The 72,089-nt window shown below is 36.6% G+C and overlaps 4 protein-coding genes and 3 pseudogenes across 4 annotated transcripts in view; 4 read left to right on the forward strand and 3 right to left on the reverse strand.

Annotated features, from left to right (window-relative positions):
* Positions 1 to 766, reverse strand: part of LOC110256976 (olfactory receptor 4C13-like) — a 927-nt gene extending 161 nt beyond the window's left edge. Inside the window, exon 1 of the mRNA XM_021075107.2 lies at positions 1 to 766. This exon is cut by the window's left edge and continues 161 nt beyond it. Coding sequence (XP_020930766.2) covers positions 1 to 766 — 766 coding nt within the window.
* Positions 767 to 19,090: 18,324 nt separating this feature from the next.
* On the reverse strand, positions 19,091 to 19,477 carry LOC110259463 (olfactory receptor 4C13-like). The gene has a single exon (XM_085013772.1). It carries the CDS (start codon positions 19,475 to 19,477, stop codon positions 19,091 to 19,093), a length of 387 nt encoding a protein of 128 aa, XP_084869898.1.
* Positions 19,478 to 27,179: 7,702 nt separating this feature from the next.
* Positions 27,180 to 27,737, reverse strand: LOC110258265 (olfactory receptor 4C46-like). Its single transcript, XM_085013779.1, has one exon. It carries the CDS (start codon positions 27,735 to 27,737, stop codon positions 27,180 to 27,182), a length of 558 nt encoding a protein of 185 aa, XP_084869905.1.
* Positions 27,738 to 28,480: 743 nt separating this feature from the next.
* Positions 28,481 to 32,137, forward strand: LOC110259467 (olfactory receptor 5D3-like; annotated as a pseudogene).
* A 7,648-nt stretch (positions 32,138 to 39,785) lies between these two features.
* LOC110259468 (olfactory receptor 5D3-like) lies at positions 39,786 to 40,873 on the forward strand (annotated as a pseudogene).
* Positions 40,874 to 52,405: 11,532 nt separating this feature from the next.
* LOC110256978 (olfactory receptor 5D14-like) lies at positions 52,406 to 53,354 on the forward strand. The gene is given in 2 exon segments (XM_085003281.1): positions 52,406 to 52,744; positions 52,746 to 53,354. Coding segments are annotated over 2 exon segments (948 nt in total).
* A 12,474-nt stretch (positions 53,355 to 65,828) lies between these two features.
* LOC110259469 (olfactory receptor 5L1-like) lies at positions 65,829 to 66,782 on the forward strand (annotated as a pseudogene).
* Positions 66,783 to 72,089: the final 5,307 nt, after the last annotated feature.

The raw sequence follows: 72,089 nt of genomic DNA on the forward strand, positions 1-72,089 counted from the left end.
TGTACACAAATATGCTGGGAACAAAGAAGATGATCGCTGTGATGTGGGAGACACAGGTAGAGAGGGCTTTTTGCCTTGCCTCTAATCTCTGGGTCCCTAGAGAGTGCAGAATGACTGTATAGGAGCCAATCAAGAGTAGGAAGATTAACAGGCAGATAAAACCACTGTTGGCAGCAACAAAGAGCCCTAGAGTGTGGGCATCAGTGCAGGCAAGATCCAGCAAAGGATTCAGATCACACATAAAGTGATCGATGATATTAGGACCACAGAAAGGCAATCTGAAGATGAAGAGGATCTGTATGGTTGCATGAAGAAAGCCTCCCACCCATGACACTCCAACTAATAGCCAACACACCTGCCAATTCATGATAGTTGTATAATGCAATAGCTTGCAGATGGCCACATAGCGGCCATAGGCCATTGCAGTAAGCACAATGACATCAGCACCTGCAAATAAATGTTCCCCAAAGATCTGGGTCATGCATTCATTGAAAGGGCTGGTTTTCTTTTCATGGAGTGAATCTACAATGAGTTTAGGGGTATTGACACAGGAATAGTAAGCATCAGTAAAAGAGAGATGAGCCAGGAAAAAGTACATGGGGGACTTCAACAATGGGCTGGTAGTGATGGTGACCACGGTGAGCACATTTCCTACCATAGAGATAGTATAGATGATCAAAAACACAACAAATATGACTTTCTGCATCGTTGGATTCTTTGTGAGTCCCAGTAGAACAAATTCTGTCACATTGTGCCTATTCTCCATGTATTTCATGTTGACGTTAACCACATTACCTGAAAAAAAGTCCCTTTTTTAGCCCTGCCTTGAGTTTAGTAAGTTTCTCTATCTAATAAATAACAAATGCCTATATTTTACTGTACTATAAATTCTTATATAATTTTTATATAGAAAAATAAAAGTTCTGATCTGCTGAAGATTATTCAAGTATGAGTGCAAAAGGATATAAAAATGTGAGTTTAAGAATATGAGATGAGTGTAAGTATGAAGATAATTTTGTAAAAGGGAGAATCTTGTGTGTAAGTCTAGTAGATATATTTGTCTGACTTTGATGAAGTGGGCTGAGATTCAGGAATGGAATGGGAGCCAGAGAATGGAATTTCATTATCAGGCTATTTATAATAGTTGATATTAAGTATACCATAACATTGGTAATGGGAAGATTATGAAAACATACAGTTGTTACTGAAATAGAATCAATAAATTTTGTTGCCAAAATCCAATAACTTTATAATAGTTAATTAATATACTTTTAATGATTGATTTCCATGGACATGGCATGATAGCTTCCTCTGCAGGGTACTATTTTCTCCATTACACGGAATCTCAGAAACTAATGTTAATAGTAACACTAATGAAATATTAACTAAAACAATTTAAACCAACAATTCTTCAATAAAATTTTAAAAAATTTACTGTGCTCTAAGTGTTTTTCAGGCATTTGATTATGTAATCCTTGTTACAAACCTGTCAGAGGATTACTACTACCATTTTCATCCTTATTTAAACATTACAGGTAGAAGTGTAGAGAAGTTAAGAATCCTACCCCAAATCAAACAAGCTAATAAAGGGCAGATTTAAGATCAGTTGAGATTATACATCTTACCTTTTTTGTCTCCTTATTCTTAACATATATCATGTATTATTAGGTAAACATATGATGTTGCATTCATAAGTTACTTTTTACATGATCATAATAATTTGATTGCTCTAATACTTCTTGCAAGTATATGTGAAGCAATTTCATTGTTAGATGTGTTTATAACTATGCAGTACTGCTTCATTAAAGGTCCATTTTATCTTTGTCCTGCCTTCGTCCCCATTTCTTTCCTCCCCAATCTCCCTGCAAAGCATAAAAACCCCACAGACTCTTCAGCAAAATGTTGAAATGACAATCCCATTTGCTGAGAATATTGGTTTGAGACTCCAAAAGACCAGCTTAGATCTTGCCTTTCTGCACTTGCAGCTTCCTGATCTGGGGTACATTTCTTGGTCCCTTATACCCATGTTTCCTCAATATCAAATGAGAATAATAATGTGCATCTCACACACTCTTATGAGTGTTGACTGAGGAAACATCTATGAATATATTCACTACACTGCTATGGACACACCAAGGAACTTGACCGCTTTTTTTTTTTTTTTTTTTTTTTTTACTGTGCCCCTAAAACTTGGAAGACTTGACATTTTGAGCAAAGACACAGAGATAAATTGAACTGTCCAATAACCTGAGGAAGAAACATCTCCAGTTTTCCATTTAAAGATGCCACAGAGACATAGCAGTTCATCCAGGGAAGAATTCCTCATGTTCCTGATTGGAATAAATGGGTGATGATTTATATCTTTTAGTATGTTTATGTCTATTTTTGTGTGTGAAGTGTATTAAATTCTGTTTTTATTCCCATGATTAGTCTTACTTATTCAAAGAAGTAGCTCTTGGCAAAAGAAGGATGTCTGGTATTAGAGAGCTGGATCCTATAAATTTTTTAATCTCTATGAACCTCAAATTTTATCTGTCAAATTGGGTTAATGATATTTATCAAGTATCTTTTGAAGAATGGGGAAGATGAAATGATACATTACTATGTTTCAAAAGTGTTGAGGTATAATGATTCCTACATATAAACAGTAACAAATTTTAATAAGCATCAGCTCTTTTGAAAAACTTACCTTGTGTTCTTTGATGATATTAGTGGTATTTGAGGATGTTCAGAATTAATACCATCTTCATGTTGTCCTCCTTTTGGGATAAGTACCTTTCAATATGAAAGATATGACACACTCAAAAACAGACCATTCAGATAATTCAACATCACAACAGAAAAGTAATTATAAGTCTAAATCTCTCCTTCTGGCCTAAATCCTTGAATAGTTTTCACAGTAAAGCTGGGATTTAAATTTAGAATGAATTCATCTGGAACACTATGGAGAAATGATCTTTTCTAGCTGGCTCTGGTTCCATAGGCAGGAGGCAGACTGTGTAGTGTAAACACTTTCAGGTTGGTCATTCCACCCTTGTTGGATATTGTTTTGTCCATGTAAACAAAAAATGACATTTTCACCAGAAGGCATGCCTACTGAAAGAGCTTTCCACAAAGGTTCCTGCATCTTATTTTATAGCTGCTATTTCCTCTCCCAGGAGTTAATTATCTCTTTTGATGGAAGGGCTTTGTCTAAGAAGCAGATAGTTGGGAGAGACAGACTGATAGAGCAACACTCATTCTTGAGTGGGGAACTGTATTCCCTGCACTTGCAACCACAATATTTGAGTCCCCTTTTCTCTATCTGAACCTGGGTTTCTGAGAAAGCTGAATGCCATGTAAATAGCAAGGATGGCATACTTCCAGCATGGTGACCAGGAATAAAGTTATTAAACTCATATCAGAGAGAAAACTGTATTTTTATAGGTGTGTAAAATTTTCTTCTGGAAAACTGTTACTGATTTCTTAAGAGTTAAAAGAGTGAGGGCATAAAGTGAATGGAAACCATCTAAAAGTCCTGGAATCCAGACCCCCAAAAAAGTCTTCACATTTATTTGAGAACTGTGGAAATAAACAGACACTCAAATGAGATCCAGATAATTTATCTCTGGGACATTTGTGATGGTCCGTATGGAATATTAGGCAACCTTACACATGTGGTGAGAAATCTCAATGTAAGAAGGGAGTTCAGAATCCAACACAAAAAATATTGCTCCACATTCTTATCACTTTGTATTATTTTTCTTTCCGTTACTCTGGGTGATAAGTTATTGTGGTTTTTGTTTGCTTTCCATGATGCTGGTATTGAATATAGTTCTCTCTGTTATACAGTAAGATCTTGTTTTTTTGTGTTTTGTTCTGCTTTTATTCTGTTACAGGCTTCAAGTCCTCTTCAAGGAGACTAACCCCAAAAGCCGCTGGCCATGTGTCATTGTAATGCCCCTATCTCCACCTTGACCAGCCTGGGCTGCTCACTCTCTGCTGGAGAAGGAAGGTCGTCCATTCCTCACCCTGCCTCTATATAACCTTTTCCCCATTTCAAATAAGGGATCCTGCCCAAGACCAATCAGAAGAAGAAACAGAGTCTCCACTCAGGTCACATTGTAGGATATGAAGACTCTCACAGAATGAGTCATGAGTCAGGCTCTTTTTTCTAACCTGCATGCAAGTTCTCTCTCCCTCTCTGAAAATGTACTTTCACTTTAATAACTTCTTAAAAGGTCTGCCTTTCCAATACTTTGTTATGGTGAGACAGGGACTGAGGAACTTGTGATGGTAACAATTGTATTTATAATTGAATCTGCTAACCACATACCCCCGATTTCTATCCCCAAACCCACCCCCATCTTGCCATCTTGACAATTCTAAGTCTGTTCTCTATGTCTGTGAGTCTGTTTCTGTTTTGTAGATAAGTTCATGGTTCTATTTTAGATTCATTTAGAAGTGATACCATTTGATTTTTTTTTGTTTTTCTCTTTCCGATTTATATCACTTAGCATGATAATCTCAAGATCCATCCATGTTGTGACAAATAGCATTATTTTATTCTTTTTATGGTTGAGTGGTATTCCACTGTGTGTATTTATTTGTACACACACCTTCTTTATCCATTCATGTGTTGATGGACATTTAAGGGGTTCCTTTGTCTTGGCTGTTATGAATAGTGTTCCTATGGCCATAAGGGTGCATTGTATCTTTTTGAATTATATAGCTTTGTACAGGTATATGCCTGAAAAGTAGGCTTGCTGGATCCTATGGTAGTATATTTTTTTAGTTTTTTGAGGAAATACCATGCTGGATATTTTCCATATTGGATGCACCAGTTTGCATTCTCTCTGACAGTGAAGGAGGAAATTAGGGAGTTATCCATGGCATCATTTGCAAATATCTTCTCCCAATTTGGTAAGTTCTCTTTTCATGTTGTTTATGGTTTTCTTTGCTGTACAAAAGCATGTAAGCTTGATTATGTTCCATTTATTTTTTATTTTATTTGTATTGACTGAGAGACTGACAGGAAAATATTGGAATGACTTATGGCAGAGAAGGTTTTGCTTATGCTCTCTTCTAGGAATTTTATGGTGTTGGGTTTAAGTCTCTAAGCCATTTTGAATTTATTTTTGTGTATGGTGTGAGGGTATGTTATAACTTGACTGATTTACATACACCTGTCCAATTTTCCCAACACCACTTGCTGAAGAGACTATCTTTTCTCCATGTCTTATTCTTGCCTCCTTTGTGGAGGATTAACTGACTGTAATTGTGTGGGTTTATTTATTGTATGAACTCTGGGAGGGTTATGCCTCTCTCTTTTTTTTTTGTTTGTTTGTTTGTTTGTTTTTTGGTCTGATAAATGGCTTAGACTTATAATAATATGTTGAAAGAAGTGGTGAGAGTGGGGGACATGCTTGTCTTGTCCAGATTTTAGCAGGAGGGCTTTCAGCTTTTCACCATTGAGTGTTCCACTGGCTGTTGTTTTGTCATGGGCAGCTTTTATTATGTTAAGATATGTTCCCTGTATACCCACTTAGGTAAAAATTTTTATCCTGAATGAACTTTGAAGTGTATGAAATGCTTTTTCTGCATCTATTGAGAAGATCATGTGGCTTTTCTCTTCTCTTTTTTTAATGTGGTGAGTTACTAATTGATGTAAATGTTAATCCATCCTTGTGATCCTGGGTTGAATCCAAATTGATCATGTATATGATCTTTTTTATGTATTGTTGGATTCATTTTGCTAGTGCTTTTTTGAGGATTTTTTGCACCTATCTTTATTGATGTTATTGGCCTTTAATTTTGTTTGTGGTATTGTTTTTGTCTGGTTTTGGTATTGGGCGATGGTGGTTTCATAACCTACTTTGGGAGTGTTCCACATCAATGTTTTGGAAGGGTTTGAGAAAGTTCTTCTTTTTATGTTTGGTAGAATTCCTCAGTGAAGTCATCTGGTCCTGGACTTTTGTTTGCTGGGAAGCTTGTTTTTGGTTTTGGGGGTTATTTTTTTAATTACAGATTTCATTTTAGTGATTAATCTGTACAAATTATATGTTTTTCTTGAATCACTTTTGGTATGATGTATTTGTCTTGAAACATGAGGGGATTTTTCTCTGACACTTACAATTGGGTCATGGTTGATATCCTGAGGTGAATCTCAAAATATTGTGGGTGCCTCCTTATGACTGAGTCCCTAGAGCTAACTCTCAGAGGTGTACACATTGAGCCTCCAGCAATTCCTGAATTACAGTTCAGATTTTGGTTCCTGTGGAGGTTTCTGCTGACAAATTTCTGCCCTGAATCAAGAAGGCTATCATGGTGAGGGCCAGATTGGGAAGGGAGGATAGAAGGGTTTTGAATCGACATCCTCTCAGATAAATAAAAAATATGTCTACTTGTGGGAGAATTTTCATAGAATTCTGCCTACTGAACACTGGCAGATCTCATAATACCAAAATTGCAAAAAATATCACTGTGTACTGAGTAGGGTAAAAGGGAAAGGGGGGGATCAGGGTGGAATCTGGACTTCATGGAAGGTTCTGTAAAAGACAAATCTTCCCTCCCTTGGGAAGCCCTTCACCACTTCAGCACAGCAGGAAGGTAGCTTCAGACGCTTAGAAAGAGTGCAGCAGCCAGTTTGCACCAAGCAGAACAGAGAGAGACCAGTAGAGAGGGTCTTATCCACCTGCATGCATTCCCCAACCTGAGAAATGCATCTGCTGGTGCCGGATGGCACTGGGAGCTGAAACTTAGGCTTTAGAGGACCAACCCATGGAGAGGACTGAGTTTGGCCACAGAAAGTAGGCCTGAAGTTGCTAGAGTGTGGCCCAGTGGTATGCAGGTGTGTGTACAAGAAGGAGCCCAAGTTTGCCATTGTTAACTTGCATGCTAGAATGGAGGGGTAGGACCCACCATAGTGGCCTCATTCTCAGTTGTCTTACAGTGGGCATTGCTCCAGCTCCATGAGATATGGAAGCCCACAAGCACTGGTAAGTTGCTGAATCATAAAGGTGGGTCTGAAATTCAAGCTGATTCTCCAGAGGCCATGTGACTTCAGAAGTAGGGCTGAAATCTGAATGTCCCAGTAGCCCTGTAATCTTCAAATATGATGCATAGCAGATGGCTTTGAATACTCCTTGCCCACAGGACACTGGAGCAGTGTACTGGTGTTCCCTTGGCTGGGGCAAGTTTGTGAATAGTGGCTGCAGGCTCTGTGGGTATGCTCACACAGTTGGGGGTTAGGGTCTGGGCTGACTCAGTAGCTCCCACTGTCAGTACAAGTGCTCAATAACAGTGGTCCTAGTGCCTGACCTAAACAGTTCTGTGCCAGTGTATCTGCCCTAAGTGGCTTTGTGAGCCCAGCACCTAAGGACCAACCAGGCCATCTTCCCAAGTTCTCCTGATTTAAGTTGGAAAGAGCACATTGCCAAAAACTGTGTACTTTGTGAGCCTGTACAACGAGTGACAAGTGACACCACAGAAAGCACTTCTTGAGAATAGCTCCTCTAGAGGAATATTCAGTGGCTCCTCTCCCAGCAGGAGCACTACTGCTCCACCTACCTCACACCAAAGTTTAGAAATGGATCTGTGGGTATTTATTCCAAAAGCTGGAGATCAGACCCTGCCCACAACAAGGCTTCAAAAAGCACAAAGCAAAGAGGAGGCCCTTTGAACATATAGCTCAGGTTCTGGTCAGCACAGCAGCAATTATAGCTCATATCAAGGGAACAATAGTCAATCATACATTTTGGAAAGACTTGACAGGCATCCGTATTAAAGACATTCCTTCCACCCAAAATATTAGACGCCTGTGAGATATGCAGAAACACAGCCACACATAAGCAGCACTTCAAGACCACAGCAGGTAGCTGTTTATCCTAACACATAAGTCAGAGATACACAAGTCAAATGAAGAAACACCACTCTCAATTAAAAGACCAAGAGAATTCCCCTGAAAGAACAAATGATGAAACAGATATCACCAGTGTACCAGACTCTGAGTTCAAAAGAGGACTTAATGAATGTATTGAAGGGATTAAGAAGGGGTATTGATAGAAATGCATATTACTGCAGACAGGAAATAGAACCTATAAAAAGGATCCGATTAGAAGTAGAAAACTCATTTGCTGAGCCAAAAACTGAGATAAAGGCAATACATAGGAAATTGGATAATGCAGAACAACAAATGTGTGATCAGGAAGATAGAATAATTGGAATCACCTAATCACAACAACAGAGAAAGACAAATTAAAAAAAAAAGTAAATCAACATATTAGACCTATGGAACAATATAAAGCATTTCAATCTGTTCATAAATGGGATCTCAGAAGAAAAAAAGAAAAACGGATCAAAAATGTGTTTGAAGCAATTATGACTGAACTCTTCACAAACATAAAGAAGGAAACAGCTATCCAGGAACAGGAAGCACAGAGGGTGCCAAAGAAGATGATCCTAACTAGACCTTCACCAAGACGTATTATAATTAAAATGCTAAATTTAAAGATAAAGAGAGAATTCAGAAGCAGCAGGAGAAAAACAAAGAGTAATTACAAGAGAACCCCAAATAGGCTATTGGCTGATTTCTCCACAGAAAAGTTGCATGCCAGAAGGCAGTGGTCAGATTTATTCAAAGTCCTGAAAGAGAAAAATCTGCAACCTAGGATATTCTGTCCATCAAGATTATCATTTCGAATAGAAAGATAGATAAATAATTCCCCATACAAGCAAAAACTAAAAAATATGAATAAATCACAAAAAAATACAACGATACTAAACTTAAAAATATTAGTGATTGATCTTCCCTACATAAGAGGAATATCCAGGATAGAGCACATCACAATTGGAAAGTACATCACTTAAATAAGTATAGAAATTAAAAAAAAAAAAACATAAAGTGAAAGCAATAGTAACTACCATGAACAATAAAAATTTTTTTAAAAAATAGATGATCTGGATTAGGAAAATAGTTTATGTATGGTACAAATACTGGTATATTTAAAAAAGTGTACATTTTCAAAATTAAGTTTTTGTCAGAATGAGTTATATGACCAGAAATGAATTCAGGATTTGAGGATATTAATGGAACACATACATGTGTCTCTATGAAGTGTCAAATTTATTTTTATGGAAGATGGAGATTCAAGATGTGACCGGCTGTCTCTTAATATAGATTGATACAGGATAGTTTCAGTAAAAGCTTGGTCAACATAGAGCATAGTGTTTAGGCGGACACCAGTAAAACTCCAGATTTTGTTTTCCCCTATGTTGAAGTACTAGATTGTTCATTTATTTAAGACAACTCAACTGGAAGCAAGCATTAATCTAACATTTTCTTGCTGCTGTTGCTTACTAGGTTACTGGTTTGAGCTAGAATCTTAAGAATCTTCAGTGTTGTTTTCTCATAGTAGAGCTAATAATATATCAAATACTATCATGAGTATCAAAAATACAATAAATATAAACATACAAAAATACATAAACATTGAACTCTGTCAATATATTCTTGTTAGTATTATTTTTTGGCCAAGTCATTTGCTCTGAGCCAGATTAGACAGAACAGATTATGCCTTCCTGAACTTTTAAATGTGTAAGCAATGATTCAATGTATGGATATGTATATGACAGAGAGAAAGACACTCAGTGAACTTCACTGTGGGCATATGAGGCTGACTCTAAATAATCTGTGCTTATTCAGTGACAAAAGAACAAAGTGTGAAAGGGAATAAAAGCCATGCTGTCCTTTGTGTGCTTCTGTCCTCTGCATTTTCCATCTCTTTCACTTAATGATGCATCCTTTTCCTCCCTACCATGTTTATGCAGAAAAGAATGCTTAGTCTTCTCTTTTTTTGTTTCTTTTTCTCCCATTCCCCACTGATCTATTCCGGCAATGTTAGTCCCTAGAAACAAGGAACCTTGTACCAAGTATGACTTGGCAGATTGTGGATTTATTGATCTATCTACTCTGTATGCCTAGGATCTTGATAATGGTCCACACTGAGAATGTAACTGCCCATGTTCGGTTCTCTTTGTCCTATTTCATCTCTGGTTTTATTGCAAGACAACCTAATGCTCTTACAGGTTGTACTAATTCTCTCCTATTCTTCAGAATGATGGAAGAACACAAGACAGACAGTTTGATGAACTGCTCTTGACTACAGCTTTGAGGGTCCCCAGAGAAAAAAATGCCTAAAGCAAGTTGAGGTAAATGTGGAAAGTAAACAAACTGGGGACCCAGGGACTTTACCATGGGCAGCGGCTTGGCAACATTTGGCCTTGATCTGTTTAGAAATGCTTTTGGGAACATAATTATTTAGAACCTTCAAAGACCTATTAATATTTGCTTAGATGCTTAAGTTTCTGTTCTGTTCTTCCCAACCAATTTTCTTCAGACATTGGCATGAAATAGATGACATCTAAGACCTATATACTGGTGCTGTTTTTTCAAGAATTTGAAAATGCTCTTTATTATTTAGTCAGCTAGTATTGAGATCAAATCAACATTCCAAATTAGTAGGCTGCTTTCCTGATGGATAAGGATATACTTCTTGCATCACTGATCACTTTAGTGAAATGTTAAGCCCACTTTCCATGGAATCCCTGGTTGAAGGTTGAAGATGTGCTGAGTTTACAAGATATTTGAGAAAACTAATCTGAATGTGTTTGAGTTAACTGTTTTTCATTTCTCTGCACTTAATTCAGACTGTTTATACTGGAAACAAATTGGCAGAGTAAGTATCTGAGGGCATCAGCTGGAAATATTACTGATGCATCCTCAATTTAACCTGACAGCCACTCAGGTCTGTAGGTACTGAATTATCCATGTCACTGTTATGGTAAGTGTCCCATCAATCAGGTTTGCATTAGGCTTATTTATGTTGTGTATATATTTTTGCTATAAATTCCTTCTAAAAGGTTTTACTTCTCTTATAGCATGTGGTCATTTGATTAGTATAAAAATGCTAGAGCATACTTTAGTTTTAATCATGCATTATTTAAATGAAAAATATTAATAATAATAAAATTTCACATGAAAGCATTCTCAAGTTGGCAGTGAATTTCATTGGGTCTCATATCATCCTTATATAAATTCTTCCATATTACTATTAAGTAAAGGCTCAGTTTGGGATTGAATATCTACAAATATTAAGGACTTTTCCATTTCAAAATACCTGCCATCTTACATAGAATAATTTCACATGAATCAACCAAAATAAATTTATAACATGCTACATTTTAATACATTAAGAGAGAACCTAAATATGTCCTGACAAATTTAAGTCAAATGTAAGAGCTTCTGCTCCTGTGCTGATGGCATGAAACATGTAAAAGATTTATTCAAGCCTAGGAAAGAAATAAATATTTTCAGTCTATTTCATAGTGCCAGAAAACTCAGGCAAGCGATATGTGTTAAAAATGTCCTAAAAGAACTGGCCTATCACCAAACTAATTTAAAGTTTTTCATGATCATATTATTGAAATTGAAGTGTATCTGATTGCACATGTTTAAACTATGGTTGAATTTTTTTTAAAACATTTTCTGTTATACTTAGGTTTACATGTAGGAATGACAATTTGGTTGCTAAACTGCTCACTCAAATAAGAGAGGGTGTGAGAGGAAAAGAACTGTGTGTTATGAATGAGATCTGTCCCAGGGATATTTCATATTCCTCATTAACTTATGAATTATGTAATAATATCCTAATTTTAAGAAGAGACTTTAGAAAGCTTAAACAATTAGTTTGAGAATTATACCTGACTATCAAGGCATTCAGTGTTTTCCAAAACAGACACCTGTGGGCCAAGATATGACTGTCATACACAAGGTATGCTGGCTTTTGCAAACCCACTGTGGAGAGAGAATATCTTATCAGTGGATAAAATGGCCACCAGAAGTGAAGTATTTCTATCCTACGCTTAGTTTACATGATTAAATAGTCTTAAAATTACACGTTAGATACAAAAGACAAAAATCCATGAAATTTTCCTTTATTCAATATTGAAACAAAGGCCACTGAGAGATAACTGACCAAAAGTTACCATCGCATTACCTCCTTTTATTGACATTGGTTTTTGCATGAAATTTCTAGCAAAAGTCAAACATACTTGGGCAATTTCACAATTGTACCTATTCTTTACCAATTGCCATAAACTTTAATATCAGTATGTATTTTTAAATTGTATTAACACATGAAATATAAATGATGATTTTTTACACTTGATGTCATTAGTTGCCATTCTTTCCGAAGGTATATTTCTCAATTATCCTTGAATGCAACAACAGTTACACTGGTTTACTATGACAGGTTGTCAGTGTTTGATCACAAGCAAGGAAGCATATATCTACCCAAATTAATGTTCGGCAGCCCAATCTGGGTGGATTATTTTTGGATTCATTCCTAGATAAATCAGGGAATCTGACCCTATAAAAAGAAGGAAAGTTGACCTAATATATATAGCCACAAAAATTGAAAAATATGCAAAATAATCTTTTCTTGTCTTAAGTCAATTAGCTTTCTTTGTTTTGTAAAAAAAAAATTATTAACAGCAATGAAATGCTTTATTTTCAAAGCCATGTTTAAATATTTAAAATCATTAAATGTAGTATTTCGTAAATCTATAGGATTTTATTACAATTATAATATAGTTTACATTATAAATTAATCTTCTGCACATTTATGAAATGAAAGAATACAAATTTTTAAAATTAATTCAATCAACAATAATTAATATTAAGATTATACTCATGTTGCAACAGAACAAATGGTGGGGAAAAAATGTAAATGTAATGTATACATGTAAGGATAACTTGATCCCCTTGCTGTACAGTGGGAAAATAAAATAAAATAAAATCTAGTGAAAGACAAATGAGATGTGGCCTAAAAACACAATTAAGACACAAGATGAAATAAAAACAACAAAAAAGCAGTTTTTATGCTCATGGATGTTTGTAACAGCTCTATTCATGTGTACCAAATGCTGGGAAAAAAATAAGATACTCAATAGTAGGTAAATAGATAAATAAAAGGTAACATAGTCAGACAATCGAATAGCATTCAAATCTAAAAAGAAATGAGCTATTAAGCTCTGAAAATACATGCAGGAAACCTTAGTGTATATTACAGATAGAAAGAATCCAAACTGAAAAGACTCCTTGCTGTGTAATTTCAATTATATGACAATCTGTAAAAGGCAGAAGCATGGTGACAGCAAAAATATCAGTGAACATAAGGGGTTTGGAAAAGAGGAGGGATGAATAGGTGGAGCATTGAGGATTTATAGGGAGTAAACCTCCTCTGTATGTTCTGACCATTTTGGATGTTGTCATCATATACGTCACAACCCATAGAATGTACAGTCCCTAGAGGGACCGTTAATGTAAACTATGAATTTGGGGTGTCATAATGAATCAGTATAGGTTCTTTTGATTTTAACAAGTGTATCATTCTGATGAGGAGAGTGTCACAGTGTGGAAACAAGGGCTCTATATGGTCTCTGAACTTCTTTCTCGATTTAGCTGTGAACCTAAAATCACTCGAAAAATAAAAGTTTATGAATTAGTACATGCGTTGTGGCTCAATACCTAAAGGAAATCTTATAACGTAGTGAAGAACCGACTCATTACAGTAGTAACACCTCTCCCTTTGCCTTTCCCCCTAGACTGCCCTTTAATTCACAGGTCAAGGAATCAATGTGGGGATGCTGCCCATTGCTAATTATCCTGTTCCAATTATGTGTTCTGGAACTGGGGAAATAACCACAGCATAGGTTCTGTGACCATGAACCCAATGTAAATGGACCGGAACTAAAGTTGCAAAAATCATAAATTTTCTATCAGTTACTACTCTGCTGGACAACAGTATTATTTTGGATATCCTCATATAATTTTCAGATTAATGTCAGTAGTCCTAGAAGTTCTGATTATTTCCTTTTCCACAATGGACAGTTACTCTGATTGAATGCCATTTGTCCCTTTGGAGAAGTCTAGGAAAATGATACATTGTAAATTGTTAGCAAGGTATGAGGGTCCTTCCAATCTCCTCTATATTCATGGAATTCTAAGATATATATGTCCAAGAGTTGATTGCAAAGCCATGCATATCTGTTTTTGTGATTCCAGTTAGCATGCTTTTGCCATCAGCTAGAGATTTTCTGCTGACACAGATGGATTAAGAATTGATTACAGTTATTATTTGTCTCACTTCTAGGGATGCCATGATCAACTGGACAACACTCTAAGTGTTCTTGTGTGTTTTATTCTGCCTGTTGTTTTGACTCTGCTGTCCATTATGGTGACCAGGCCCACACCCCCTTTGGGATTAATGGCCATTGCTTGGCCACTCAGGCCTGTGATTCAGTTACTTTCATTGAAATTACTTACATTCATTAAGTTACAGTCATTTGGATTTCCCAAATCAGTGGCCATAATTTCCACTAATGGTCTAGCCCATGGAAAAGGGCCATCACAGACCTTTTCAAGAATGTTGAGGTTCCCTCTACAGATTTCTTTCTCTGGATATTGATGAAATTGACGTCTCTAGATCATCCCAGGGTGGCTGAGTAGATTTTAATTGATGTATTGACTCAAATATTCCAACTTACCCATGCCTTTGACTGTCTTTCTCAGCATTAAACCAAGGCAGGTCTGGCATTTCTAAGCCATTCACTGTGGGTCACCTTTGGTTCATGTGTTCCTCCTCACCTTGCAGACTGTTAGTGCTTTTCATGACTCCCCCAGCAGCAGTGTTAAATGACACACCTGGGATTTCCTTTGTGGCTTAGCAGTAACGAACCCACTTGTGTCTGTGAAGATTCGGGTTTGGTCTCTGGCCTCGCTCCGTGGGTTAAGGATCCAGCATTGCTGTGAGCTGTGGTGTAGGCCTGAAGTTAAAGCTCTGATTGAACACCTAGCCTTGGATCTTCCATATGCCACCAGTGTGGCCCTAAAAAATACAAGAAAAAAAAGAAAAAGAAAAAGCAGGATCTCTGCTTTTGTGTCCATACCAACAAGTCAAGCCTAGTTCAAAATTTTTTTCTTACTATGATATCCATTCTCATATATATTTCATGGATTTCTGTCTGTATAAATTAGAGAACTCAAGGTGTTATTTTGGAGTATAGGGCACCCCTCTTGTGTCACACTGTATCTCGCTTTTAGGGGTCTGCTGGGACTGTTGCCTGGTTAAAGAATGAAGAGCACCTTGGGGAGTCCATGGTGGGTCCTGAGGAGAATCAGCATTGCCTTTCATGACAACTGTTATAGGGGAGCTCATGACAGGTTTTTCAGGCAAGGAAGGGTTAATCCTTCAGCCAGAGGGTGAGTGGCCATGTCCACTGGGGTGGAGAGACCTCTTCACTGACAAAGGTCATCATCTTCTCTCAGTTCCTTTTTTGCTGCTTCTTAAGCATCCAATGAACCAAAGCAGAATATGGATTTCATTCATCATTTTTCTGTCTTACATCATCATCTTCTATCAAGCCCTTTTACTTATAACTCCTAAATATTTCTTGAACTGTTCTCGATTTTCCATTTTAATTTGGTTTTCCTAGATGCAGACTCTTGGAACAAATGTTTATGAAAGTAATTTGTAAGTGGAAGTTAGGAGGGAAACTGCCTGTGAGAGGAGGAAAAGGGGGATATACTTGGCTTCAGCCTGGATACGTGGAACTCTGCAGTATATACTGTATGGCAGAGCTCTTTCCAGTGATGGGCATGAGACAAGGCCTTTTCCACCATGCTTCAATCATTCATTGCCCACTGGTGCAAACTTGGATATGTGGGCATGATCCCTAAGTGGGGGTAGTTCCACTTTTCTCTAATGCAGTCATCCAGAAAGGAAAGGGCAGTGGGCTGTCAGCAGTGCAGACACACAGCAGCTGTTCCTGGGGCCCAGTGATTGAGATCTGACCAGAAGCAGCTGTTTTCACCCCCATTCCGCATCATCACTGGCAAAGCTCAAGCGTCCAGTGTTCTTTTACATTGAAATCATTACAGTAACCTCTAGGTCCCCTTTGCTGCATGTTTGGTTCCTTCAATTTATTTTCCTTATACTGAAGCCAGAATTGTCATTCTAAAACTCAAAGCTAATGTGATAATTTTATAGTTTAAAAATATGTATGCTGGAAACTTTCCCTAGAGTACTTAGCATTAAACCTTCAAACAATTATGAGACACTCCTTGACCTTCTCTGTTCCTTTCTCTCCAACTTCATAATGTACTATTGTCCCTTTATGACCTAAGTGTCCAGCATTTTGCCTGGCATACAGTGGACATTTGGGAATTAACTTTTGAATAAACAGTTGATTTAACAAGCACAGGAATATTTAATTTATTAGGACTTCTGCATTCTTATTTTCACCTGCTTACCTTTGATATATATTCCATCTCACAGCAACACTGTTACTCTCCCTGATGGTTATTCATTCTTCTGATGTAGTTATCAATTGCATCCCATTTTGATGTCTTTTCATCCAATAAAATTTCTGACCCACCATGTCTGTGTTGGGTGTCTTCCCAACAGACTTTTATGACACACTGTGTTTTATTATCTTACAGATTATAACACTGTGATGTCATTTTCTACTCCTTTGTTGAGGTCCCTCTGTTAAAGCATCACTCAGGTTTTTTTCTTTATTCAGTACTAAAGCCCCAGCAACTATTGATGTGCCTGCTAGAATCCTTGAACACAAAATATGTGTTTTTTAATGAATGAAAAACAAAAGCAATGAATAGAATATATTTACTCTAAAATTGCAGAAATTGCGTATATGAAGCTACATATGTCAAAAACAGCTTTCCATGATGTAATGTTACCAAAAAGCCAACTGATGAACATAGAAATAGAGGAAAAACCCACATTAACAGTGTGATGAAATCTTGCTAAGGGCTGGGAGGTTATCAGGTAAACAATTTCTTCATAAAATGACACACACAGATTCCATTTTTTCCTTATTCCTAGTTTAAGCAGTAAGGAAAACAAATTGTGGTTTCAGAAGAGATATAAATAGAAGTCTCAGATAAAGGTAGAAAGAATTTCCTAGGCTCAAGTACTTTTTCTATATTTTATAATATTATTCCCACTTTATACTTATATTTATTCATTTGTTAATTGTGATAACCCACAAATATTCTACTTGATCAATCTCATGTTTTCAAGTGGGCATATACTTTCTGAGTATGACTGTTTTTGTTGTTTCTTCTTGTAATTACGGCCCCTGTAGCATAGGAAAGTTCCTGGACCAGGGATGGAATCCCAGCCACAGCTGTAGCAATGCCTGGTCCTCTAATCCACTGAACTGGGGATCAAACTTGTGCCTCCTCAGTGACCCTGAGCCACTGCAGTCAGATTGTTTACCTACTGTGCCAGAGAGGGAACTTCAATATGATTGTTTAATATATTGAAATTCATAACAAAATATTAATTTAATGAATTTAATAAAATTCCTGTCAGACAAAATATTACTTATTTTTTACTATAAGATGGTGACAAGGACAATATGAAATGATTTTTAGTGATATAAGGAAATTTGGAAATATGATGTAATATTCATTATTTATGTTTTCGAGATTAAATGGCCCAGATCTTTTATATGCCTAAAGGAGTTACAAAGCACAATGTACAGAAAATATCTAACCATCAACCATGATATTTGAAAATGGACAGATTGACTAATAAAATTTTTGGAATTTAGATATATGTAATCAACACATTATGTAATAGTATATATGCTAAAAGATATGCATATATAGTGTAACATCATTCATGCTATGAAAAAATTTTATTTCTTCCTATGATGATATATATGTAATAAGTTAGTTTATTTATTACATATGTATATGGTCCAGCACAGTCATGCAGTCCATTGCTAATAACAGTGACTATTCTAACCATGTTACCTTTTTGTCATCATTTCCTGACAGTGTGTCATAGCAGTAAAGATGATACTCTGAGCGATCAGTGATATTCTGATTACTGGTTCTTCAGTATTTCTGTTTTGGAACTTACTCATTTCTGTTTGTTCTCTCAGCTCTTAGTGGCAATAATAGCAGTGTCTACCTACCTAACTCTTTGGATTGTAGCAGAGATTATTGTTAAACCTCAGTATATACTTTTATTGACTTTATGTTGTTGCATTAGAATAAAAACTTCAGGGAGTTCCAATCATGGCTCAGTGCTTAATGAATCCTACTAGGATCCATGAGGTTTTGGGTTCAATCCCTGGCCTTGCTCAGTGGGTTAAGGAATCCAGCATTGCATTGGTGTAGGTTGCAGACACGGCTTGAATTCCGCATTGCTGTGGCTCTGCTGTAGGCCGGCGGCTACTGCTCCGATTAGATCCCAAGCCTGGGAACCTCAATATATCACAGGTACAACCCTAGAAAAGGGAAAAAGACAAAAAAAAAAGAATAAAAATTTTGCATCCAGATGAATTGATGAATTTAGCTATAGTGTGCCCCAATTTGAAGGAATTTTCCAAATATTTAGAGAATAGTCCTGGGCTAATTATTATTTTTTTTTGTTTTGTGTGTTTGTTTAAATTTTCTTGCACCCATTGTAATTCCCCTTTTGACAGAATATATGCTTTCTAGTGGTTTTTATGTTCATTCTCTCACAGGTATTATTTTCTGAGAATAACAAAAATGTCCTTCTGTCTCTTGATATGTTAACTCAAATTAGAGCCCTAGGCACATTTCTATTTCACTTGAAATGGCTTTCCCACTAAAGAGTTTCCTAAAGGCATTTTTTCAGCTGGGCATTTCTCAAGGTATAGATTAAGGGGTTTAACATGGGAGTTATCATAGTGTAGAATACAGCAACTGCTTTATCAATGGGTAAAGTAACTGCTGGTTGCATGTACTCGAATATGCAGGGCACAAAGAAGATGACAACTGCTGCGATGTGGGAGACACAGGTAGAGAGGGCTTTGCATCTGGCCTGCAAGCTTTGGGCCCTTATGGTTTGAAGGATGACCCCATAGGATGCAACCAAGAGTAGGAAGTTTGACAGACAGATGAATCCACTGTTGGCAGCAACAAAGAGCCCTAGAGTGTGGGTATCAGTGCAGGCCAGATTAAGCAAAGGAATCAGGTCACATATAAAGTGATCTATGATGTTAGGACCACAGAAGGGCAATCTAAAGATGAAAAGGATCTGTGTGAATCCATGGAGAAACCTCCCACCCATGACACTCCCACCAGCAGGCCACATAGCTGCCAATTCATGATGGTTGCATAGCACAAGGCCTTGCAGATGGCCACATATCGGTCATAGGCCATCACAGTCAGCAGGATGATATCAGCCCCTCCAAAGAAATGTTGCCCAAAGATTTGCATCATGCATGCATTGAAGGTGCTTGTTTTCTTTTCATAGAGCGAATCTACAACCAGTTTAGGGGTATCCACACGGGAATAGCAAGCATTGATGAAAGAGAGATGAGCCAGGAAATAGTACATGGGGCACCCCATTAATGGGCTGGTAGTGATGGTGACCATGGTGAGCACATTTCCCCCAGAGAGACAGTGTAGATGACCAAAAACACAACAAATATGACTTTCTGCACCTGTGGATTCTGTGTGAGTCCCAGTAGAATGAACTCTGTTACATTTTTCCTAGTCTACATGTAGTGCTGTTATTGTCAACCACATTACCTGAAAATACAGTACTTTTATTTTTAGCTTGCTCTTGTGTTTATTAAGCTTCTCCATCTAATAAATAACAAATGCTTTTATTCCACTGGCTTCAACATTCTTTTAAGATTTTCCTTGAGATGAAAAAATTTTGATCTGATCTCGTGAAGATTATTCAATTGTGATAGTATGAGAATTTGAGAATAAGAGTGTCAATAGGAGAATATGAAGAGGGAGAGAGGGATCTGAGAGAGAGGAGTTCTTTTGTACAAGTCTAGTGAAGAGGTTTTTGTTACTTGGATGAAGTGGACAGAAACCTATCATGGGGACAAAGGACAGAAAATTAACTTTAAAAATGTAATTCAATTTAAGAAGACATTGGTAATGGGAAGGTGATGAACAGGGTACAGGAGAGTCTGCTGTAAGGAAAGTGGTAAACCATGTGTCTTCAATCAGATAACTTTATTATAGCTGATAAAGATGGTTGTAATAATTGATTGCTATGGGAATTGCACAATAGAAACATGTGCATGGTATTTTTCCACCCATGTTGATCATGGTAAAGAGTGTTACATACTGTACAGTAGACAATTGACAGTGTAAAACGGTTATAGTGGAAAAAATAAAAATAATTTTAAAAAAGAAATTTAGAGACTAATGTTAATGGGAATACACATGATAATATTAGCTAAACCTTAATTTAAATCAACTATGGTACAAGAAAATTAATTTTAATTGGCTTAATGAAATAATGATTGCACTCTGTTTTTTTATTTAAGGCACTTGGTTAATCCTCATTACAATATTATGACATAATCACCACCATCCTTTTTGTACCTATTTTGCACACTAGGGAGAAGAAGCAGAGAGAATTTAAGGATCTCACCAAAATCAAGCAGCTAATAAATGGCAGATCTAAGAATAGTTCAGATTATACATTTTAGCTTTATTTTTCCTCCAAATTCTTTAACTGTGTCCAGTATTTTTAAGTTAAAATAAATACTATTCAACTTGTCAACTCCTGTTGATGTGACCTTAATAGTTATGGTACTATATAATACTCTCTTGAGGCATGTATATATGAATTAATTTCATTGACAGACATATTAATACACATACACACAGACTCAGACATATATACACATGGTTCAACATATTGGAATTTCCAGTTTTGGATAACTGTGTGGTCCTGCTTTCACTGAAGGTCTGTTTTCATTTTCTCTCTCCCTCACCCTAGGATCTTTCCTCCCCAGTTTCCCTACTAATCATGAATCCTCAGATACTCCTGAAAAGCATTGAATTGATGATCCCAGTGATGGAGTGCATTACACTGAGAATCAGAAATAAAAATCAGATTAGAAAATTCTTTCCCCACTCTCAGCTTCTTGATCTGAGGCGCATTTCATGGTACATTACAAGTTTGTTTCCTCTAATATCAAGTGAGAATATTCATGTGCACTAAGCTATTGTGGGTATTGATTGAAGAAACATATATGAACATATGCACTACATGCTGCAGAAAAAGATGCTTCACTTGTTTTTCTGACTTTCTATGGATGTAGGTATAGGAAGAACGGCCATATTCAGCAATAATACAGAAAAACATTTAACCATGTAATGAACTTTGGAGGATTCATCTCCAATATTCCTTTAAAAGAGCTACAGGAGCCTCATTGTATACATAATGGTGGATCTCAGGAAAAGATATTCCTGTTGGACTAAACAGTGTATGATTTATATAACTTAATAGTGTCCTTTATACCTTTGTGTGTGTGTGAATTGTGTTTAAATTTTGTTTACATCTCATGATTAGTCTTGATTGTTTCAAATGTGTCTCTTGGCCAAAGAAAGATATCTGTTGTAGAGAGCTGGGTACTACAAATACATTATTATTATTATTTTTTTTTGTCTTTTTGCTATTTCTTTGGGCCGCTCCCGTGGCATATGGAGGTTCCCAGGCTAGGGGTCGAATCAGAGCTGTAGCCATCAGCCTATGCCAGAGCCACAGCAACAGGGGATCCGAGCCGCGTCTGCAACCTACACCACAGCTCACGGCAACGCTGGATCATTAACCCACTGAGCAAGTGCAGGGAGCGAACCCGCAACCTCATGGTTCCTAGTCGGATTCGTTAACCAGTGCGCCACGACGGGAACTCCCAAATACATTTCTTTTTTTTTTTTTTTTTTTTTTTTTGTCTTTTTGTTGTTGTTGTTGTTGTTGTTGCTATTTCTTGGGCCGCTCCCATGGCATATGGAGGTTCCCAGGCTAGGGGTCGAATCGGAGCTGTAGCCACCAGCCTACGCCAGAGCCACAGCAACGCGGGATCCGAGCCGCGTCTGCAACCTACACCACAGCTCACGGCAACGCCGGATCCTTAACCCACTGAGCAAGGGAAGGGAGCGAACCCGCAACCTCATGGTTCCTAGTCGGATTCGTTAACCACTGCGCCACGACGGGAACTCCCCAAATACATTTCTTAATCTTGAGTGTTTCATTTGTTAGGGTAGATTAGTGATGTTCAACAACTTTATCTTGAAGAGTAGGGAAAGACATAATGCATTATTATTCTACTTGAAAAATTTTGAAAAATCAGGATCATTATATGTATATAAAGTGACAATCTGTAATCAGCGTCTGGACTATTGAGAAACTTACCGTCTGGTCTTGGGTGATATTAATGATATTTGAGAGGGTTCAAAACTAATCCATCTTCACAATGACCTCCTTTTGGGATAAATACATTTCAATATGAAAGACCTGACACAATATAAAAGAGATTCTCCAGATAATTCATTATCACATCGACAATAGATAAGTATGTCATTTTAACAGTCTAAAAACATGCTGCTAGCCTAACACCTCAAATGGTTTCCACAGAAAACCTGGGAGTTGAGTTTAGAATGGATTCATTTGGAACACCACAGAGCAATGAGCTTCGATGGATGGCTCTGGTGCTATAAGCAGGAGGCAGAATGTGTGGTAAAAACACATCAAAGTGCGTGATTCCATCCAGGATGATGCATGCTGCTCTGGATTTGTAAAGAAACAAAGAAACAGAAGACATGTACCCATGCCCTGCATGGATCCTTAAAGAGGTATCCACAAAAAGGTAAATGACCTTTTTCTTAGAGCTGCTATTTTCTCTCCCAGGAATTAATAACCTTCTTTGATGGAAAGGCTTTGTCTTAGAAGCAGGTATTCTGGAGAGATGGGTTGGAAGAGCACATATTCTTGTGTGGGGGAATTGTATTCCCTGCCCTTGGAAACAAAACATCTGAGTCCCCTTTCTCTGTGTGACTCTGGGTATCTGAGAAACTTGAATGTCATGTGCATAGCAAAGATGGCGCACTTCCAGTGTGAGGATCTCTGATGTGGTTAACCTGTGCCCTCATGGCAGAGAGAGAATTCTGTCTTTTCATCAATATGAAACCCTTTTCCTGGAAACCTAGTGTTCTTGATAAACAACCAGATCAGAGAGGGCGTAAAACTAATGACAGTGATTTAAAAGTACTCAAATTCATAACCTGTTTTTCACATTCACCAGAGGCCTGTGGAAGAAAAGAGAAGTTCTAAAATGTCCTCAATGATTTATTGCTAGTACTCCGGTGATGGTCAGTATGGGACATTAGGCAACATTAAACCTGTAGACTGATATCTAAACACATGAAGCTCACTCTAAATTCAAACACAAGGGACATTTTGGTCCCTTTGCGTTATTTTACTTTTAGTCATTCTAGGAGATATGCAGTGATAAATTATTGAGGATTTAGTTTGCTCTCCTTGATGACAATGACATTGATCATTTTTTTAAACTGTTGTTATAGGTATGTTTTTAAACTGTTGTTATAGGTATGTTTTTTTGGGGGGAGGGAATTTCTTTGCATGTTCTCTGTAAAATTTACAAATAAGAAACAAAACAAAACAAAACAAAAGGAAAAGACAAAACAGTAGTTCCGTCATGGCTCAGTTGTTAATGAATCCAACTAGGAACCATGAGGATATGGATTTGATTCTTGGCCTCACTCAGCAGGTAAAGGAATCCAGCTTTGCCATGAACTGTAGTGTGGGTCACAGATGCAGCTTGGATCCTGTGTTACTGTGGCTGTGGTGTAGGCCAGTGGCTACAGCTCAGATTGTACCCCTGGCCTGGGAACCTCCATGTGTTTTGGGTGCAGCCTTTGAAAAGACAAAAAGACCAAAAATAAATAAATAAATAAAAATGAAAATAAGAGCTCCTTAGTTCCCTTTCTAGTTCAGTGGGTTAGGAAACCAACATAGTGTCTTTCAGGATGCATGTTCAATCCTTGGTCTTGCTCAGTGGGTTAATGTCCTGGAGTTTCTGTATGCAAGCTGCGATTTAGGTCTTGAATGTGGTTGGATGGGCATTCTTGTGCCTGTGGAGTAGGCTGGCAACTGAAGCTCTGCTTTGACCATAAGCCTGGGAATTTCCATATGCCATAGGTGTCCAGAAAGAATGGGGCTGTGGGCTGTCAGCAGCCCAGACACACAGCAGCAATTCCTGGGTTCAGTGGGGCCCAGTGAATGAGATCTGACCAGAAGCAGCCATGTCCACCTCATTCTGAATCATCACTGGCAAAGCTCAAGCCTCCAACCTTTTATACCTGAATCATTACAGTAACCTCCTAGCTCCCCTTCTGCTGCCTGTGATGCTTCCTTCAACTTATCCTCCATATAGAAGCCAGAATTATCATTCTAATACTCAAACCTACATCATTTTCTAGTTTCAAAATATGTACACTGGAAATTTTCCCTAGAGTACTTAGCATTAAGCCTTCAAACAATTACGAGACCCTCATTGACTTTCTCTGTCCCTATGTATCTCACTTCATAATGTGCTTTGAGCCAAATGTTCAGCATGTTGCCTGCCACACAGTGGACATTGGGGAAATCACTTTTGAATAGTTGATTTAACAAATACAGGAATATTTAATTTATTAGAACTTCTGCATTTTTTTTTGACTTTGCCTCTTTTCTAGGCCTACACCCGTAGCATTTGGAGGTTCCCAAGCTAGGGGCTAATCAAAGCTATAGCCGCCGGCCTACACTAAAGCCACAGCAAGGCAGGATCTGAGCCGCATCTCTGACCTACACCACAGCTCACATCAATGCCAGATCCTTAACCCACTAAGTAAGGCCAGGGATTGAACTCACAACCTCATGGTTCGTAGTCACATTCGTTAACCACTGCACTATGATGGGAATTCCAACTTCACATTCTTGTATTTGCCTGCTGACTTTTGATAAATATTCCATCTCCCGTCAACACTGTTACTCTCCCTGATGCCTATTCATTCTTCAGAGTGCATTTTATCCATCACATCGCATTTGGATGTCTTTTCATCCTGAAATTTTTTTCTGACCCACCATGTCTGTTTTTGTGTCTTCCTAACAGACTTGGATGACACACTGTGCTTCATTATCTTACAGGTTATAACAATGTGATGTCATTTTCTGTCCCTTGTTGGGGTCTCTCTGTGAAAGCAGCACTCAGGTTTTTCTTTATTCAGTACTGAAGCCCCAACATCTATCAATGTGCCTGCTAGAATCCTTGGACTTGAAGTATGTATTGTTTAATAAATGAGGGATGGAAACAATGAATGGAATATATTCTGAAATTGCAGAATTTGCATACATGAAGGTACATATTTCAAACATAGTTTTTCATGATGTAATGTTACCCAACATCAACCTGATTAACAGAGAAATAGAGGAAAAACAGGCCACATTTATGGTGTGATGACGTCTTACTAGGAGCAGGGAGAACCTCAAGGTAAACTATTTCTTCATATAATGACATACTCATTTAAGTTTTTTCTTCTTCCTAGTTTAAGCAGTAAGAAAAACAAATTGTAAAGAATATAAGTAAAAGTCTCAGATGAAGGTACAAAAGAATTTCTTAGGTTCCAGTACTATTTTTTTTCTATATTTTATTACATTTTCCCTCTTTATACTTACCTTTATTCATTTGTTAATTATTAGAAACCACAATTTATTGTACTTGTTCGAACTCTTGTTTTCAAGTGGGCACATATTTACGAGTATGACTGGTTTTTGATGTTTGTCTGTTTCCCTTTTTTTTTGACTGCACCTGTAGTATATGGAAGTTCCCAGACAAGGAATTATATCCTAGCCACAGCTGTTACCTATGCTGTAGCTTTGGCAATGCCTGATCCTTTAATCCACTGAACTGAGGATCAAACCTGTGCCTCCACAGTGACCCTGAGCCACTGAAGTCAGATTCTTTACCTACTCTATGCTAGAGTGGACACTCCAATATGATTGTTTAATACATTGAAATTCATGATAAAATATTACATTCATAAATTTGATAACGTGAAAATCCTGTTAAAGAAAATATCATTTTTTTAATCATCGCTCTTTCTTTTTTTTATGTAGTCTCATTTTTACTATTTTAATATTCAGTTTCTTTTTTTTTCTTTTTTTTAATATATATATTTTTATTTTCCCACTGTACAGCAAGGGGGTCAGGTTATCCTTACATGTATACATTACAATTACATTTTTCCCCCACCCTTTCTTCTGTTGCAACATGAGTATCTAGACATAGTTCTCAATGCTATTCAGCAGGATCTCCTTGTAAATCTATTCTAAGCTGTGTCGGAATCATCCCTCTTTCTGATGGATTATCAGCAGAAGATGGTCACAAAGACAATACAAAATAATTCTGAGTGATATAAGGATATTTGGAAATACGATGTAATATTCATTATGGTTTATAAATTAAATGGCCCATATCTTTTATATTCCCAGAGGAGTCTCTTAACATAAGGTTATAGAAAATATTTAACCATAAACCATGATATTTAAATGTGCGAATTTAGTAGTAAAATGATTAGAATTTAGTTTTATGTATTCAATTATACAATAGTATATATGCTAACAGATATGTATAGTGCAAAATATCATACATATTAGGATATAAATGAAAAATATTTCTTCATATGATGATATACCTGTCAAAATTTGCTTTATTTATTACACATGTATGTGGTCCAGCACAGCCCCTCAGTCCATTTCAATGAATGGTGACTATTCTAATCATGTTACCTTTTTGTCATCATTTCCTGACAGTATATCGCAGCAGTTAAGATCATAGTCTCAGGGATCGGTTATATTTTGATAACTGGTTCTTCAGTAACTCTGTTTTGGCACTTACTCATTTCTGTTTGGTCACTCAGCTGTTAATGGTGATAACAGCAGTGCCTATCTAACTCATTGGATTGTTAGAGAGATTATTGCTAAACACCAGTATATATTTTATTGCCTTTATCTTGTTTTATTAAAAGAAAAGCTTTGAATCCATATATATTGATAAATTTGGTGAAAGTGTGTCCCAATTTGATAGAATTTTCAAAATATTTAGAGAATAGCACTGGGCTAGCTTTTGTTCTGCTCCATTTCCTTGTACCCATTTTAACTCCTCTTTGTGCAGAATCTATGCTTCATAGTGATTTTATTTTTATTTATCTCTTAGGTTGTATTTGCAGAGATTAACAAAAATCTCTTTATGACCCTTGCCTCTCTTCACTCAAATTTGGGTTCTAGGCACATTTCTATTTCACTTGAAATGGCTTTCCCACTAAAGAGTTTCCTAAAGGCATTTTTCAGCTGGGCATTTCTAAAGGTATAGATTAAGGGGTTTAACATGGGAGTTATCATAGTGTAGAATACAGCAACTGCCTTATCAATGGGTAAAGTAACTGCTGGTTGCATGTACTTGAATATGCAGGGCACAAAGAATATGACAACTGCTGTGATGTGGGAGACACAGGTAGAGAGGGCTTTGCATCTGGCCTGCAAGCTTTGGGCCCTTATGGTTTGAAGGATGACCCCATAAGATACAACCAAGAGTAGGAAGTTTGACAGACAGATGAATCCACTGTTAGCAGCAACAAAGAGCCCTAGAGTGTGGGTATCGGTGCAGGCCAGATTAAGCAAAGGAATCAGGTCACATATAAAGTGATCTATGATGTTAGGACCACAGAAGGGCAATCTAAAGATGAAAAGGATCTGTGTGAATCCATGGAGAAAGCCTCCCACCCATGACACTTCCACCAGCAGGCCACATAGCTGCCAATTCATGATGGTTGCATAGCACAAGCCCTTGCAGATGGCCACATATCAGTCATAGGCCATCACAATCAGCAGGATGATATCAGCCCCTCCAAAGAAATGTTGCCCAAAGATTTGCATCATGCATGCATTGAAGGTGCTTGTTTTCTTTTCATAGAGCGAATCTACAACCAGTTTAGGGGTATCCACACGGGAATAGCAAGCATTGATGAAAGAGAGATGAGCCAGGAAATAGTACAAGGGGCACCCCATTAATGGGCTGGTAGTGATGGTGACCATGGTGAGCACATTTCCCCCAGAGAGACAGTGTAGATGACCAAAAACACAACAAATATGACTTTCTGCACCTGTGGATTCTGTGTGAGTCCCAGTAGAATGAAATCCATTACATCATTCCTAGTTTCCATGTAGTTCATGTTATTAACCACATTACCTGGAAAAAAAGTCCTTTTTTAGCTCAATCTTGAGTTTATTAAGCCTATTCCTCTAATAAATAACAAAGGCCTATATTTTATTGGACTCTAAATTCTTGTAAGATTTTCCTTGAGATTAAATATTTGGTCTAATCTCTTGAAGATTTATCAATTGTGAATGTATGAGAAAATGAGATTATTAGGGTCCATATGAAAATATACATGTAAGGCTTTTATTGTATGAGCGTTAGCAGAAGAAGGATCTGAGAGAGATGGAATCTTGTGTACAAGTATAGTGAAGAGTTTTGTGTGACATGTCTTCTGTAAATGTGTTAAACAATGGCAATGACAGGATCAAAAGTGCTGCTAAGCCCGGCTTGGACAAATGACCAAGATAGTCACATACTATCCATCCTCAGGGTCAGGGAGACCCCAAATACACATGACCTCTAGGTAAGAAAGGGAAGGGGTGCCAGGCCATAACAAGTCGAGATTATCTTTCCACCATGCCTTGCTTTAGAATCCATCTTGGTCCAAAGATGTGCACACAGATCACAGGAGGGCCCAGGGTCTGTTCAGGTGTGAAAGATAAAACAAGATAATTGCTCAAAGGAAGACAAAGACCTGGAGTAACTGTCCTATATAAGTGACTTATATCATCTCTCTGGTGCACTCCACATTCAGGAGGATGCTCCTTTGGGTGTGGATTACTGCTTTGCATTCGAGGACTTCTCTGTGTGCTCTCCCATGTGTTGCACTGCGTTTCCAACAATACATTTTGTACCTGTCTTTATGGTCTTTGCCTCCTTGAAACATTCCTGCTTTCAAGAGAGAACAAGAATCAGGACAATTCTGCTTTCAGCGTCTAGCTAGTCTACTGACTGGCATTCCTGGTGTTCATCCAGGCTGCCCAAATTCAACTCCTGAACAGAGAAGTAAGACCTCACTCCAAGCCATCACTCACTGCTGTCTCTCTGAGATCAGTTCCACTCAAAGTTCAAAGTCCTATGGTAATTTAGTCAATCAGGAAATATCTTGGACATTATTCAAGTATCTCAATATGTGAAGCACACTCGTAACATTCTGGGCAAAAACTTAAAAATAAACAAAACAAAAACATTATGCATAGTGACAGTGCAGATGTGTAGTATTTTTAAAGCAAATAATCATTTTACCACTATATTATAATGAAATGATAACAATCATTATATTATTATCTACAATTTGGAGGAAACTTAGGTCTCTCCATCCCCACTCTGAGGACATCCACCTACTGCTCTGAAGATAATATTGGACCTTGAACATTCTATTGCATGGGCTGATAACTGTGAGCTACAAACCAAATATGGCCTACCATTTTCATAAATAAAATTTTATTGGAAGAGTTATGTTTATTGATTTGTGTATTGCCTATGGCTGCATTCATACTATAGGATGCAGAATTGAGTAGCTGAAATCAGATAGAATTCAATATTTGAAATTTTAGCCCACAAAAACAAAAATATTTACTGTAAGACACTTTCCAAAAAAAAAAGCTTGCTGATACCTGTTCTATTAAATCAAATCACTGATATTGAAATATTTATATGTTAAATTATGGCAGTTTTTTAATTAGTAAATATGTTTTCCTTCCCACAAAGCTAGACTATAAATTAAAAACCAGAGTACTAGCTTTATTTTTTCAATTTCAATAATAAATATAAGATAAATAAATGAGCAGAGTTGTGCTCATATTTGGAATAGTAATTCAAACAGCATTGTCTTAAGAAAACATATGGTCTTCAAAGACAAGGAAGCTCACAGTACAATGTTAAATTAAAGAAAGGGTAAGGAACACTATAATTATAACATCATACTTATTATGTAAGTTTTATAATTAAACCACATTGATAAATACATATTCATATATAGATGGGGAAAATCAGAACTTCAATAATGATTAAGAATTTTGGGATTGCTGCCCAACAGCTAATTTTTTGGTACATTTATGTATTTTCCAAGTATTTAAAGATAAAGTACATTTCCCGGTTCAACATTCTTACAAGACAAATGTGTTACTGTAAATCAGCTATTAAGGAAAAAAAATCAATTAAAAGAGAAATGGGTTAGATAGAGTCATGATTAATTTATTCACCAATCTTTAGAAAAAAATCTTATGCAAACAAAATATCACAGGAGCTAATTGCTCTATTTGCGGTCTCCTAGGCAATATTTCAATGATATTCTCTAGTGTTAACATCCCTAAGGTTTTGGTGGCATATATATCTGACGGCTTGATGTTTGGGTTTAGCGTTTGATTGTGTTTTCTCTTTATCACTTCTTAACTTATTTTATTTCATTTCATTTTTTTGTCGTCACCCATGGCACATGAAATTTCCCAGGCCCTCTAAACATATTATAAATATGCCAAAGAAGAGGTGAAAGCTTTTTTATAATTTCAGTAATTAAGTAAATGTAGCTAATGTTACATTGTTCTTCTGCAAGAAATACCTAAAATGAGGGGAGAGAAATGTGTGATTAAGCGTAACAGGGTTATTGGAAAGGAAAATCCAGAAATAGAGCAACAACAGCAAAATAAAAATTGACCATTTTGCTGAGTCATTAATTGCCTTTTGAGTTCTACATTCTTACAATACAACAAGTTAGGTGGAGAAGAACTTGTAGATTCTCAATGGTTTCTTAATATGTTTCTCTCAAGAGCAGCAATTCAACTAAAATCATATTTATGCAAAATATTAGGTAAGTCTGTCTCATGAAGACAGCTGCCGCTATAGATACTGAGTCACATCTTTTGAGACAGGGCCAACTCCAATTTTGTTTTCCCTAACTCGACAGATTTATTTTATTATTCCAGTTGCACATATTTCATACTCTTTCTAAAACTGTGATATTAGTAAATTCTAGCTTTTAAAAATAATGTAAATGTTGAAACCAAGTATTTTCCATAACACAATTTATAGATATTCACTAGGTCTCTCCACATTTCCTCATTTTAACCTGCTGTATCCAAAATTTACTTCTCATTTCTCTGAATCAAATTTTATACATTGTCCACAGAAACCAAGAAAACCAGAGTGATGGTGTCACTTTCACTTTATAGGGCCCCTCGGAATGTCCAGGTCTCCAGCTGCCACTCTCCCTGGTCTTCCTCACCATCTACATGGTCACTGTGCTGGGGAACTTGGGCATGATCCTGATGATCAAGCTCAGTCCCAGACTCTGCACCCCATGTACTTCTTCCTCAGCCACATGTCCTTGGTGGATTTCTGTTACTCCACAGTTGTTATACCCAAACTATTAGAAAACTTGGTTGCAGAAGACAGAACCATTTCCTTCACTGGATGCATCATGCAGTTCTTCTTTGCCTGCCTATTTGTGGTGACAGAAACTTTCATGTTTGCAGTGATGGCTTATGACTGATTTGTGGCAGTTTGTAACCCTATTCTCTACACAGTTGTTATGTCCCAGAAGCTTTGTTCCTTGCTAGTGGGTGCATCATACTCTTGGGCTATGGTCTGTTCCCTGACCCTTATCTACTTTCTATTGGAATTGTCCTTCAGAGGGAATAATATCATAAACAACTTTGTCTGTGAGCATGCTGCCATTGTGGCTGTTTCCTGCTCTGACACCCACATCGGCCAGCATATCATCTTAGTCTCAGCCACATTCAATGAAATAAGCAGCCTGATGGTCATTCTTACTTCCTATGTTTTCATTTTTATCACTATCATGAAGATGCCCTCAACAGGGGGGCATTACAAAGCCTTCTCCACCTGTGCTTCCCACCTGACCACCATCACCATCTTCCATGGGACCATCCTTTTTCTCTACTGTGTTCCTAACTCCAAAGGTTCATGGGTCATGGTCAAGTGGGGCTCTGTCTTTTACACAGTGGTCATCCCCATGCTGAACCCACTGATCTACAGCCTCAGAAACAAAGATGTGAAAGAGTCAGTAAAGAGGTTAATCAAGGCTAAATTATTAAATCAATGTTAAATTGATAAAATGTAAAGCTGGACATAATCATTTTTTTCTTTTTTGGAGGACTGTAAGAATTTTTCAGTAATAAATCAATACAGGAATCTATGCTAACCTTGCAATTTACAGTCCAACATCTGTTCACTCTTTTATTTTAATAAAATAACCTTAAATTACAAATAATAATAGAAATAAAAGACTATTTAAACTAGATTTTTGATTTGGATATTGAAATATAAATGTGTTAGTATTCCTGACCTTGTCATTGTCCTGGTAAATTTCATTTTATTTATCATTTATTTTTTATTTAATGTATCTTTTTCTTTTTTTAGGGCCACGCCCATGGCATATGGAGTTTCCGAGGCTAGGGGTGGAATTGGAGCTGTAGTTGCTGGCCTACACCACAGCCATAGCAATGCAGAATTCAAGCCATTGTCTATGACCTACCACTACTCATGGCAATGCCAGATCCTTAACCAACTGAGAGAGGCTAGGGATCAATCCTGCATCCTCACAGATCCTAGTTGTGTTTGTTAATCACTGAGTCACGTAGGGAATTCCAAACTATCATTTTAAATTAGTAACTTTACTGGGGTAGCTCTGTTGATAACTGCTAGGTCATCGAGCTTCACAGCTGAGCTAACAAGATCAGCTAACCTTCAGTCTATAGACCTATGTGTATGTCATCTTCCTTGGACCATTTGAGTAATGGTCTTTTTGAAAGCAGAGTCCCAGTAAAGCATTCCCAACAACAGAATCATAATGCAAGTCTGTTTGGGTCTTATCTATTAATATCTATTAATATTTTATGAGTTAAAACGCACACACACACAACTGCTGCAGAAGAGGAATTTTCCTCTAAATGTTTTGTTTTGGTTTGTTTGCGGGCCATGACAATAAAATCTCTCAGGATTCTCCTATTTCTGTGTTCCCAAGGTTAGGCAGTAGATTTAAAATAAATGACACAGGGAGTTCCTGTTGTGGCTCAGTGGTTAACAAATCTGACTAGGAGCCATGAGGTTGTGGGTTCAATCCCTGGCCTTGCTCCGTGGGTTGGAGATCCGGTGTTGCCATGAGCTGTGGTGTGGGTCACAGATGTGGCTCAGATCTGGAGTTGATGTGGCTCTGGCGTAGGCCAGTGGCTATAGCTCTGATTAGACCCCTAGCCTGGGAACCTCCATATGCCATGAGAGCAGCTCTAGAAAAGGCAAAAAGACAAAAATAAATAAAATAAAATAAAATAAAATAAAATAAAATAAAATAAAATAAAATAAAATAAAATAAAATAAAATAACATAAAATAACATAAAATAACATAAAATAAAATAAAATACACACTAACAGAGTATAATTTCTAGATTTGTCTATTCTTCAAGGATATCTCCATGCTCCCTCCACAATTTCTTGACAGTTGCAAAAAAATAGTATTTCTTAGTCATTTATTAATTATATTTTTCAAGAATCATCAACTCTGATTTAAGGACTGGAAAAATTTAAACAAGAATTTTAATTTTGAGAGAGAATGTGTATGAGCTTATTAGTACTATCAAGGAAGCCATCAATAAAAATAAATCAGGAAAATCTGGCTTTTGTTGGGTTGATTCAACCTAGGATCATCTTTTCATTACAATCTGAGGGATATTGGAATCAAGCAGTTTTTGGCAGCAGAAACCTATGTAAGCTGAATAACCACAATATTTACCTTGTGGTTTATATTCAACAGGCTAAATCCTACTTTCATTATTCTCAGGGCCATTGTCCTAAAACTGAAAATATGTCCCTAATTGTTATGTTAGGTACTTTGGAGGGTAACAGAAGAAATGTTACGTGTAAGTCTTATCCTAAAGAAGTAATATTATTCAAGAAAAAAGCGAATATGCATACATGCATGCATATACACAGACATAAACACATAATAAATAATCATATGCTAGGCATTGAATAAACATTATGATGATATAAATGGAAAGAAAATAAAGCAAGAGAAAATGCACTTAAATTAACCAGCAAAGTTTTCTTGGAAGAGTTATGTAGTAATTTGTGAAATGATGACACAATGTGGGGAAAAAAAATGACATTTCAGAGGGATAAAAGGTTGAAGATTGATTAAATGTAAATAATGTGTTTTTACAGTAAAGATTTAAAATACATCTATGAATTAAGTAGTGTAGTTTTTTGTTCCTATAGAAATCTAAGTAGAAAAGTTCAATTTGATTTATTTGTTATAAAATGCCTTCAAAACCACTTGCACTACTAGTACATTCCATGCTAAGTAGGAGTCAACAAAGTTAATCTTATAGATTGGCCTATAGTTTAATAAGAGAGATGGAAATCTTAAGTTCAGATGATTAAATAGTTGATAACAGTGGAAATGAAGGTGCTATATTTTGAATATTTCTCCTTCTTTATTTTTCTCTGATTGCCTTTCCTATGGTCAAAGATATGAGATGATCAAAATAGAGTCAGAAAGAACAAGATGGCATTTGAGAAAAAAGGGAAAATGGCTACATATTGATAGATTAGAAACAGATACAATTGTGACTCCCAGAATAAGAAGAAAATCTAACATTAAAACGATTCCAGGATATGAAACCATTTTAAAAATAAATTTGCTGGCAAAGGGGCTTTGAAAACTTGGAACTTTTTAGCCTTATAAATTATCACATGGTGGGTATGAGAGAACTTAGTTATCAGTAAAATTTTTGATGAGACCACTTTTAAGATCCTCTTGAGCAGATGTTCTATGCATCTGTAATAATGGGACATAACCTATAACGGTAAAAATTCAATACATCAATACAAAATTGTGAAGGTATGATAACGCATTTTACCCCAAAGAAATTTTCTCTTTTTTTATGTATTAAAAATATTTAACCTCTCAAAGCCCCTTCTGCCATTATCATAAGGCTACTATAACCCGCTCAATTTTTTTTTCATGATTTCCCTCTATGTCTCCTTTGTCCTCAGACAATTATATTGGGGATATATATAAAATATAATGGGGATATTCAGTGCTCGAAGTATCGTATCATTTAGCTATCATTTATATACAATAATACTATTGATAAGTACTGTTTTTTTCTTGTTTTCCAGATGAGGAAGCTACAATTCTATAGTTCTATAAAATGCAACTTTATGTTTTTTTAAAAAACTCCATTTAATTCCAAGCAAAAGAAAAACCTTAGAGTTTACATTATGAAAAGCATTATCTGACCTTAAGTAAGAAGACGGTGAAAATATTAACTAGTCTCTAATTGCATCACTCATTTTTTGAGTATCAGTGTGACATATGATAGTCCAACAAAAGGTGTTGAAAATAATATGGAATACTAAGAAAAAGTTAATTCATTTCTAAGGAGACATAGCAATTACTGAATATTACAAAAACTAAGATTAGTAAAATGTAGTCTTTGGTCATCAATTATCACCCCAAATTTTCCCACCTACCAGTTTTCTCCATATCAGTAAATGACATCCGCATTTACTGTTTAAGCAAAACAAAGGAGAGAACATTATTATATTATTTATTTTTTCTGATAATACATATTGTTGCACACAATTATAATGTGAGCAATTATGATTCATTTGAATATTTCATAGTAATAAATAGTTTAGATTTTTTTTCTTTAATCTACTATGATGGACATTGGAAAGCTTCAATTTAGGCTATACATGTGTAGCCTCATTTACACGTGTACTCCGGAAGATGGAGTTTGCACCTAGAACTATGATGCATTTATTTAGTTCTAAATTTTTCAAAATGATTTTATCAATTTAGACTTCCTAAAAGCAATGTTTGAAAGTTCTAAAATTATGAGCCACTTCTTGACCCATTTTCAGTATTATCAGAATTTATGATTTCCCCCACTTACCTGATATAGAATATTTAATTTACAGTTTTAATTTGAATAATTGATCATTGAGGTTGACACCTGTATTTAATACTTGTGATAACTTGAATAGATGGACCACTTGTGCTGTGCCTGACTTCTGATATACAGATTTGTGAACTAATAAATGAGTATTTTTTAAGCCGTTGGATTTGCAACAGTTTATCATGATGAAAGAGAACATTAGCACACTATATGATTCAGCAAACCTATCAACTGCCTCATTAAAGAGCATATTTTCAATATGAGTTTTCATAAAAGAGGAAAATATTGAGGTACAATGTTAAACACAAAGGCCATAATATCAGACCTACATTCAATGTGGCACTGAAAGTGTTATTTACAAGAAGATAGATGTCTAAACAAGAAAACTAAGGGGAAAGACTGAAATTGAACACAACACACTAACTATACTATGGCTGGCTTATTGGACTGTGATTGTGATTTTTCTCTTTGTGAATTTTGGTAGTTATATTTTCCCTGCTGAATACACAATATGCCAGACAATAAGTTGATGGCAACCATTATTTTTCAAAGACCAGAAGATTATTCAACATTCCTATATGATTTAATAATTTAAATACATTACATTCTAAATTAGGAATACAGTATTTTCTTTAAATTGTCTAATTTGTAGTTCATGACAAACACCTCAATCAAAATTATCTAGGGTGTGATTCCTCAAAACCACTCAGGTAGATGCAAATATACAGCATAATCCCTAAATTTAGTTTGCAAGTCTGGCTCACCCTTCAGAGGTTCTCTATGTTGTCCTTGATTTAGTGTTTTACTGAGAAAAATGTAACTTTCTTGAAGCCTATACTGGAATATACTTTGGAAGGAGTTCTGACAGCCTAATATTATAAGTTGCAATATTTTTTTATAAAAGTTAAGTTTTGTGAAATAATTTTCAAGAATCTTATTTAAATCAAAGAAAATTTCAGTCAATAAATCTAAAAAGAATATCTGTGTTCTGGCGAGTTGTTAAACTAAGTGTCATACTTTAATTCTGATGTGGGAAACTCTGAAATCATCAATATTTTTGGCAAACACCTTTGCAAATCCAGTAGCGGTGCAATGGTACACATTTAATTAAGTTAAGAATAAGAATATGAGTTACTAACCTCTATTTCTTACATCTTTTAAGATTCTTGGAATGTGTTTGTCTTTGAACCTTCCTTCTACAGCTTACTTGATGGATATTCAAGTAATATTACCTGTTCTCAATTTAAAAAACATTTTAGAAAAATATTAAAAAGAAATCCATAAAACCATAGAGAAATATGCCAGACTTTGCATTAAAATTTTGAGTTTAAAACCACCTAGGCGGAAGCAAGATGGAGCAGTAAAGTAACTTTGAGTTATGGATTCATCACCAAAGTTGTTTGGAAGCATTTTGCCAGGAATTTGATATTAAAATGTAATAATGCTTAAAATCTGATGGGGTTAGCAAACGATGTGGTCAATGTGATGAATATACGAAGTTTTTTAAAAAATATGTTTTATGTGGAAACAATCAAAATCACCTGTGTAAGTGAAACAAAAGGAATATCACTTAAAGAGTCTGAGTGATATAGTGACATTAGAGATTACGGAAATCCAGACAGAAGGGTTAAGATTTCAAGTAATTCGTAAGGAGGTAATTTCGAAAACATGTAAGGATTTAAGCACAAATCGAAAATAAAATTTAATGAAAGATAGTCCTGAAGGGTGGATGTAGGCAGGCTAAATAAAGATGATTCTTACCTAGGTGAATAGATGGTGGTAGCTAGGGATAAAAATGGGAGCACATTTTGAAGAATACTTTCATTTAGTCCTAATTGCCTTTCTCTAAACCTTAACCTGAGAAGAACAGCGAAGCATAGCAATCCAGATAAGGACAGGGAAGAATAATGGAGAAAAGTAAGTTATGTGTGGCTGAATTGAGATGATAATTGAAATGTGTATCTAAGAAGAAAGCATTAGAAAAGAATCACGAAAGACAGCTATTTCCTTTATGTCCCTGCCTTATTTTTTCCCATGTCCTATTCTCTATGTGCACAACTTCATATTTCCAAAGTTATAACTGGTGCTTCATTCTAGAGCATTTTGCAGACATATATTTGAAATTCAAAGTGTGCTTATTTAAAAACAGAATTAGAAATATAAGAAGAGAAGAAATTACATTTGAGGTGACATTTACTGCATGTCCAATTTAATCTTAGATGTTTAGAATAGAGCTAAGTTATGCCTTATATAAAATTGTACACAAAAATAAATGATAATACTGTTATAATATTTCTATAGATAAGGGAATGAGTGGCAGAGCAATTAAACAACTTGGCAGAGACACATATTTATAGGTGGCTGAGACCAAATTTTAATCTAGGTTAACCATATTACAAAGCCTAAGATCTTTACAAGATGTCATTCATTTTCTCTAGAAAATGCAACAAATGACCTATTAACAATGTTAAGCCAGTTGATGAAATCATTATAAGGATATAAAACTGGGGATTGTCTGATGGTCAGAGAGGAAAAATGACAAGGAAAACAGAAAAGTGAGGGAAAATGAGAGTAAAAGAGAAGACATCTTGGCCAATTAAAATGGCCAGAGTAAATGTAAGAATTTGTAGTCATAGTCAATGGTTTTAATTAAATGGATCTGTTTAAAGAAATATTCATTTGGAGGGAAGTGGAAATAGCTAAGATGAGCAAATTCATACTGGTCCATTCCCTGAGCCACTCGTGATGCATAGATCATTCTAGTCCATCCTCTCCCTGACCTTCCATCAGGACCCAAACTTACTCTCCCATGAAAACCCGAAGACACGCAGTGCAGCCTCTGGGTTCTAACTATGCCCTGTTTGCCTTCCTGGGAAACCGCAGACTCCACCCACCTGTTCCATGCCCCAGCCCAGCCTGGAAAAAAAATAGCCCCCTACCTCTGTCGTATTTGTTCCTAGTAATTTTATCAGATTAAAAATATGAAGAGTAAGCTGAAAGATAATGGTCAAAGAATTTGGAAGATGATGTTGAAAGCATCAGTAACACTAAGTGAGAATAGTGAGAAACAAATAGGAAAGAACACACAGGAGTGAAGTTATTACAAGTTGTAAATATGACTTCATTATTTTACCAGATTGCTTAGAACACTAAGGCAATAATATTAGTATCCAACTGGAGTCAATGGAAAGCATTAAGATACACAGGACACTATTTCCTTCAAAATACATATGTTTTTTCAAAACTTTAAAATTCTTGTCATAACTTATAAATTCTGATTTTCCTAATGAGCTCCAGTTTGAACATCACAACTCTAGAAGTATTACTATCTTTAATATATTACTTCTCCTGATTCTTTTTTTTTAAAAAGATTTTATTGCTAAAGTTACATTCATTCTTATAGTACTATTAAAAAGCACAGACTTTCAGAGTGATGAAACTGTGAAAACACATTTCTACAACATTGTAGAAGTTTCTAACTTTGAACCTAATTCTTTTTCTATCACTCATGGTCAGCTTCAAACCTTAACTCATTATTATCAAGCCGTGTAATATTAAACAAGTATCTTAACTCATGTATGCTTTTTTCCCACTTTGAAGATTATTGCATTATTTAGCAAACAAAATTAATGTGTCCTGGAGTTCCCTGGTGACTCAGTGGGTTAAGGATCCATCGCTGTCACTGCTGTGTCATGGGTTTGATCCCATGTAGGAACATCTACATGCTGAAGACACAACCAATAATAATAATATAATAATGTATCTTAATATCATGGCACAATATCTGCCACATGGTGAATGTGATCTACATACACTATCGTCATCATCACTGGTATCATTTTTGTTGTCACTATTTCAGATTTCCTCCAACAGCAATCACGGATTTAGATGAAGAAGATCAGAGTGCTGGGGCCACATGCACCCTCTTGGGCTTCTCAGAATATCCTGACCTCCAGGTTCCCTTGTTCCTGGTGTTCCTCGCCATCTACACAGTCACCGTGACAGGGAATCTTGGCAGGATCACCATAATCAGGGTCAGTCCCAGTCTGCAAACTCCCATGTACTATTTTCTCAGCCACCTGTCCCTTATTGACCTCTGTTATTCCCCCACAGTTACACCCAAACTGTTGAAGAACTTTGTTGTAGAAGTCAGAACTATCTCCTTCATCGGATGCATCATGCAATTCTTCATATTGTGCTTATTTGCAGTGGCAGGAACATTTATGTTAGCAGTGATGGCCTATGACCAATTTGTGGCAGTTCTTAAGCCTCTTATCCACACAGTGGTCATGTCTCCAAAGCTCTGTGCATCATTAGTGGCCAGACCCTACCCGTGGGGAATAGTCTCTCCCTTGATGTTCACCTTTTTCCTCCTGGCATTGTCCTTCTGTGGGTCTAACATCATAAATAATTATGTCTGTGAGTACTCTGTCATTGTGTCTGTCTCCTGCTCTGACCCCTCCATTAGCCAAGTGCTTTGTTTTGTCATCACCGTATTTAATGAGGGGATCAGCCTGGTAATTATCCTCACTACTTATATACACATTTTGTCACTATCCTAAAAATGCCTTCTGCTGGTGGGCACCAGAAAGCCTTCTCTACTTGTGCCTCCCATCTCACCACCATCACCCTTTTCCATGGGATGGTCCTATTCCTTTATTGTGTACCCAAATCTGAAAGCTCATGGCTCATAGTCAAAGTGGGTTCTGCATTTTAGGCAGTGCTGATTCCCATGCTGAATCCTCTGATCTACAGCCTCAGAAACAAAGATGTGAAAGAGAGTGCCAGAAGTGAAAGAGAGTGCCAGGAAGTTAATGAATCGCTTAATACAATGTTGTTGATGTTTTGTATTTCCAAAAGAAATGTGATCATTACATAGAGCACTGTTCAATGCTTCTCGTAGAGACGGTGATTCCAATTACATAGTCAGCTTATGAGGTTTTTAATCATATAGTCATAAACCACTTTGTTGATCATTTGGTTTCTATTCAGTTCAATGTATAGTAAAAGAGCTGTAAACCAAATGTGAAATAACATAAATGTTGTGGGTGTATTGGTGTCCCCCCAAAATGTCCACATCCACCCAGAAGCTCAGAATGTGACTTTATTTAGAAACAGGATCTTGGCAGATGTAATTAAGGTAAGAATCAAGATAAGATGAAAGTGAACCCTAAATCCAATGCATGTGTCCTTAGACAGAAAAGCACATACAGAGGTACACGGGATGAAGGGGTATGAAGATGCAGGCAGAGATTTCCCCTTTTCCAATACCCATCAGGGGGCTTCAGGGGCCGCTGGAATCTGAGAATGCAAGGAAGGGAGAGCCCTACCTGCCGCTAGAGTTCAGGCTTCCAATCTTGGGAACTGTGAGGTAATACATTTCCATTGTTTAAACCACCAAGTCTGTAGTCACTTCTTCCAGCAACACGAGGAGTCTTACTTAACAATAAATAACAGACCATAAAATCTTGACTCATACACTGGTGCAGTAAATCATTTTTTTTGAAAAATATTATTCCATTCCATGCAAGTAATCGGAATCTCAGGATTAGAGAGGAATTCTGAAAAGTTGTAGCTGACTCAGAGTGTGAATATGGGCCAATTAGCAATGAGAGCCTGGAGGGACCATCTCTAAAATGAGGCCAAGTTCTTTACTCCTTTCTTCCTGAGGCCTCCTGTGATTTTACCATAATATAGGAAATGACGTTAAACAAAATGACCCTGACTTTCAAGGAAAAGTGTGGATTTTATATCTGGAAAGATTAACAGGGGGACTGGAACAAAAATGCACAAAAATGCACAATTACTAAATATGTGTTACTAATCCCACATATTTCACAGCCTGATGTGTCAAACTTGATACTGTAAATTTTATACTGTAAATTTTATTTACTAATACGATATCATAGTACAGTTCAAAAAATTTCTCTAATTATTGTTTTGCCTTCAAAGGTTAATCATTAGTTAACAACATGTTTTACTTGCATGGCATAGATTCATGTGCCAGACAAATATGGCAGGGTTACACTTATTTTAATTGAACTGTCCTCTAAATTGATTATTCATTTGTTGGTCTTAACCCACTAAGTGACTGAGTTAGAAAATAATTCAAAATGTCGTTTGTGTTTATCTCTCACTGACCATAGTCTGTATCACAGAAGTTTCCTTATGATATGTACTGTATAGATGTGTGATATTGTGGTTCCACATCACCTTTGTGATTAAATAATAGCCACATCTCCAGAGCACATGTGTTGGTCTCAAATAAAACACTTAACTTCACCTTATACTATAAAGGTATGTCACCCTACCTTGTGAGTAGGTAGACAACTATAAAACATAAAGTAAACAGATATCTTACTTTTATTTTTTCTTAGTTATAAAGCAGGTTTCCCATGTGACTACCATAATATTCTGACCAGTTACTAAAGTACCCTATTGTCCATTTTACAGATAATGCTTCTCAAAGGCTGGTCTTCATTCTGGACAGTGAAATGAAAATTTTCAGTTTTAATTCCATCAGGAAGGATTGTATCTCTCTTTCTTCTTTTTTTGTCTTTTGTCTTTTTAGGGCCACACCTACAGAATATAGAGGTTCCCAAGCTAGAGGTCTAATCAAAGATACAGCTGCCGGTCTACACTACAGCCATGACAACGTGGGATCCGAGCCATGTCTTCAACCTAGAGCAGAGCTCATGACAATGCTGGATTCTTGACCCACTGAGTGAGGCCAGGGATCAAACCTGCATCCTTATGGATACTAGTTGAGTTTGTTAACCACTGAGCCACGATGAGAACTCCTCACTCCCTCTCTCTCTTTTTTTTTTTTTTTTTCTAACAGCTGCACCTGTGGCCTATGGAAGTTCCCAGGCCAGGGGTCAAATCAGAGCGGCCGCTGCCAGCTTATGCCACAGCTACAACAACGCCAAATCTGAGACAAATCTGTGACCTACACCACAGCTCACAGCAATACCAGATCCTTAACCCACTGAGCAAGGCCAGGGATCAAACCCGAATCCTCACAAACACTATGTCAGGTTCTTAATATGCTGAGCCACAGCAGGAACTCCCCGGGACTACATATTTCTTTGTGTGTGTGTGTGTTTGTGTGTGTGTGTAGTGTGTGTGTGTGTGTGTGTGTGTGTGTGTTTGTATGTGTGGTATTGGGATGCAAAATGTATAGACACTCCCTTTTCCAAAACACTTATGACAAAGTAATCATTGTCATCCATTTCCCTTCAGAAAGAATCACATTATTCCATACTTTGTGGCACATTGGCTTGCATATAGAGAAAACATGACTTCTCTCTGGACTTGGATTTGTGAATAAAAGAGGAAGAAAGTAATAAAAGACAACATAGAAAAAGGCAGAAAAAAAGTGCCTGAATCTATTCATTTATTTTTATTTGGCCAAATTACCAAAATTTCCATCAAACCAAGATACTCATTGGTTTTAAAGCCTTATTCCTCTTGCACACCATTGAGGTGTGCATGAAAACTCAGATATTGGTGCTGTGGTCCTTGATGGACCCAAAGAGTCTGCACTTCTAATAGACTTCCAAGTAAGTGATTCTGGTATTACATGATATTGGACCAGACTCTGAAAAGTAGGAATCTAAACAGACATTTTTACTTGGGGTAAAATTCAGCTGGTTTAGATGCATGTCGGATTGTATATGGAGTCATCAGAGGCCCCTTAATGTCAACTCCCCTTTTCCCCTTTCTTCCATAGGCAACAGTTTGACTAGTTATTAAACTGATTTAAGTTATGACTGAAATAAAATAATTTTAATCATGAAATTTTGATAATTTCACAAGCTTTATAACCAGCATGGTTCCTTAATGTGAAATATTTAAATTAGAGAAATAAAGCCTTCATAACCTTGGGTCTTAGTACACTCCCTTTTTAAATTTTCTTTAAAGTTTTTAAATCTTTGTAGAAGTTAGAAAGGCAAGAAACATATTCAAGCAGGGCTTTGTTGTATATTTTAAGAACATTGGCTTTTACTTTAAGGGAAATGGGGAAATACGTAGGATTTTAGAAGAGGGATATGATGTAGCCTAAATTTTAAAAGCAACATGTCTAATGTTGAGAACAAACTGTGAGAGCAGAAAAGGGATAGAAATCGGAAGCATGTTAAGTATATGTATATAGTGTACAAAAGATGATGAATTCTGCTTCTCTCTTTCCTCCTAAACCACACACAATCCTTACAAAAAAGTCTAAGTTTTAGCAGCACTGGTCTTAAATGCTTCCTGAACATTTGTAAGCCCCTGAAAGCTCACAGTTGTCCAATACCAGTTGTGTTCCATCCTCCTGGCTGGATACCACAGTTGGGTATAGACTGTTCCCTACACTCAGCCTCTTGATTGTATTGCGTGCTCTGAGTCCATCATAGTTAATATGTTTTGCATGAATATTTTGTTGCCCTTTTGTATCCTGTTCATTTTATCAAGATAATGTGTTTATTTTAGCCAATTTCAATGAATTAAGAAAGTTCACAGTCGTCATTTCCTAGCTTTCCTTTCGATCATTTTCCTAAAGGCACTTTCTACCTGGGAGCAACACAGAGTCCTCCCTACCTGTGTCATCCACCACCATCGTCCTTTCTCTTCATAGCATGCTCAACTCCAAATGCTCATTGGGAATTGTTCCAGGAGGGTCTGTGTTTTTACACTGTGCTAATCCCTATGCTAATCTCACTGATATATACCTTGAGATACTAAAGTGTGAACGATCCTGTGAGGAAGTTAATAGGCTCCAAAATATTTTAGTGCTCAATCTAATATTGATAAATATTTCCTGTGAAATTATTTATGGGCCTATTCAAATGTCACCTTCCCATAAAATTCTTCCTAAAAACTATAATGAGAGAGTCAAATCTTGTCCATTTGATCCGACTTAACATTTTTTTCATAATAATCGATGATACGGTTAGGGCATGCAATGTTTTGTCTCTTGTTTGTTTCTCTCAGTAGAATATAAACTCTAATAAGAGTGGAAATTTCTTATATTATTATTATTGTACTTTATATCTCTACTGCTTAGAAAGTACCTAGAAAACACATTTGACCTTCAGTGGCTACTATCTGGATGAATAAAAGAAGAAAGGAAATATACATTTCAGATGAAACTGATAATATTCAGTATTATGTTTTGTTCACTTAGGTACGACTTTAGGTATTGTCTCCGCAATGAATACAGTTGTCACTTGAGATTCAAAAAGCTAAACAAATGCAAATAATACACTCAAATTGACTGTGATTATTTATGTGAATGCTTCTGCTAATCATTGAACTGTGGAAGATATTTCTAGTCTAATTTTAAGTGCTTAGCTGTAGTTGGATATCCTATAGCCACTTACCAATCTTGCAGTTGTTAGAACCATAAAAATTATGCTTCCACCATCAATGGTGTCTCTTATAATTAGGCTGAGAATAGTTTTAAAAAACTGGTCATGTTTAATTTAAAGATCCTTCCTTTTCAGATTTTAACACAGATTTCAGAAAAATTGAAGAGTTTATTCAGCAATATAGTTAATATTTCAGGCAACATTGGTTCATTGAATTATTTAGACTCAAGAATTCAAACCTTTAAGGCTGTAGGTATAATTGATAAATAATATCTGTGGATTAGATGGGCCCTGGTTCGCCATAATGGGAGAAAGTTGTGTATAGCTTTGATTAAGTACCAGAACACTTCTGGATCATTCCATATATTTCTGGCTAAATTTCTTTGGGGCACTGGCCAAGCAATAATTTTGCTTATTGGAAAGACTGAAATAATAATGTATCACCACCAGAATTCTTGAAGTATAGAACCTCAAAAATATTTAAGGTTCATAAATAATTATGCACAATTCACAAGAAAAAGTGTCTGAAATGTGTAAGTAGTCTGCAAAATATCTATGCAAAGCCCTCTGTAAAAAATAATTTCTATTAAGAAATCTTGGAGTTCCCTTTGTGGCTCAGGAGGTTAAGCAGTCAACATTATCCCTATAAAGATGCTGGTTTGATCCCTGGCCTCAATCAGTGGGTTAAGAATTTGGCATTGCCACAAGTTATGGCATAGATTACAGATGTGGCTCAGATCTGGTGTTGACATGGCTGTGGTGTGATTTGCAGCTATAGCTCCAATTCAACCTTTCGCCCAGGAACTTTCATATGCTGTGGGTGCATAAAAAGAGAGAGAGAAAAAAAAGAATTCTTATAGGAGTTTCCACTGTGGTGCATTGGGTTAGGGATTCACCATTGTTTCTGTGGTGGTGTGGGTTTAATCCCTGGACCAGCACAGTAAGTTAAGAATCCAGTGTGGTTGTAGCTGTGCTGTAGGTATGGTTGTAGTTGAGGCTTGAATTCAATCCATGGCCCAGGAACTTCCACACACATCAGGTGCAGCCTTAAAAACAAAACAAATGAACAAAAAATTTTTATAAAAGATGGCCTCTCTTAAGACAATAAAGAAAATTTATTTGCAGTTTCGGAGTAGGCAAATACTCAAAAAGTGAAATAAATGTTACCACATTAAAATTAAAGCATATGTCATTGAAGAACATGGGGATATTAAAAAAGAGAAGCCTCAGAAGGAGAGAAAAAATGTGCAACATATTTGAAAGACTAAAGATCAACATCTAGGAGTTCCCACTGTGGCACAGTGGTCAACTAATCTGACTAGGAACCATAAGGTTGCGGGTTCAATCCCTGGCCTTGCTCAGTGGGTTAAGGATCTGGTGTTGCTGTGAGCTATGGTGTAGGTTGCAGACATGGCTCAGATCCTGCATTGCTGTGTCTCTGGTGTAGGCCAGTGACTACAGCTCCGATTCGACCCCTAGCCTGGGAACCTCCATATGCCACAGGAAGTGGCCTTAGAAAAGGCAAAAATACAAAAAAAAATCAATATCTATAATCAATATGTGCTAAATATCAATATTGCAATATCCATGACAAATTACTTGGGAAAGTCATTAAAGAAAGTGATAGTACTGGGAAAATAAAACAAATCATCTTCAGTTTTTCCTTGTGTATCCTCTAAATATTATTTTCTGTCTGTATCATGTTATGAGAAAAAGGGGGCAAATCACTGCTCTGGAGAAACTCAAACACATATGCACAAAAAGAGGTCTACAAAAGTTCTTAAAGGAGTTCCATTGTGGTGCAGTAGGTTAAGGATCCAACATTGTCCCTAAAGCAGCTTGGGTCACTGCTGTAGTATGGGTTTGATCCCTGGCCTAGTAACTTCCATATGCCTCAGGCATAGCCAAAAAAAAAAAAAAAAAAAAAAAAAAAAAAAAAAAGATTCCATTGTATATAGCTTATAATTAAAAAAAAGCAAATAGCAAAATAAATATTAAAAATAGTTACATTGAGCTGTACAAGTTAAAATTATATTAGAAAAAAAATACCAGTTAGTATAAATATTATTCAAAATCATTTAAACAGTTGAGAATTACAATGAAAGTGTTCCCTGATTGCCTAGTGGTTAAGGATTTGGCATTGCCATCACTGTGGCACAGGTTCAATTCTTAGCCTGGTAATTTCTGCATACTGAGGGAAAGGCCAAAAAAAAAGTGCAATGAATACTACACACACACACACACACACACACACACATGTATATTGGTTATGAATATTCACTTAGGAACAAAATAAATGGTATCATTAAAATGAAAATCACCAAATTAAAGATGAAGTTAGCACTGAGGAGGGAGAGGGGTATGAAATATCTGGAGGTTATGAAAAGGTCTTTGATCTGTAATGTAGTTTCTAAAAAACAAGTACATGTTAATTTGTTTCAAGTCAACCTCTCAAGTACTTTATAGGGAAAAAAAATTCACAACAGAATGTTTCAGTGTTCTTTCATTCTGCCCCAAGGGAGATCATTAAACTGGAGCAAAATATCTTTTTCTAAGAAGCAATTACCTTTCAATGCTCAGGGAGCTTGGAGTCAGTAAAACAACCTGTCTTCAAATGTAGTTTGCTTGTTTACACCCATTATGACTGATTTCTCTGGTGTAAACCCAAAACTGTTTATGCTTTCATAAGGCAAGAAATTTCACATGTAGAAGGTTAGCAAGTTGCAAATCGTAAATGGTTCATATTTAAAGGTATATTGGTAGAGAATAAAAGAAACTCTAGAAAATTAAAATATAAAAAAGCTCTTTAACTGAGCTTATTCAGTATTCTGAAATTATCTCATTGAAAAATATTACGAAGTCTCAGCTAAAACAAGGGAGTCACCTTGATTTACAACATAATTACAATGTTCTTCTTTTTCCTAAAAGAGGTAACGTATTATTTCCAAAAAACATACAAATGACCAATATATACACGAAAACATACTCAACATCACTATTAGGAAACTGGAAATCAAACCCAAAATGAGATTATCACCTCATACCTGTTAGAATGCTTATTACCCAAAACACAAAAAAGATAGAAGAAATGCAAAAATGGCTTAGTTGCTAGTAAGGAAAAGACAGAATCCTGGTGCACTACGGATGAGAATGTAAATTTGTATAACCACTGTGGAAAATAGTATGGAAATTCCTTAAAAAGAAAAGGTAAATTAAAATGAAAATAGAACTACCATATGATCCAACAATCTCATTTCTGAGTATCTATCCAAGGGAAATGAAATTACATCTTTTTATTTTTTCTCCACTGTGCTTGCAACATATGGAAGTTCCTGGGCCAGGGATTGAACCCAAGACACATCTGTGACCTATACTGCAACTACAGAAATGTGAGATCTTTAACCCACTGCACCACAGCAGGAACACATTTTTTTAAAAATAATTATATCTTTTTTTTTTTTTTTTTTGATGGGCACACCTGTGGCATGTGCAAGTTCCCACTAGGTGTTGAAGCAGAGCTGCAGCTTCTGGCCTACCCCACAGCCACACCAATGTAGGATCCGAGCCATATCTGTGACCTATACCACAGGTCACAGCAACTCCAGATCCTTAACCCACTGAGCGAGTCCAGGGATTGAACCTGTGTCCTCATGGATCCTAGTCAGGTTCGTTACCACTGAGTCACAATGGGAATGCCTAAGTCACTATATCCTGAAGAGATATCTGCTCCTCCATACCTGGTGCAGAATTATTCACGATAGCCAAGACATGGAAACCACTTAAATATCCGTTAAAGAATGAATGGATAAAGAATTATATAAAGCTGGAAAAAGAGTGAAGAGCTAATCTATTCTCTTTATTCAGTGGGGCAGATGATACATATAGAAGACATAAAGATCAAATAAATAAGAATAGAAATACTAAATGATTGTAACACCAGGTCCTGAGAGAGGGGAAGTATTTCCTCTTAATTAGGAGCATTGCCTAGCACTTCATGGAGCTTAATGAAAGAAGATAAATAAATAAATACTGAATATACAAACATATAAATGCATACATACATACACACATACATAAAATGTCTTCACTGAGCAAAAGAAGAGGATTACTGTGATAGATTGAAGAAGGACCCCAAAGATACCCAGGCTTTAAACTCTGGAATCTGTGAATGTTACCTTTTAACCAAAAGGGACTTTACAGATATGATTACAGCTTTTGAGATAGAAATATTGTCCTGGATTATCTGACTGGATCCTAAATATGAGTGTCTGTATAAGAGGGAGAAAGGGGGAATTTGTTAGGGAAGAGGTAGAGATGTAACCATGGAAGCAAAGATTGGATGCTGCAGCCATAAGCCAAGGAATGCCAGCAGCCAGCAGAAGAAGCAAGGAATGGATGTCCTCTGGAACATCCAGAAGGAACCAGCTTTGCAGACTCCTTAAGGCCCATGAGACTCTTTTTGGACAACTTGCCTGCAAGACCTCAAGATGATAATTAATGTGGTATTTTAAACCACAGCATTTTTGGTAAATTTATTATTGTAGTGACAGGAAACAAATACAGTAATCTTTCTAAATAATGAAAACTAAAAGATGCATGATCAAAGACTAAATAAATATGACCACATTGACTAATCTCTTAGCCAAAGAGTTGGGACAAGAACATCACAAGAAAATCAGAAAACTTACTTAAAGGGAGGAGTATGTTCCTATTCAGTCCAGGACATTAGGAATCAGACTGACCTCTGTCTAGGAAAATCATGGGGAAAAAGGAAAATTGTTATTGTGAGGATGCCTCCAGAGTGTTTCCTTATTCCTATGATGGAATCGAGGTTACAGTGATACTCAAAGAAAGTAATTATGCTGTTTCACAACACTGGCCCTGGTAAGCCTAAATATTTCTCTTCACAGTGTTGATCAAAACTTTTCTTGAAATATAAAATAAATCCATATTTGAATACTATTCAAAACAGCCTGGAGCATGTTTCAAAAACTTATTTATCCCCTCGCAAAAATAAAAAAGAAAAAAAAAAAGGAAGACAGTTTTATAGAATTGACAAGGTAGTTTTGTGAGCTATATAGAAAGAGACATTTGTTTAGCTTACTAGATATTTTATACAAACTAAATGAAAGAGCAATGATGAGTTCAACAATGAGGAGGGAGAGGAACCCAGTGTAGTATTTTTCTCTGATTTCATTTGGACAGAAATCACCTACTTATGGAATCCCATTACACACAGAGTAGCTGACTGTGAATTGATTTGTGTTCTATTTATGATAACTCACACACAAAACACATCTCAACCAAAGACTTTCTAGGAAAATAATCACATCAATGGGTACAGTGAGTGTAAAAAAAAATATTTTTTCATCCAAACTTCAGGAAAGTATATCTGAATCTTGTCATTTTTTGGTAAATGAGAAATAGATCCAGAACAGAATAGGTATTATACTATGTATTCAAGAAATAGACAAATCAAAATGCAAAGAAAATGATGTGAATCAGCTTCCAATTGTGAACCTCAATTTATACATATATATAAAATGTTGCCTTTCCTTAGGTTAGTTTTATTAATTCCAGAGGGCATTTCAGTTATGTGCAAACAAAGCCTAGTAGTCAACTGGAAGCGACTGTCACTCTGTGTAATTTTAAAGAAATTCCAGTCATTAAAATGGTAAAAGAGACCTGCCATTTGCTTTAATGACCTGTTTTGATGCTTGTGGGGAATAAATTGCCAGTGATCCTCCAGAGTTTGAGTCCCCAAGAGCTACAAAGGTCGATGTAAGAAATTTGGTGCTCCAGAAATACCCACTTTACAGAGAAACGGGGTGGGGGTGACCTGCTTCTCTGTAGCAGGTAAGTTTTCAGGCTGTTTATGAAGCAGTAAAAGGACTACATTCTTTATATGGTAACTAGGATCTTTTTTAACTTTTCTTTTTATGTTAATTCACTATAAATGCTCTCCAATCCTGAGTCCAATAATATTAAAGAAAGAAGTGAACAAACCATGCAGAGTTGGCCTCCTGACAAGTGGAAGCTATTTCACAAATAAGATAACCTCCTGGATGTAAGTATTTATACATATTGCTCTATATGCACCTTAATTTGATATATAAATTTTCACAAGAATGAGGACAATTATTAGTTTTTAATGGCTGCACTTGCAGCATATGGAAATTTCCAGGTCAGGGATTGAATCCAAGCCATACCTGCCACCCATGCTGCAGCTGTGGCAAAACAAATCCTTTAACCCACTGCACTGGGCCAGAAATTGAACCCATACCTCTTCAGGGACCTGAACCAGCTATGGTCAGATTCTTAACCCAGTGTGCCCCAATTGGAACTCTGGGAACTAGTTAATTCTGAAGGAATTCTTACCTGATATGTCTTGTGGGCCTTAAGAGATATATATATACAATGGAAGATAATTCATAGTCTATAAATGTTAATGAAGTATACACTCCATTCAGAATTCAAAATGATTCCTTGTCCTTCTCAGCAGCTGAAATATTCCTTGAGAGAATTAGCCATCACCGAACAAAAGGTGCTAAAATGGGATTGCTATGTTCTGTTCTTAGATTTCTCTTCTAATTTACTTTATCCTTAGAAGAGAAACATATTGATTTGTGTATGCAGGCAGAATATACTAGCAATACATGTTGTTCTTTGCAGCCAGCATGTTATGTTTTTACTTAGACTCCTTCACTAGTTTATGCATTTATGTGCAAATGTTTTCTAACAGTTATGTGCATGTTATGTTACTAGCTAATGGGTGGATTTACACAGTATAATATGATAAGTATTTCATATGGAAATACCAATTGCAATGGGAGAGCAAAGGCATTTCAGAGACTCAGCTTGGTTTGGTATATCCTTAGCCGTTATGTGTATGAGGCATGCTCTGTGTGGAAGAAACTAGGGTTTAAGATGAATAATTCTTTCTCCTCATTTTCCTTAGTCCACTGTAGAATGTCATGACATGTTTTCCACTCATTTGTGTATATCTTCTCTTTGTCAGGAACAACTCTCTTCCCCCAGCCCTTCTTTTCAAAGGCATTATGCTAATGGCTTCAAGAAACTTGAGTGTGGAGACAACCTTTGCCCTCTTGGGTTTCACAGATTTCCCAGAGCTTCAGATTCCCCTCTTCCTCGTGTTTCTGATCATGTACATTATCACCCTGGTAGGAAATCTTGGGATGATAGTAATCATCAAAATTAACCCCAAGTTTCACACCCCCATGTACTTTGTCCTTAGTCACCTTTCTTTTGTTGATTTTTGTTACTCTTTCATTGTCACTCCCAAGCTCCTGAAGAACTTGGTCATGGCTGATAAAATCATCTTCCACTCTAGCTGCATGTCGCAGTACTTCCTGTCCTGAACTGCTGTGGTGACAGACAGTGTCCTTCTTGCTGGCAGTGATGGCCTATGACTGCTTTGTGGCCATCTGCAATCCCCTGCTTTATACAGTGGTCATGTCACAGAGGCTCTGTGCCCTGCTTGTGGCTGCGTCATATCTCTGGGGTATGTTTGGCCCCTTGGTACTCCTTTGCTATGCCCTCCAATTGAACTTTTCTGGGCATCACATAATCAACCACTTTTTCTGTGAATACTTGGCTCTCATTTCTGTGTCGAGCTCCAACATATGCATTCCTAACCTGCTACTCTTCGGCTTTGCCATCTTCAATGAGGTGAGTACACTGCTTATAATCCTCACTTCCTATGTCTTCATTTTTGTTACGGTCCTAAACATCCATTCTGTCAGTGGTCACCGCAAGGCCTTCTCCACCTGTGCCTCCCACCTGACCGAAATCACCATCTTCCACGGGACCATCCTTTCCCTGTACTGTGTGCCCAATTCCCAGAACTCTCGACAGACTGTCAAAGTGGCCTCTGTAACTTACACAGTGGTCAACCCCATGCTGAACCCTCTGATCTACAGCCTGAGGAATAAAGATGTGAAGGATGCCTTCCAGAAATTAATAGACACAAAAGTCTCTTTTCACTGATGTCAAGGGGTGTCTTAAATCTCCATGAAAAATAGGAGCAGAGCCTTCTATAACCCATAGCATATACTTGCATGAGGTTTTTATAGATATCTGTGATGTTAATATGTTTATTTGGTTAGTTCAAATCACTTGGTAATGCAAAGTAAATTCTGGGATTAATTTGACATGAGTTTGGTCATAAAGCATCTATTTCTTCAAATTCTCTAAAAGCAAACAAATAAAATATTACAAAGCAAAAGCAAAGATTCAATGTGGGGCACTGGTGATTGGATGATGTTAACTCATCATAGAAAAGGATTTTCTTTTTTGTTGCTGCCTATGACAATGACTCACTTGCCCTTAAAGTTTCTTGTATTGCATCTCACTGAAGCATCGTGTAATTGTTGAGAGATAAGATGGATATGCTGTGTGATAAAAGTGAGGGGACACTTTTATTTATTTTCTGATACTTCATCCTTTGGGTTCTATGGATTCCATTGATGGACAGTCTTATACTTCAGTCAGCTTACATGAAGAAGTACAGAGGGCAAGGACACTTAGACCAATTGTGTAGGTGAGGACACAGAGGTTCAAGAAACTGATCTGAAAATGACTGACATGAGAGAGGAAGGCACTTCTGGTGATTCTAAATCTAGTGCTTTTTTACCATGGTACTTCTAGGTCACAAAAATGTTTTGTCCTTCAGAACGGGCCATCATTTTTGTCATTTCAATACTCTTTGATATTATTGGATATTATTACTAAAAAGGCTTCAGCCTCAGTATTACTAGGTTTGGAAATCTCTACAGGCATTATCTAGTCTCCTTCATATGCATTAAAGCTGGTATGGATATAATATACATTATATCAGGAAATACTGAGGTCATATTTTAAAAGTTCTGTTCTAATGTTTATATGAATGACTGAATAAGCACAAATATCTGTTTACAAACCACCTAAAAATTAAAGCAAATTATATTACAAAGACTATCTGTATATAATTAAAATATTAAAACCCCATTATTAAAACAGTGTCATATTGGGACAAATCATTACCCATATAATAAAAGAATACAATTAGATCTTGCTTTATTTCACACATCAAAAGAGAGTTCTAAAAGTCACTTTAAAACTACATGAATATATATAAAACTTCTTGGCAAAATAGTAGAAAATGAAATAAAATTACAAATAACAAAGTGAGAAAAAGTTACCACTATGTCATATACAGCAGAGGAAGAAATGACAATCCTCTAGAAAAAGTTACCACTATTTCATATACAGCAGAGGAAGAAATGACAATCCTCTAGAAAAAGTTACAATAAGATATAATTTCACAGTCTATACAAAAGAAATACAAATAGACCGTAACGTGAAGAATTGTATAGCCTGACTCATAATAACTGAAACACAAATGACAACTTCTCTGAGCTCTTGTTTTATGCCTATCAGAATGTCCAAAGCCCTGTTAATGCAGCTGTGGGGAAATAGACATTTTTATACATTGGGGGCATGAAGGTAGCATGTTACATGGAATTTGAAGTAATAGCAATGATACATGTGCATTTATCCCTTTTCAAAGCATTTACAGATCAGTAGGTATGCAGTTGTGTAAATGAAAATAGGAAGATTTCTATATATTGCTATGGCGTATCCTCTAGAACATAAGTGAATAAACACAAGATGTAGAAAAGATTTTATACTATGATAAATTATGTGAAAGGAGAGAGAAAGGCAAAATAAAAATCCATAAGCATAAGAGGGGATGAAAGAAATTGATTAGCAGAGTTCCCGTTGTGGCACAGCAGAAAAGAATCAGACTAGGAACCATGGGGTTGCGGGTTGGATTCCTGGCCTTGCTCAGTGGGTTAAGGGTTCAGTGTTGCAGTGAGCTGTGGTGCAGGTTGCAGATGCAGGTCAGATCTGGCCTTGCTGTGGCTCTGGTATAGACCCCTGGTATAGCTGTGTCAACAGCTCTGATTAGACCCCTAGCTTGGGAATCTCCCTCATATGCCACGGGTGCGGCTCTAAAAGGACAAAAAAGACAAAAAAAAAAAAAAAGATAAAAAATAAATTGATTAGCAATGTACCTTATAGCTTTAATTTGGAGGACATGCAATATTTCACATAGTTTAAGACATAGGTTTGTATCAAAAAGTATACCAAATATATATATAATTTAAAAAATAATCTGCTTATAAATTTGGAAACATGGTCAAAAAGAGTGAAACATTTTCTATAAAGGACTTTAAACCCAGCATTTTGAGTGTACCATCTCATTATGTAATGCTTATTTTAGTAAAAAGTAAATAAGTGAAATGACATAAATTATTAACATGCAGGTGAAACTAAAGTTATTAGCATGAGAGGAGAGTTACAGCTCTAAGAGAAGGTAAAATGAAAAAAAAAATAATTTCAATTTAAATTAGAAATTCAGTTTGAAATACTTTTTTTTCTCTTAAAACAAATATCACTAACAGTGACAATTCAATAGCAAAGAACATCTCTACTCTAAAAATTCCCTCTGAAAGGAAATCATTACCATCTGAACCAAAACAGAGCTTTTTGGAGAAATGGCTGATTTGAAGTATGAAGCAGAAAATAAAATGAGTTTTGAGCAACTTAATTTCCAAGAAACAAGAACTATAATAGTGGCTAGATGGATCAATTCAAAGAGACACAGGAGGCAATTTGAAATGGCTCCCACTGGCTTTTGATGAACATAAAATTAAAATTAAGTTAATATAAAGGCAGCAAATATGTTTAAATCTAAAACATGTCTAGTTACAATAAAATAAAAATAATAAATTATTTTTTTAATGTGTGGGGAAAGGGCAGACTTTTCTGTTGTTTTGTTTTGTTTTGATTTGTTTTATGGCTATGTCTGTGGCATAAGGAAGTTCTTGGGCTAGGGATTCAATCTGAGCCACAGCTGTGACCTAAGCCACAGCTGTAGCAATGCTGGATTTTTAACCCTCTGTATCAGGTCAGGGGTCAATCCCTCACCTCCACAGAGACCTGAGCCACTGCAGGTGGATTTTTAAGCCACTGTGCCACAAAAGGAACTCCAGGGCAGACTTTTTAATAAGTGTTTTGGGGATAATTTAACAGACATATGGGAAAAGATAAAATTAGTTCTGTTCCTTATGCCTATCAAGATAAATTAAAGTTGGTAGGGGTATCAGGTCATTATTCTGAGACTTGGTAAATAAATGAGGTAATTGTTTATTCTGTCTTTCCTTCCCAAACTGTATTTCAGGGTTACCCAACAGTTATGAGGGGAAATTCAGAAGAAATACAATTATAAATAATAAAAAAAGGATGGGAAGTTCAAGGCATGACTTCAATGGGTATTAAAATCATTAATTGAGTAGTTGGTAGGAAATGTTAAAATGAAGTAATTAAGCTGACAGTACTTGAATCCACAGATAAGACTAAGCATGACTAAAAGTCAGACAACAGAGCTCACAGGGCAATGCAACTGGCAGCAATCAGAACCGCATATGAAGAATTCTTGCCTAGAAGAAACTAAAAGTGTGACTCTGAACTAATACAGCTTTTTTTTTAATCTACTAATCTACATGCATTTTTCTTAGGGCTGCACCTGTGGCATATGGAAGTTTCCAGTCCTACCTCACAGCAATTTGGGATCTGAGCCGCATCAGTGACCTACACCACAGCTCATGGCAATGCCAGATCCTTAACCCACTGAGTGAGGCTGGGGATTGAACCTGCATCCTCATGGATACTAGTCAGGTTTGTCACTGCTGAGCCACAGCACGAACGCCTACCTGCATTTTTTATTATAGTTGATTTACAATGTTCAGTCAATTTCTGCTATACAGCAAAGTGACCCAGTGATACACACACACATATATACACATTCTTTTTCTCACATTTTCCTCCATTATGTTCCATCACAAATAGCTAGATATAGTTCCCTGTGCTATACAGCAGGATCGCATTGCTTATCTGCTCCAAATGCAGTAGTTTGCTTCTAATAACCCCAACTCCCAGTTCTTGATGTAACAGTTTAAAAAATTTGTTTAGGAATAAATCAGATGACACCAAATAAAGCAATAAGTCAAATACAGGCTATGAAGCATTCTACAACTGATACAATTTCTCAAAAATAATTACCTAAACACACACACAAGGAACTGTTACATGACATATGGAACGTAATATCACATAACACTGGAATGGTCATATAATAAAGGAAATCTAGTTACAACTAAATTTGTTTGAACTGTGATTCAAACTATCTGTAAAAATATATCTCGACGACACTTGTAGAAGTTTAAACATAGATCTGGTATGAAATTACATTAAGACTATGTTATTATTTTTGTTAGGTGCGATTTTGGCATAGGTATTTAATCAAATTCTTACTTCATTTGTGGTTACACTTTTTTAAACCACCATTAATGACCTAGTTATTTTGGCAAGTGGATTGATAGAGAAACATAATGTCCTACCAATATGATTATGTTTTACACTACTCCAGTTTATTGAATTGAAATGAGGGATTCACTGTCCTTGGAATGTCCTGATTCTTCAGGACGGACAAAGAATGATCTACATGCTCTCCTATTCTAATGCTGCATTCAGGAATATGTGGCCAAAAATTACATCTGGGACAGGAAAAATGTATAGCAAGCTGTTCTTATAATTATGATTTGAGGCTTGTAGCTTTGGCTTGAGTACTTTTTATTTCCTTGAAAATCTTCAAAAGACTTAAAATTTTAATTTTTTTGTGTTTCAGTATCCAGATTATTTATGTTGAGCTTCAATTATTTAACAATACTTTATTAATGAAATTGAACTGGAAAAGTATTTTACATGTGTCATCCCATATTTTGTTATTTTTCTAAGAACTGCCAATTCAGTGAAATAAATACATTTAAAAAAATACCTGTAGATAGTCTCAGAAAAGTTTTCATTTTTATTTCCTGCTATAACTAATGTCACTCTGATATATATATATGTCCGATATATATATATATATATATATATATATATATATGAAATTTAGAATGCCTGGAATATCACTGTAAACTGCAGAATTATTGAGATGCATTTTTTTAAAGCTGTCTATTTGAAAATAAGTTGTGGATTTCCCGTCGTGGCGCAGTGGTTAACGAATCCGACTAGGAACCATGAGGTGGAGGGTTCAATCCCTGCCCTTGCTCAGTGGGTTAAGGATCCAGCATTGCCATGAGCTGTGGTGTAGGTTGCAGACGCAGCTCGGATCCCGAGTTGCTGTGGCTCTGGCATAGGCTGGCAGCTACAGCTCCGATTGGACCCCTAGCCTGGGAACCTCCATATGCCACGGGAGTGGCTCACATAAAGGCAAAAAGACAAAAAAAAAAAAAAAAAAAAAAAAGAAAGAAAAGAAGTTGTTTTCCATTCCCTTTGCCCAAACTCAACACTCTTCCACCATTTATCTGTATAAATTTCTCCCTCACTTCATAATGGTCCATGCTCAAAAAGCACCTCATAGTAGATTTGTCTGAACTCCCTATTGAAAATGGTGCCTTCAATTATATATTTTTAGCACTTATAATTATTGGAAAATGACTGCTATATGTATTTTTGTGTGTCGCCCATCAAATATAAATTGTTGACAAAACAAAGTTCTTTTTCTTTTCCCCCAATATCTAAGAACCTAGCTCAGGGTAAACCTATAATAAATATGATTTAATAAATGCATGAATGAATGTAAGAATGAGTAATTATGTATCCTCATTTTGTACTCAATAGTCTCTATTGCTTGTCATATAACAATTAAATATATCTACTATTCTTCCCTTTTAAAGAACATCTTGATTAAAACAATGAAGAGTTTAGGAGTTCCCATTGTGGCTCAGCAGAAATGAATCTTACTAGTATCCACGAGGACACAGGTTCAATCCCTGGCCTTGCACAATGTGTTAAGGATCCAGCGTTGCTGTGAGCTGTGTTGTAGGTTGCAGATGAGGCTTGGATCTAGGTAATGCTGTGGATCTGGTGTAGGCTGCCAGCTTGATCCCAAGTCTGACAGACCCCTAGCCTGGGAACCTCCATATACCACAGATGTGGCCCTAAAATGACAAAAAAAAAGAAGAGTTTAGAAAATTTTAGATGTTGAATTCATCAAAACTTTCCAATACATTATTATTCTAAAATGGTATTATTTTAGGTGGATTAAATACAGTTCATCAAAAACTTAGAACTTCATATTTAGATTATTCAACTTATGGGATAATGGCCATGAAATAAATTGCAATAATATTTTTATATTTAATTTTTTTAAAAAAACCACCTTCCTTCTCTTTATGATTAAGATAAACAATTAAGCAAAGCAACTTTCCTGTGAGTGTGTTGCTCAGATAGTGCAAAGTTTCACTGCCAATGATGGTCTTTATAGATTTTGTTTAGTTTTACTGTCATGAGATTCTTTCATTCGGGGGATATATTTTGTGACAAGAGGTTCAGGACAACAACAAAAAACAGATACTAAACAAATCTCATCAAGCTATTAGTATCTAATCTCAAAACATCATTGTATTGGCTGAAACACATCTAAAGCCATTATTTTCCACAAGAAATTTTACAGGTAGGTAGGTAGATAGATGATAGAAAGATAAGGATATATAGACTTGATTAAAGCTCCATGGAAATAAATATTTCACAGAGCTCTTATGTTTTAGGTTTTGGAAGGCTGCTTTCATTTTTTAATTTGGATAACTCACAGAGTAATAAGAGAAATCCTTGCTTTTAAAAAAATGAAAGAGTGGAAAGTGAGAGTGCTAGGTGGAATGGAAACACAGAAAAACTATTCAATCTCAGGGAATTATCAGATGGATCAGTTTTAGAGAAAACCACATAGGTTATTGAGAATTTGGAAACAGATTACCTGAAACTAATTACATTTAAGGAACTCCTGAAATATTTGGTGTATCCAAAGACACAAACCACATACTGCTGTTTACACACTATTGGTTTAGGGAGACATTCTATAGTCAGCAAAGGAGCAGATCTGGGAGAAGTCCTTCCAGCAAACCTTAAGTGGCCTCTGGCATCAAGTAGAGAGTAGACTATTTAGGACTGTTCAGTCGTTCTGCTATTCACAGGGTTGTGTGGGTGGCACAGGCCAAAGAATAATATGTGAACTCATTCTATTAGCGATTCCACTTATGGCTTTGTGCAACTTAAACCCGTCTGTGCAACTGTCACCTCATTCATAAAGGTGCATGATTATACTTACCTCACTTATTTCTGGGAAGTGAAATGTGTTAATAGGTGTATTCAGAATACTACCTAACACATAGGAAGTGGTTAGTGTACTTGAGCAGCTTTATTCTCATAAAGAAATTCACCCAAAACCAGACAAAGATACCACCAAAAAAGAAAATTATCGCCCAATAACATGAAGAATATAGATGCAAAAATTCTCAACAAAATCTTAGCCAACTGCATTCAACAACATATCAAAAAGATCATACACCATGACCAGGTAGGGTTCATCCCAGGTTCACAAGGATGGTTCAACATATGCAAATCATTCAACATCATAAACCACACTAACAAAAAAAAAGTCAAAAATCATATGATCATCTCAATAGACACAGAAAAAGCATTTGACAAAGTCCAACATCCATTCATGATCAAGACCCTCACCAAAGTGGGTATAGAGGGAACATTCCTGAACATAATCAAAGCCATTTATGACAAACCCACAGCAAATATAATCCTCAATGGGGAAAAACTGAAAGCCTTCTCACTCAAATCCGGAACAAGACAGGGATGCCCACTCTCACCACTGCTCTTCAACATCGTTTTGGAAGTCCTAGCCACAGCAATTAGACAAACAAAAGAAATAAAAGGCATCCATATAGGAAGAGAAGAGATCAAACTGTCACTGTATGCAGATGACATGATACTATACATAGAAAACCCTAAGGACTCAACCCAAGAAATCCTTGAACTGATCAACAAATTCAGCAAAGTAGCAGGATATAAGATTAACATTCAGAAGTCAGTCGCATTTCTGTATACCAGCAATGAAATCTTAGAAAAGGAATACAAAAATACGATACCTTTTAAAATGGCACCTCACAAAATCAAATAACTTGGAATACACCTGACCAAGGAGGTAAAGAACTTATATGCTGATAACTATAAAACTATAATCAAAGAAATCAAAGATGTAAAGAAATGTAAAGATAGTCCATGTTCATGCATTGGAAAAATCCATATTGTAAAAATGGCCAAACTACCCAAAGCAATTTACATATTCAAGGCAATCCCTATCAAAATACCTAGGACATTTTTCACAGAACTGGAACAAACAATCCAAACATTTATATGGAACAACAAAAGACCCAGGATCGCCAAAGCAATCCTGAGAAACAAAAACCAAGCAGGAGGCATAACTTTCCCAGACTTCAAAAAATATTACAAAGCCACAGTCATCAAACCAGTGTGGTACTGGTATAAAAGCAGACAGACAGACCAATGGAACAGAATAGAGAACCCAAAAATAAACCCTGACATCTATGGTCAATTAATTTTTGACAAGGGAGGCAAGAACATCAAATGGGAAAAAGAAAATCTATTCAGCAAGCATTGCTGGGAAACCTGGACAGCTGCATGCAAAGCAATGAAATGAGGAGACACCTTCATACCATGAACAAAAATAAACTCAAAATGGCTGGAAGACTTAAATATATGACAGGACACCATCAAACCCCTAGAAGAAAACATAGGTAAAAACTCTCTGACATCAACCTCATGAATATTTTCTCAGGTCAGTCTCCCAAAGCAATAGAAATAAGAGCAAAAATAAACCCATGGGACCTTGTCAAACTGAAAAGCTTTTGCACAATAAAGGAAACCAAAAAGAAAACAAAAAGACAACTTACAGAATGGGAGAAAATAGTTTCAAATGATGCAATGGACAAGGGCTTAACCTCTGGAATATATAAGCAACTTATACAACTCAGCAGCAAAAAAGCCAATCACCCAATGGAAAAATGGGCAAAAGACCTGAATAGGCTGTTCTCCAAGTAAGATATACAGATGGCCAGCAAACACATGAGAAAATGCTGATTATAAGAGAATTGCAAATCAAAGCTACCATCAGATACCAACTCACACCAGTCAGAATGGCCATCATTAATAAATCCACCAATTACAAGTGCTGGAGGGGCTGTGGAGAAAAGGGCACCCTCCTGCACTGTTGGTGGGAATGCAAACTGGTACAGCCACTATGGAGAACAGTTTGGAGATACCTTAGAAATCTATACATAGAACTTCCATATGACCCCACAATCCCACTCTTGGGCATCTATCCAGACAAAACTCTACTTAAAAGAGACACATGCACTATGCACCCGCATGTTCATTGCAGCACTATTCACAATAGCCAGGACATGGAAACAACCCAAATGTCCATCAACAGATGATTGGATTCAGAAGAGGTGGTATATATACACAATGGAATACTACTCAGCTATAAAAAGAACAACATAATGCTATTTGCAGCAACATGGATGAAACTAGAGAATCTCATCCTGAGTGAAATGAGCCAGAAAGACAAAGACAAATACCATATGATATCACTTATAACTGGAATCTAATATCCAGCACAAATGAACATTTCCTCAGAAAAGAAAATCATGGACTTGGAGAAGAGACTTGTGGCTGCCTGATGGGAGGGGGAGGGAGTGGGAGGGATCGGGAGCTTGGGGTTTTCAGAGACAACTTATAATAGATTTACAAGGAGATCCTGATGAGTAGCATTGAGAAATATGTCTAGATACTCATGTTGCAACAGAAGAAAGGGTGAGGGAAAATGTATACATGTAAGGATAACTTGATAGTCTTGGTATACACTGGGAAAAAATAAAGAAAGGAAAGGAAGGAAGGAAGCAGGGAAGGAAGGAATGAAGGAAGAAGGAAAGAAAGAAAGAATGAAAGAAAGAAAGAAAGAAAGAAAGAAAGAAAGAAAGAAAGAAAGAAAGAAAGAAAGAAAGACAGAAAGAAAGAAAGAGAGAGAGAGAGAGCTGGAGGGAGGGAGGGAGGGAAGGAGGGGGGGAGGGAGGAAGGAAGCAACGAAGGAAGGAAGGAAGGAAGGGAGAGAGAAAGAAAGAAAGAAAGAAAGAAAGAAAGAAAGAAAGAAAGAAAGAAAGAAAGAAAGAAAGAAAGAAAGAAAGAAAGAAAGAAATTATTCAAAAGAAAGAAAGAAAGAGAGAGAGAGAGGGAGGGAGGGAGGGAGGAAGGAAGGAAGCAACGAAGGAAGGAAGGAAGGGAGAGAGAAAGAAAGAAAGAAAGAAAGAAAGAAAGAAAGAAAGAAAGAAAGAAAGAAAGAAAGAAAGAAAGAAAGAAAGAAAGAAATTCATTATTCCCATCCCTTTCTGGTGTTGGGCACTACTCTGCTGTGCCTTCAGACCCTCAGCCCGCCAGGAAGGAGCCTGTTGTGTAATAGACAGGCAAAAGTGATAAGACCTATTCTATTTCATGATGGGAACATGGTCCCTGGTTCACTGAGGGATGTTAGGATGCAGTATACAATGCTCTAATATTCTTCATGACCTCTGAAGGGGAGCATGTCTTATTAGAATGGTATGTACCAACTTGGGATAGTTACTCTCATCAAAGTCATTAATTATTTGACTCACAAGATATCATTGTTTTGGTCATGTCTTGTGAATGTCCCACAGAGATCAATGATTGATTTTGGAAATAGGAATATGGTCTCCAGGGACACACATGCATAAAAGGACAAAGCCTGTAATGTTTACCTATCCTAGCATCTTTAGAAACAGGAAGCAATCTTTATGCCACAGGTTGGTTGGTAGGACTACACTCTGATTGTTTGGGGAACTGAGAGAGCAGTTGTATTGATGTGTGTTTAAGAATCTGTATCTAGTCCTCTTTTAATCAGAATGTGAAGAACTGCAAGGATTTGGGCACACCTATAGAAATAAGTTTCCCTTTTTGTCCTGAGAAACCATCTCAATGGGAAATGGTAGCAATTTAATTGGCAGAAGGGAATATCGTATAACAACTCTTGGTGTAACAGGGAAGAGTGATTTCAATCTCCTTCCCTCTTCCTCCTCTCTCAATTTAACTCTATCCATGGCACCTGGCGAAGACAGCATGGAGATTGTCCTAACAGTCATTCTAGTGCTGAGGGTGAGAGTGAGCGGTCCCCAGGACTGTTCATGAAGGGACATAGACATGGTAACCAACTCTGAAACAGATAGGAAAGGAATTACTTGGACCTTGTGCCAAAGGGACATTGAGATGTCTTTCCACAGAAAGTGTCTAGATAATGACATTTTTGGAACTGAATTCAAATTCCTCTTCCTCCAGGAATATCTGGCTCCTCTAAAGCATGTATAACTAACAAGGATCAGGAGAGAGAGCTAGGAAATAGGCATGTTTGTACCCCTGTTGCTATTTTCTAGATATCAGAGTCCATTCCTAAAAAATCCCACCATCCTTTCCCATACCACCCCATAAAGCTTATGTTTTGTGAGAAATCAGACAAGTTTCCATCACATTTTTTTAAGTTATCTGGAATAAAATATTTATGGTTCAGTGATTTTGTGTGTTAAATATGTACAGAAATATAACATCCTATCTATTCAATCTGTTTGACTATCTTTTAACTTGATATCTTTCAACTTGATATCTTTCATAATCTTTTTTCAAGGAATTAAAATATATATGTATGACTGAGTCATTTTGCTGTAGAGCCAAAATTGGCACATTGTAAGTCAAATGTGTATATATATGTATATATATATATATATATATATATTTATATTTATATTTATATTTAACATTTTTTTTATTTTTAGAGCCACACCCATGGCATATGGAAGTTCCCAGGCTATGGATCAAATGGGAACCACAGCCACAGCAACACGGGATCTGAGCCGTGTCTGCGAACTACACCACAGCTCATGGTAATGCCAGATCCCCAGTCCACTGAGTGAGGCCCTGGATTGAACCACCATCCTCCTGGATACTAGTCAGATTCATTTCCACTGAGCCACAATAGGACCCCCAATCAACTATATTTTAATAAAAAAAATAAAAAATATTTCTTAGGATCTCAATATTTTCCGTTGTGTTTAATGAGTCTTCCATTAAAAAGATATTTGAATTTCATAAAAAATATGGCAAATTAAATTACATTGGCTGTCTTGCAGGTGATTCAATTCCAAACTTTAAATTGTGTAGAGCAGATTAAGGAATTATACAGGCTCTTATGAATATCAAACTTTTTCTGAGATTTGTAAATAAAACTATGAGCTCTATGCATTTGTGTGATATAAAATCTGAACTTTTCCTAAACTTCACACTGGTCTATTTATTTGCTAAAAAAATGCTAATCTTATTTATTCTTATGCGTGTTTTAGGAGAGTCAAAACTGGACTGGGATGATATAATGAAAAATAACTACTAAAATGTTTCTCCAGCGCCAATATTATGGGGTCCATGGGTGAGGAAAACTGCACCTCTGTCACAGAGTTCATTCTCCTGGGATTCTCAGATGTCCCTGAGTTGAGAGTCTTCCTCGTCCTGGGGTTTCTTGTCATCTACGGAGTCACCGTCTTGGGTAACCTAGGCATGGTTGGGCTGATTCAGGTCAGCCCTCGACTCCACACCCCCATGTACTTTTTCCTCAGCCACTTGTCCTTTGTGGATTTCTCTTACTCCATGATCATTGTGCTCAAGATACTGGCTAACATCATAAATGAAGACAAAGCCATTTTCTTCCTGGGGTGTGTTGTGCAATTCTACTTGTTTTGCATATGTGGAGTAACTGAGGTCATCCTACTGGCTGTGATGGCCTATGACCGCTTTGTGGCCATCTGTAACCCACTCTTGTACAAGGTCACCATGTCCCGAAATGTCTGTGTGGAGCTAGTGTCTTGTTGCTACCTGTGTAGGACTGTGTGTTCTCTGATTCACCTGTGTTTAGCTCTGAAGATCCCATCCTACAGATCAAATGTGATCAACCACTTCTTTTGTGATCTGCCTCCTCTCTTATCTCTTGCTTGCTCTGATGTCACTATGAATCAATTGCTACTGTACATTGTGGCTACGTTCAATGAGATCCTGTCCAGTGAGATCATCCTCATCTCCTACTTGTTCATTCTCATCACCATCCTGAGGATGCGCTCTGTGGAAGGAAGGTCCAAAGCCTTCTCCACCTGTGCCTCCCACCTCACAACCATAGCTGTCTTACAGGAAACAATCCTTTTCATGTATTGCTGACCCAATTCTGGAAACTACAGTATGGCCACTGACAAAGTGGCCACGGTGTTCTACACTGTGGTGATTCCCATGTTGAACCCCCTGATCTATAGTCTGAGGAACAAGGATGTGAAAGTAGCTCTCAGAAAAGTGGTGAAGTCAAAAAGATTTTCCCAGAGAACAATATCGTAGTGGGACTCAGGGTTCCAAAGTGAGGGTGGGTGGAATTGTGTAGTGACAGGCTGCAGTGCTGGGGGTGGGGAACAGTCAAGAAGCGAGGAGCAATAGTGATGTTTTCTCATTCACTGCTCTTTGTGCCTTGTCAGTTTACATGCTTAGGATTGAGCATATTTCAATATTTGAAGCCGATTTTTTTCCTTTATTTAAACTAAAATGTGTTAAATGGGTCTGGGGAATGGATGTTAAGATTTGCTGTAAAGCGTTCATAGGTTTAATGAGGCACTCACATTTTATTTCAGTATCCATTATGGAAACGTAAGTTTATTTCCAAATTGGATACTTGTTATTTTACAAAGGAAGACTCACCTTGGCCATTTAAGCACAGAACGAGATTCCCACAAGTGTATATATTCTGTTTGTTTTTTATTTCTTACTTCCTTTATTATTTTTTTTGTTGCCATTGCTGGGTCAAGTATTTTTGAGACTTTATATATCATCACATCTGAAAAATTGAGACATTAATAATAACTCACTCATGGAAATCTTAAGAAAGTTAAATAATTTTAGGTCATGTGCAAATAGGCTAGAACAATCCCCAGATCATAATAGCTCTCTTTCTCCATCTCTTGTGTCTGTGTTTCTTTCTCTTTGTCTCTCTCTGTGTCAGTGTGTGTTTGTATACAAAAGCATATGTCATTTTATTGTACTTCAGATATATTTTGTGTTTTTATTAATCTAAATTCAGTGTTGTGGCAACTATGCATTAAGTATATTTCAGCCGTTTTTTTTCCCCAAAATAAATTATTCGCCTCATGTCTCTTTATCACATTTTGTTAACTCCTCTGGCAATATTTCAAATTTCTTCATTATTCTGTTATTGTTGTGATTGGTAATTAATGGTGATTGATTTACTATTCCGAAAAAAAATGCTATGGTCTGGAACCCAGATTCCAGTATCTCCTAGATAGTATGCCTCTGTGTGTGCGTGTGTGTGTGTGTGTGTGTGTGTGTGTGTGTGTGTGTGTTCATAATGACTTAATAACTGTTATAATGAGGAGCAGGTAGAAAAAATATAAAGAAACACTTTCTCTGTAACAATATATTTTGAATAAGGCTGCAGAAAACATCCTAATATTGATTATATCCAAGAGATCAGCTTATTTTCTGTGTCAACCTGAAAATTGGGACAAGAGAGAGAGAAAATAAATGAAAAGAGCAAGAGAAATATGAAAATGGAAGCATTTTAATGGCCAATGGTTTAGAATTTTTCTGTGAAGTTTCTGTTCACTTTGTTCAAAGCTCCACTTGGAGTCATTATTTTTCAAAATGATTTACAGGACATTTTACATTTTAGAAGCATTCACCCCTAGGATAATATTTAAAAAAACACTATAATTTGGTAATGTCCTTTAACCTAATGTATCAAGTATGTGTTTAATCTGTAGTTTATATTTTTATGTAATTATGGTCACTCTCTGGCAATTTAAAATATAAGTACAATGAAAGGTAATCCTGCTCCATTTTATAGGGTATTTCAAATTTGTATGATATTTTATGCTTAAATTTTAGGAAGTATAAAACTTACCGGGTTTTGTTTATGTGTTTGCTAAATGAAGGGGGATTACAAATAAATTTTCCAACTTCCTTTCCCAAACTAGGTAGTAACGTCCACAGCAGAATTGATTAAGATTTTTTTCCTTCTCTTTTGGAATGTGATATATCCATTAAATACACTAAATTGTTTAATACATTTTGTGCTTAGCATCCATCTTTCTGCCAGATGTTGAGTAATATCCCACAATCCCTACCCAATCTTCTTTTATTTTTCTTTAATAGAGAGCAAAGCCATATTATTTTATAATATTAATTTAACATTCAAGGTGCAAATTTTTATGTATATCTAATCTATCCTACTGCTCTTCTATTAGCCATTGTCATATTAAACATGGGAAGAACTATATTGTGCCTCTAGCTAGATACCATAATACTGGGGGATGACATTTATAAAGGACAAAAAAAACTAAACCTCACATCGAATGGGACCAAACTGCAGTGGTCCTTGCCACTGTTTTGCCAAATATTTAATCTTGTTTAGTATTCACTGTGTAAGATGTAAATTTAAATCAATCATATAAGGATTTGTTTATACCAGATTAAAAATAGCTTTTGAAAAGAATAATCAATACCTGACCAAAAAAATAATGTTCAGAATGTTTTAAAGTAAGAATTAAACATTTCAAAAAATACCATGTTAAAGAAATAGGGGATAACTGTTCAGAGTAAAAATGGCCCAATTTTGAAATTTTAGAGTTCCTTTAATGATATAGGCACTCTAAGTGGAATCCAGCAGTGACCTCCCCCCATTCCAAGTACAAAGACCTTCTATGTCCCTTCCCTCATTTGAAAAGCTGAAATTTTCCAGGCCTCCCTCAGTAACAAATAGTAGGTGCGAGCATTTAATGATCAGGACGATAGTTAGGATGGTAGACTCACAGACTCAGTGGTGCAGGTTCTGGCGTTGTTATACAGGTACTATAACTGCCACCAGAGGGGGAAAAAAACCTAACTTCTTCCTTCTTAGGACCACACCTGTGGCATATAGAATTTCCCAGGCTAAGGGTTAAATTTGAGCTGCCACTTAGACCAAGGCCTCAGCCAGAGCAACACTTAGCCTCATCCAAGGAGGAATCCAAGCCTCATCAGTGACCTATATTGCAGTGAGTGACCATGTGTGTGGCAATACCACATCCTTAACCCACTGAGTGAGGCTAAGGGTTAAACATGCATTGTTAGTGGGCTCTTAACCCCCTGAACCACAATGAGAACTCCAAAAGCTAATTTCTTGATGACTAGACTGTGGTCATGACATAAGCTTCTCCATCTTGAGCAGTACTCATTCTATGGTACTGAAACTGTTCCAAAACTGGGCTTAAGAGACTGGAATTAACACTCTTGCTTATAATAATCTATGTCTCTTTGGACATAAAAATAATTCCAGCTTGTTCTGTCTGAAACTGTAAGCTGCCCACTCAAACTGTCAGCAAAGAGATGCTTCAAGCCCATGTTGACATTTTTCATCCTAAGACCTCAATGCCTTTTCTCAGCATGAATCACTTATAGAGGATGGACTTCCCTCCCTAATTCCATAGAAATGGAATGATATTTGATGGGTAGGGGAAGGGGGAACAGATCTTTGTAGAAAATTACCCTACACAGGAAACCCCTTTTGCCTTGTCACTACAGCAAAGCTACATTGCAACTAAGGTTTTTTGTTTGTTTGTTTGTTTTTTGTTTTTTTGTTTTTTCAAATGTCCCTGGTATGTAGAAGTTCCAGGGCCAAATATCAAATCCAGGCCATGGCAGCAACCTAAGCCATTGCAGTGACAACATCAAACCCTTAACCTTCTGTGCCACAGGGGAACTCCTGTAACTAAATTTATAACCAGAATCCCCTATGCTCTGCTCAACTCCAGCTCTGGCACTCTTTAAAATCTTTTGATCATGCAACACCTTGTCATTAACATGTTGGCTCTTTCTGTACATTAAAGAAATAGAAATGAAGAATAAGTCATTAACAGATGACCAGATTGCTTCCCTAGTTCTCCTTTAGTAATCTGGAGAATAGAATCTAAAGAAGATCATGAGGATTCAACAAGCCTGCCTGTTGTGGGGAAAGGCTACAAGTCTGATCCCCTATCTCACTGGTTAATTGAGATTATTTCCCCTTTTTCCTTTATAAATTTCACGAGCAGAATTTTCAGAGTTTGGTTTAAAGACATGAGCCCACTCTCTCCAAAGGCTGCCTGCATTCTGACTTAAAGCCTCTTGGTATTGCTATTCAAGTGGTGAGCAGGGCTATCTGATTTCCATAACAGAAGCAGAACCATCTTTGAAAATACAGGAGTTAGAGGTGTTCAGGATATTTTCAGCCTACGGAAAATCATAATTTATAATTATAATATTAATAACACCAAATTCAGTGTGTGTTTTTTTATTTTTAAATATACCAAACAAACAATTGAACAATGAAACATTCATTCCATTACACTTTTGTCCATGTCACTATCTGTAAGTTTAGTCAAATCGACCTGGACTCTGTGGCCTTTGTTTCATTCATAGTATTTATTCTGAAAGACAGTATTTGGACAGGAATCTCATTTTATTTTCAAATTAATCTTAACTTAGACATGATTACCCTAAATGGAGATTTGAGGGCACTGTTACTCAGTCTCAGGAATGCTACCTCTGAATATTTTTCAAGAAATCAGAATTACATCAGACCATAGTAATTAATTTTAATTGCAAATTTGGAGGCCTCTGAAGAATAAGACAAATAATTTTCTCTAGGGTCCTGGTGGTACACGGAATGAAAGCAAGTATAGAAGCCTTAGACTCTCCCCATAACCAAAAACGCTCTCCTGGGGCTGGACAGGGCTGCCTTTTACACCTGCAAGGGTGTATGAAGGTCAGAGAAAATACAGATATTCTGTATCATATGTGGAATATAAAAGACACCTTAGGTGCAGTTATTTCTTCATGAGAAAAATCATTTGGGAGAAATTTTGAGCCACTGAAAACATTAAGTATCAGGAACAGGAAGCACATAATTTCTACAGAGATTTGTAGAGGGGACCTGGCTTAGCTGACATCTACATAGCAGTGTCTTAAACAAGTGTTCTCTGGGGGTGAGGAGCAGAAGGGCCCAGAATGATTCCAAATATATATCTCTATGCTTGTGGAAATTTTAGAAGAATTGAACAATGGCTAATAGGCAGGCATTTTAAAAAACTGAATAAAAGTAAATCTTCTGGAGAAATAGAATCAATAGGGTAAGTTCTAAGTATGATTTTAAAGCATGGAAGAAAGATGCTCATTCACAGGAGCAAAAAGAAAAAAAATGAGAAATTATATGGATAAAAATTGTATATCCCTTTTTTTTCCAGGTTTAAAGATAATATAGATTGTTTAATCTATATAATAACATCATTTGGGATAAGGAACTAGATATTTTATTTGCACATAAGTCAGACAGAAGAACATGAAAATTTGCCAGATTCAAGAAATAAGGCAGCAGTGCTCAAACTCAGGGGATCATGAACCTCCCTTGCCATCCCAAAGAGACATTTGACAATGTCTGGAGACATTTTTGATTTGTCACAAAGCACGGTCAAGGGTGAGGGTGATGCTATCATCTCCTGGACAGAGGCCAGAGATACTGCTGTACATGGTACCAGGAACAGGAGAGAGCCCCATAGAAAGAATAACCCAGCATCAGTAGTACCAAGGATGAGGAACTCTGAAAATAATCACAAACAATTT

This window comes from Sus scrofa, chromosome 1, assembly GCF_054392235.1.
Source record: "Sus scrofa isolate SSC_HxYL_T2T_F1_AM1 chromosome 1, Sscrofa_HxYL_maternal_Yorkshire_Landrace_v2.0, whole genome shotgun sequence".
NCBI lineage: Eukaryota > Metazoa > Chordata > Mammalia > Artiodactyla > Suidae > Sus > Sus scrofa.

Excerpts from the sequence above, each read along its gene's own strand:
- LOC110259463 (XM_085013772.1), bottom strand. The coding sequence starts at position 19,477 with ATGGTCACCATCACTACCAGCCCATTAATGGGGTGCCCCATGTACTAT.
- LOC110258265 (XM_085013779.1), bottom strand. The coding sequence starts at position 27,737 with ATGAATTGGCAGCTATGTGGCCTGCTGGTGGAAGTGTCATGGGTGGGA.